Genomic DNA, 70,818 nt, shown 5'->3' on the forward strand with positions numbered 1-70,818 from the left:
AGGGTGTAATCCTCCTCCTCCATGTATTTGTTTTGTATTCTTTCTCTATCTTTAAATATATTGACTTCTCCCGTGGATGTAGGCGGTTTTGCCGAACCACGTTAAATATTGTGTTAGTGTGCTTGGCTCTCCTATGAGCAAGTATCAGAACATCACCGGTCGAAATTCCCAACAATTGGTATCAGAGCGTTCGGTTTAAAGTGGTGTTTGATTTTGCTCAAAAATGAAAGTTGTCAAAATTGTGTTTTGACCATACCACTGTGTAGAGGAGGAAGAGACGAAGCCACTGGTGAAAACCGCGTCGAAATCGGACGTCGGAAACCGTCGCACGCGCCGGCGGGGTGTCTGTCCACGTCATCAGCCACGCCAGCAGTTCTGCACAGTCATCAGACACGTCATCAGACATATCAGCACTCTGACCAGTCAAACTGCCACGTCAGCAGTTCTGCACAGTCATCAGACACGTCACCTGACACATCAGCACTCTGACCAGTCAACTGCCACGTCAGATTTGGTTGACCTATATGTCCTACGTGGATGACACGTCATTACAGCCACGTCAGCTCCCTGGATTTTGATCCTGTGTGGCGGAGTCTATGTGCAACCGGTTCTGAGATTGAATCTGGGCCGTTTATCAGGCCAAAATTGTTTTGATCAATTCTTAGCCGTCTGAAGTGCGATTTGGACGATTTCAGACTTGTTTCCAGCTAATTTGATCGTTCCGGATGCAATGGTACGGTTCGATCGTTGATATTGAGATCAGAAATGGCAGTGATGAATTATTAAAGAGAGATTGCCCGATCAAGAGGCATATGATGGTCATCATGGTGGTCGATGGAGCTGAAGAAGAAGAAATCACACATGTTTGCCCAATTACATGTGGTGAACTATTATGTGGGGAATTTTAATTGCCTTGAGGGAAGGTAAAATTGGGACACTCTAAACACCCGATCATGTGGACAATTTGAGGTGGAGAGTGAAATTTGATGAAGACCAATCTTGACGAATCTGAGCACTGGTAGTCTCACCAGATGTTGAGAAATCAGGTATAAAACCAGGATACCCCAGATCACTTATAAAGGAAAGCCGCAACAAAGCTAGCAAATGGTTGTATATACGAAAAGACAGTACGATGGATAGATATGACCTAAGAAGTTCTGGCTAGGAGATTGGGTTTTAAGCGGGACCGTTGTGACCCCTCCAATCTTTCCTGGGAACTTGCTTAGTGGAAGGATTATCCATACGGTACTATTTTCGTATATGTGACAGTTTGTTATGAAACTGTTGAAGAGTAGCAGGATGACGGCACAAAGGAACAGTTGGGTTTCGTATGATCAAGGATTTGATGGAGTGGTGATTTCTCCAAGGAAGTTAGATTCGGTGACTATAATTTCTCGAGGGGAGAATTGATGAAGACCCTGATAATGGAAGAGAAATACAGCAAAGGGATAAAGATTGGCACCCTATTTAAACTTGGATATATGTTGTGACAGGATGAGCTGCTGTCAAATATAAGCAAGGAATAGGGAGAAATCTGGAGAACCAAAATTGCACGAGAGCACATGAAGATTGTGTAGGAGTACCCGGAGGATCCAACGAGGTACTATAATGAGACAACAGGTGCAAGGAGAAGAAGAGTTCCTAGATGAAGCTCAGAGCAGAGACTATGAAAAAATTGTACAACAAAAGTCTCTTGTGCTCTTGATAAAGGCAACAAGCGAGGACCTTTCAATGCATGCAAGGATGGAAGGATGAGCTGTTGCAGATGCACCTAATTGAGGGGGTGCAAACGCCTGTGATAAAAGGCGACCGCTTATGATGAAAGGCGAAGACACCAAAGGGAGTTGGTGCGGGTGGAGCTGTTAAGCAGAAAAGGCGTAGAAGCTCCAAACATAGAAATTGAGGTGGAGGATTGCGAGGAGTATACCGCAACTTTCTCTTTCTATGTAATTAGTAGCAAAGAATTTATGGAGCCACTTTGAAGCATCTTAGCTGACGACGAGCGGAGACACCTCAGGAGAAGGTGTGAGGGCCGTGGAAGGAGCCCAGTTCAGAACGCCCCAGAGCCAATGTGATGGCTAGGTATGAGTGGACAGATGGATAGCCAATAAAAGGGCTATGATGAGTATGGAGACAAATGCAGGATTGACTTTCATGGATATTGCCCCCATGCTAAAGATCAATGACTTAGAAGACATTTGTCTTGGACAATAAGTGGATGACTTGTGGAGCATTAAGACGCGACTGCTATGAAGGAGCAGAGGGCATGCGCAGGTTCCGGGAACAAGTTGACTCTTGTCAAGGTGGTGAGCTCAGTAATGGCATTGTAATACTCAGAGTATGAAGACAGATATGGATCAACCTTTTATAGGCTGCCCCCATGGTTAAAGGTGGAAAGCTACCTGGACTCTTGAAACTAAGAGTGGGAGACTCATGGAGAAGTAAGGCGTGGTTCCTAGGGTGGAACAGAGGGCAGGCGCAACTCCTGGATGAGTAGACTCTTGGAAGAGTGGTGAGCTTGTGATCATATTAAGATACTCAGATAATGACTGTCGCACTTGAAATATCCGTTTGAGGGGGTGTTGTAAGCCTTGATGTGAGGCTTGAGGATCATTCCGGACTGAGCGTGGTTGATACGCTCGAAGGGGAATGTTGTTCCAGAGACAAGCGTTAACACTATTCAGATGTGATGTGGCAGACCATCTGGTTATAGTGATCCTTTTGTGTGAGAAAAGGTGTGCTTAGGTCACTCTGATGATCGAAGGGTTTGGCAAGTACCTGTAAACTAGGCTACAAAAGCTCTCAAAATGGAAAGCTTGGAAGAGCTGCAAGATGCAAGCTTGTGTTGAAGAAGAATGAGGACAGTTGCCCCACATGAATGGCAAAGGGGGTGATTGTTAGGTTGGTTGCCATTAATGTGCAACAACCATTTGCTATTGCACCAACCATGTGCACTCATCCAAGATGTCAAAGGTTGGCAGCCACCATTGTTGAAGAAGAGTTGGAGTTGGCAGCCACCTTTGTTGAAGAAAAGCCTCCATGAATGCCTATAAATAGAGGCATATGCAAGAGAGCAAAATGAGTGAAGAGAATTATGAAAATGTGAAGAGAGTAGAGAGGAAGAGAGAGCTGCAATGCCAGCAGCTGCAAGTGCAGCAAAGAGAGTTGAGAGTTGAGTATGAGAGGGTGTAATCCTCCTCCTCCATGTATTTGTTTTGTATTCTTTCTCTATCTCTAAATATATTGACTTCTCCCGTGGATGTAGGCGGTTTTGCCGAACCACGTTAAATATTGTGTCAGTGTGCTTGGCTCTCCTATGAGCAAATATCAGTACATCACCGGACGGAATTCCCAACACGACCAAGCCAGAGTTCAAGCTTTTATGTGGTTTTCCTATTGCATGGGAAATGGAGGAGTTTGGAAATTGAGTGAAAGAACTTGAAGGCAAAAGCAATTAATCCATCAGCAAAAGAAAAAAGAAAAACAAGATGCTCCTTTTCTTGAACATCGTAACAGAGATTTGTACCTTGAAGTTTTCCCTTTTTTACAAAGTTTTTATTGCAGCATTTTAATTCCCATTATTCCTATAAACAACATTATCAATTATAACCTTCACAATTATGTCCTAGATGTGAAAAGACAAACAAAACAAAACAAAAAAAACATAGGTAATAACAAAACAAAAATGAATAGAATCGAAGTTGAATCTTCGAAAATTAAGGTTTAATTTTCAAGAAAGCGAACCTCCGAGAGACTTAAAGTTGAAGAAAAGAAACCTCCGAGTCTGATCGTTAAAACAAGGCTCCCATGCCGAATACCCTATTAATTTTTATTTATTTATTTTTATTTTTGTAGTGGCAAAAGTCATAACCCTAGCCATGGAAAATTGATGGAATGATTGTAGAGAGGCTAAATCTGGCCCATTGGGATCCTATCTTGTTTTCGGTAACATGTAGAAAAATTACCTTTTCTTATTCGTTTGGTGAAAGCCTCATCAAATTTTAACAAATTATTCAATATATTATAAACAGCCATTAGACAAAATCAAAGATAAGAAATACTCCTATTAATTCAAACCTCGCTCTTGAGATTTTTATTTATTATTTTTTTTTCTTAATGTGAATCAAAATCATCGATCTTACAAGATTGAATATATATATATATGGTAGGAGCCCAACGGGTGAGGGAAAGCCTCCCTAGAATCATCCCATCAATTTTTCATTTAAACTGTAATGGTTTTATGGGCTTACTACTAAAAGTCCAAAACTGAGAGACATTGAGACAAACTTTTTAGGGTCAGGACTTTTGCCAATATCAAAATAAGCTATATATTAGGGTATTCGGCATGGGAGCCTTGTTTTAACTATCAAACTCGGAGGTTTGCTTCCTTCAACCTTAAATCTGTCTGAGGTTTGCTTTCTTTAACCTTACACATTAATTTTTCACGTTTCAACTTCAATTTATTCTTTCTTTTTTTTTATTGTTATTACAATATTACGTACCTTTGTTGTTCCGTTCTCTTCTTCTTCGTACTTCTAGGACATAATTGTGAAGATTATAATTGATTGTGTAGGGTGACACTTTCCTTAAATACGTTAGCAAAAGGGTTTTCAGTTATATTTTAAAAGCAAGGTGACAATGATTTTATCTCTGACTTTTATATATATATATGTAAGGTTGCAGAAGCCAAAAGGGAGAGATGTTGAAAGGAAAGGCAATCGAAGATCCATTACCTGAAGATTTGATAACTGAGATTCTATCATGGCTGCCGGTGAAAGCTCTACTGCAATTCAAGTGCGTTTGCAAGTCATGGTATGCGATCATTACAAGCCAAGCTTTCATATCCAAGCATCTTAATAATTACCATGACAACTATGACGATAGTGATACTTTCCTTGCTCAGTATTTCGTAACGAAATTAGGAGAACTTGCGTTGTATGAATTCTTGGTAGATGAAACATCTACAATTTTATCATACGAAGAACTGCGTGATAGGCCCATATATAATTCCTTTATCTGTGGTCCTTGCAATGGGATATTCTACCTGGACCGTTATTCTTATAGGGATCATCGTGCTCTATGGAACCCTGCAACCAATGAACTGAAAACCTTACCTCCACTAATAAGGAAACCCAATCTCCCATCCCTTAGCTTTTATGCTGGTGTCAAGGAAGTTTTTGGTTTTGGATTTGATAGAGTAACTAAAGATTACAAGGTGATTGTTATTAAAAGTTGGAGCAAAACAAATAGCAAAATTCGTTATCCTTTATCAGTCTTTGTGTACTCATTAAGTACTGATTCTTGGAGATACTGGGGAGATTTGCTACAAAATTACAAGTTATTGAGCAACAATAAATGTTACAATTGTTTGAATGGAGTTTTTTACTGGTTGGGATCAGATTGTTCTGGTGGGAAAACTTATGACGAAGCCATTATTTCTTTTGATATGGCTACTGATTTGATCCAAGATATGCAGCTACCAGACTATGACAAGCCAGCCAGGGAAACTGTTCTTTCAGTATACCATGACTCCCTTGCTTTGCTTACTGTTCATGATATCAAGCATTTTCTTGAGATATGGACGTTGAAGGAGGGATGTTGGACAAAACAATTCACTGTTGGGACTAGTTCATATGGACGGATTTCACCAATTGCGCATTGGAAGAATAGTAAGTTTATCTTTGAATGTGGCCCTTGTAAGAAACTAACCTTATTTGACATTATCACCCAAGAAATAACTGATCTTGGATATATAAAAGATATTCATTCGTGCGAAGGAATTTTCGTTTATCGGGGGAGCCTAGTCTCATTCAAGGATAGAAATGAACACTGGGAAGCTGAAGCGCTAGCATAATAGACTCGCATAAAGCTGAAGAGAGCATCGCATGGTATGAAACAGTTTTTTTATCACTAGAATTTAGAGATTTCAGTTTGAATATGTCGTTGACAGAGATGCAGAGTAATATACCGTTGATCCATGTAACTCAATAGGAGCAGTCATTCTCTGTTTCCTTACATAATAATCAGTTTCTTTGAGTAATGAATAATGTTTTGTATTTTATTGTGCTATTTATATTCTATGATTAATTTGTCTTCCTCTTCTTGAAACGAAATCCCATAAATATAGTTGTGGATTCAACACAAACTAATAAATATCAATGAATGTGAATCAAATTTTCTACTATATTGATGGTGATACCCAAATTTTTGAATGCTGAATTTTGAGATTATCGAAGGAGACTGTGTGCATCATTCAATTCTTTGCTTTCGAGCATCTTGCATATATCGTATTTTGAAAACTGCAGGCATATGGAAGAGGGTTGATGATGATGTTGGTTGCTTGAGAAATCATCTTGCCCATATTGTTGCTTCAGGATGAAGGTAGCCTAAGTTGTAAAAACTTAAGGAGTTGATTGGGTTTTTCAGGTTGTGTCCTGGCTGAAATGTGCAGGCTAGAATTTAGATTTTATCTCTGAACTCGATGTTTCTTATGTTAGAACAAAAGAATCTTTGATGTTTAAGTCAGTAGTCATATCAGTAAAAAAATATATGAACCTCTTACTTGAATCTTTGGTTTTAATTATCCTAGAGTTGCTTGAATGTTTGCCTTATAACTTAAAATATTTATAATTTTTAATCATATCAGCTCACCTCATAAATAAATAAATATTTCATAGTGTATGAAGTTGTAAGTATATTAAAGTAAGTGAAGTTGCAGATGTCCATGGTAAGTAAAGCAAAGCAATCTCGTGGTGAGCGAAGAAAATATATATTATTGATGGAAAAACTGGTTGGTTTGTGACGATCATTGTGTTATTAATTTGGATTAAAAAAAATTAGCAATTTTTTTTATCCAAATAACCCGAATGTTCAACCATATGCTCAGTTAATGTGAAGCAATAAAACTGGTTCTGATCATTCGAAGGAACAATTTTTCGAATGCAAGTGCTATCACATGGTCGATATTGTCCGAGAAATTAAGGATTAATCTAATTTTCTGCATAATATTTGTGACTTCATTTTGTGCCTCTCATTTCAAACTCGGACAAGGTGGAATTCAATTTTTCCGACATTAAGTTTTAATATTTAGAATTGTTAATGTAACAGCCCAGCATCTCACTTCTCTCCTCCATCACTATAGCGAACCCAACACCACCACACCAGCCCAACGCCCTAGCTCTACTACAGTCAGCCACCACGAACTCCAATTGAACTAACACCACCAGGTCTGACTCGTAGACAACACAATCCGGACCAGCAACAGTACCCCCTCTCTGCCTCGCTAGAAAAACAGCTCCAAGCTCACCTGAAATCAGCCACCCTACTTCTCTTGTTCGATTTTAGAGGTCGTGACTACTAGGAGAAGGAGATTAGAGGATGAGGTTTTCAATTTAGGAATTGTGGTGGTTCTCTAGTTAGAATTGAACTTATTCTTATTATACCAATTGCAATTCTTGAGTTGCTTCCTATATCAAGTTTCAATCGCATGGAAGCTCATGTAAATAAGATCATTAACACTAATATATCATTTAATTTCCACTATATCATTGATGAAATTATTTTCTAGAATGTCATGTTTTATATATATACTTGCATACATATATATAGCTAATTAATTATAGATATATATTCTCAAACAATAAAAATGTGAAAATAAAACAAACACGGTTTTTATTGATAAACCAAACTACAAGAAAATAAAGAACAAAACAATACAGAGCGACCCTTGTTCTAACTTCAATCCTCACTAACATCAAGAAACCAAGTTAAACAACCCTAAGAAAGCCAGTACCCAATATGAAGCTAACCCCTATGCTAGCACCCAAAACCAACCCAACTGACAATGAACCAGCAGTAAAACCCGACGAACCCGATTTATTATTAGTCGAAGGAGCCTGCGCAGGACCAGCGGAATCCGAAGGACTCCGGGCATCCGGAGACACAGCCGGTGGAGAACTAGTAGGTTGAGGTGAAGAAGCTGGTGTTATGGGAGAATAAGGAGTAGGAGGGAGGGGTTTTGGTCTCACAGCCATGACAACGATTATCAGTTTCTTACCCTTATTGCAATCATCAGCATTGCCACTAATAAAAAAGAAAGGACCAGAACGATCAAAGATGAAAGTTGAGTCACCATCTGTTAAGGATTTTATAGGGTTCTTGGTGTTGCATGAGTAGTAATCATCTTTGCTTACTATCAAGACTGAATCCGATCCTTTCTTGTACTTGAAAACTGCACCATAAATAAGAGAAATAATTATTTTCTTTAATTCGAAATAATCTTAACATATAATTAGTGAACAACTCGAAGGAATTGAGCTTACAGAGAGTATCATTGACTTGAAACCTGTTTCTTTCAGCCCAGTGACTGTATCTCTCAGAAGGGTTTGTAGCCCAACCATCTCTACCACCAACATAGAATTTATAACCCCGAGAAACCCCAAGAAGAAATCCAAAGACCAGCATCACAAACAAAGAACCAGAAAATCTCTGAGACCCCATTTTCCAACAAGAGAAAAATATACTAGAAACCCCACAGCAAGTTCTCAAGCAGCAACCCAAGTATTGCTAGAGAAAGAATGAGAAAGAACTGATGGGGATTGAGGGTGTCATTGGCGTGAATTATATAGGCAGACTGTGATGATTTTACCGTTGTAAAGCATGAGATCGTTGTTGTTAATGCTTGGCTGGCTATTGAGTCTACGTGTTAATTAATAAATATTGCATGCGTTTCAGAGAAGAAGAAGAAACTGTTATTTTCTTAATTTCATAGCTAGAGAGTGATTACACGTCTCAGCATGCAAGGGACTTAACGGTTATGAGGTTTTGCTTTTCTTAAATTTTCTTTTTCTTTTTCTTTTTCTTTTGCTTTTGCTTTTTACAGAAGAAGAGAACAAGTTTATGGATTGTAGCTTTGTATAATTTTCTGAGCAAAACGGGTTTGGAAGAAGACAGAATTAGTTTTGTTGGGAAATGCATGCATGTGATGATTTAAGAAAAAACAATTTATAATAAATCAATTTATTTTTTTTATTTTCTTAATTAAACTATCTTCTTGAAAAGTATTGAAATTCATTGAATTGGAAGTTTGAAATTTTCCATACATTATCTAAATAATTTTTTTAATCTTTGCAAAAAGGGATTTCTTCGTTTATTCATCAACTAAAAGCTAGCTAGGAGTTACATCTTACAAGGAGTATTGATTTTAGTTAATTATGGGTTTCCAATTATTTATTATTCTTCATATACTAGCTAGCTATGCTCTTCTAATGATTAAAAAAAAACATGAAAAATTAATGATTATTTTTTTCAATTTTCATAAAGCAATTAATTGGCAGGAAAGGGACATTAAGGCTTCCAATAATTAAAATCCCCCTCTTTATTATTGAATTGAATGTGTCATAAATTATCAGATTAAATGATGAAGTCTCACTTATTCTCATATTTGAAAAATTAAAGCTTCCAATAATTAAAATTAAAGCTAGATTAGAGGATGTGCTGAGTGCCTTTTTCTGCAATGTGTGATCAAAAGGCAAGTAAAATAGGAGGTTAGAAGCAAGGGCATCATGGCCATGGGCCCAACTAGTCTGCCTCTTGGAAATCTCCTGCATGAGATGCCTAACACGGGATTTTGTGATTGAAGAGAATTGAAATTTTATGTTATAACTATTCATAATTATGATTTTATCACTATAAAAATTTTCAAGTTGGACTTTATTGAACAATTTAATAGAATTGGGATCAGCTTGGAGAAGTCCAAACCTAGTAGGGACTTGAGAGGGGGCAGAAGCTATAGTTTTAGGGATGTCCTGAAGATCTTGATAAGTTCTAGGGTGTTCAAAACCTTTAAAACTTTTGCATAATAAACTTAAAGAGTGTTTAGGTGGAAGGTGTGGTGGTGTTTTTAAAAAGTATAATTTTTTTAAATTACATACTATATTTTTAAAAAGTAAAAATATATGCTTTTCATTGAAAACAATCACCACTTTTCATCCAGAGATTCCAAATTAAAAGTGTTTAGTTTGGAAATGTGGTGAGTTTTTTTTTAGATATGACCCTTTTAATGTATAACTAACACCTTTAAAAGCTAAACAAACATGTTTTTTATATGGATTCTACTAAAAAAAAATCAAAGCCACCTCTAAACCAAAGCTTGAAACAACTTTAGTTGTGAGAAAGATAATTAATTTCAAAATCTTGATTTTGTTCAATTTTGGTTTTGCTTTTGCTTTCATGAATGAAAAGAAATAGAGATTTGTGGTGAATTTTATATTTGTAATTTAGAAGAGTAAGTTTTATATAAAAAATTAGTAATAATTAAAAAAAATATTTTTGTTAAAATAATAATGAGATAAATTTTTGTATATAAAATAAATAAAAAATAAGTTTCTATTAAAGCATGCTATTTAGTTTTTACAAAACTAAAGTTTGAAATGCAATTAATAAAAAACATAAATTATTTGATAAATAAATAATTTTTTTTATGTGATTGAAAAGAAAAAGTCATCAATTTAATGTGTTTGATATTGAAGTAAAGAGTGTTTAAATAAAAATAATAATATAATATAATATTTTTTTCAAAATAAATGACCAGAAAAAAAAAATCTACAAGCAGGAGTTACCGCAATTTTAATTGAAAAGAGGTTTAGAAGGGGACAAAGTTTTGTTGGAAATGGCTGGTGATCATGATTGAACAACAACAAAAAAAAAAAAAAAAACATTTCATCATTGGAATGAACTTTTTTTTAATTAGAGACTATAATGAACTTTAATTTGTAATTAAACACTAAATTAATGTCAAGAGATGCCTTCTTCTCGGCATTCCACAAGCGCATTGAAAACCCGCTTACTAACATTTTGAAATATTCAGGTGATCGCAGATGGATTGGTATTTGGTATTATATATATATATATATATATACCAATTGTAATATTAAATTATATTATGATATTGAAAATTCAATTACTAATTTTAAAATTTTTCACATGGATATTGATGTTTGCAATTATTGCACCTTTCTTTCCCCGTACATGCAGATCAAAGCTGGAATACAGGTCACCGTAAATCTTGTTTATTGTAATCTTAAAATATTAGTCTAATAGTTCAAAGAAATTTATTTATTTCTTAAAGGGAAATTTGAAATTGTAACATAAGTTACTTTTTAAATTATTTTTTATTTAAAAATATATTAAATTAGTATTTTTTATTTTTAAAATTTATTTTTAATATAAACATATCAAAATAAACAATTAATTTAAATAAAAAATTTAAATTTCAACCAACCTTCATTTAAATATCATGATCGCAAATGAAGGCTTAATATATCGTTTGAATTTAAACCAATAATTATAAGAATTTATTCTTCTAAATGAACTAAATACATTAGGGGATGAGTCATTAAGATCGATGGTTAAAAATGATTAAGAAAAAATTACATTGATTAAGATATAATTTAGTTTTTTTTATTTTTACTCAACATATTTTGAAAAAATTATAATTTAAATCATTAATAAGTGTAAAATAGACTAAACTATACAAAAATTTATAATGTAAATTGTCCAGCTGCTATAAAGTTTAGGATAAAAATTATAATTTTTTAAAATATAAAGAGTAAGTGTAAAACCAACCAAACTATAGGATAGCTAAGATAGCTTTTTCCGGAATTAATTTTAATTCATGAATAAATTAGTTTGAGAATACCGTTCACCTTAAAAAAAAATAAAAAGAAAATTGTTTATTATTCACTTTGCTATGTTACTATGAAATTGTATATTATATAAGAGGATAGGGTATCTTATATACTTAGCGTTTAGTAACATAATTAAAATTATATTTCTTAAAATTTAAATTTTTTATTTAAAATAATTTTTTTGAATTATTTTAATGTACTAATGCTAAAAATAATTTTTTAAAAAAATAAAATAAAAATTATTTTAATATATTTTTAAATATAAAATACTTTAAAAAGCAACAATTATTATAATCTCTGTCTTATTTTTATTTTTTACCGTTTGACAGCTTTGATTAAGAAAATTACTTCTCATGTAGGGGAGATCTTTTCCATGGTAACAGGGTAGGAGTTGCATCTAGCTAAGAGAAACCTAGTAAAGTGCTTTAAATTGTACTTCTTTTTAAGTGTTTTTTAATTTGGTAATGTATTAAATTATTATTTTTAATTTTTTTCACATTAAAATCATCCTAAAGTATTAAAAAATTATTAATTTATTTTTTTTATATTAAATATTTTTTTAAAATACAATTCTAAATGTAAAAACAAGTGGTGGTGATTCTGATGTTCTATTCAAAATAATGTGAATAATTAACTCATGTTATTTATAAATTCTAATTTAAAACTTAATTTTAAGATTTTAAAATATTGTTACGATGATTAAAAAATTATATTCTCTTACTAGACTTTTTATGTTTGAAGAAATGAGATTAAGATTCAAAATCTTCTATTATTTTAATATTAACATAAAAAATATAATATAAGATCATTATTGTTAAAACAACAAAATTTATTCACTCTCCCCATTGTTATCAAATTTAGAAAAACAAAATGAGTATAGTAAAATAGTTATTATAATTGTAAAACTTGATTTATAAATTGACCTAGAGGAGGATCTAAATCAAAAGAATCCACATGAATAAACTTTAAAAAATTTAATAGGATCAAAAATCTATTAAGTCAACGCTTTTTTTTTGCCAAGTTAGTTAATGTTTTTTTTTTTTTTTTTTTTTTTTCAAATCAGCCAGGAGCCGGCTTAACTTGGGCAGCCGGTCCCCGTTTTGCAACTATAATCGGTACAAAAATACCCGACGGCTGGGAGGGGCAAAAAAGTTACATGTTCAGCGACACCGTTCCTCTAAAAGCCGGCCCCTCAAGCACGCATCACCGAATCAAATAGCTGTTGAGTCTGTTTTCTTGATTTCAAAACCAAGAAGACCACAGGCATCAAAAGTACTCATCAGTTCCCACGAACATTGTAAGATCTGCATCAAATTCCTCTCTTTCATGTCATGTCATGTCCCTTCTCACGAGTTTCAAGGCCTTGAAAGAAATCCTTAAACCCTGCTCAAATCTTTCAACAACATCATCATCATCATCATCATCATCATCCTCTTCTTTAACACAGCCATCATTCTCCCAAGAACCAGAACCAGCACTAACCATCTCAAGAAAGCCACCAAAATCCTCTCTTTCAAAGCAACTCCAACGTCTTGGAGAACCTTTTCGTCCTTCATCACAACATAATGACTCACTAAATGCAAGAACTCAACAACCCCAGAATTCACAGGGGCTTAGAAATGAAGCCCAAGTTGTGAAATTTGAAGGTAGGCAGGAAGAAGAGGAGAGGGAGAGGGAGTTTGAGGATCTTGGGAGAACTAAATTGGGTCAGTTTCAGTTTGAACATACTGGACCCTTTGAGCCACTAGTCCTTTCTTTGCTTGGAGAGGTTCCTGTCATACGGGTAATTGATAATTATGCATTTTATGCTTCGAATTGTTTTGACCCAGTTGTTTTTTTCTTCTGTAATTGCAGTTTCTGGGTTCAAGTTTTGTTTTTGTGTTGGAAAGTATGTGTCCTTTTGTTGTTTGAATTAGAAAGTTCACTTTTTTCTATGTTAAGGAGTTGTTTCTTCCTTTAGAAGAATGTTATGTGTAGTGCAATTGTTACAGAATTTGATTAACTTTGGAGAAGAGTAAATTTTGAATTGTAATAGCAAAATTGGATTATAGAAGTTAAGAACACATAAAAAACTTGCTTAATTTACATTAAAGAAACACACACACACAGAGAATAGAGAGTTCTTTAATTTTTGGGAATCTGTGGATGATTTTTTTTCCTGCTAATTTTGATTGCAGGTTCCTGCTTCTATTAACTGCAGGTTGCTTGAACATCAAAGGGAGGGAGTAAAATTTTTATATAAGCTATACCTAGACAACCATGGAGGTGTTCTTGGTGATGACATGTCAGTATATTTGTTGTGTTGAAATATGTGATTTCTTGATAAGTTTTGTATTTCATCTGTGACAGTTTTACTCTCAGATGATTATGCATGACCCATTTTGACAATAATTTACAGGTCTTGTCAGACACTGAAAGTGTTTTCTTGCTTGAGTTGTTTATCACTTGTAGATATTTGACCAACAATAATGGCATTTTCTTGTTAAGCTAATTTTGAGTTTATGCATGTATGGAGTATGCATTTACGAATATACATAGTATTACTTGTATAAATACTCCTGAATTTTCTGGTGGGCTGATATCTGTTGACTTTGTTTTTTGAAAAAATGGATCAGGGGACTCGGCAAGACCATTCAGACAATTGCTTTCCTGGCTGCTATCTTCGGAAAAGATGAAGAATCCGGTGAGTCCATAACATTAAAGGGAAACCAGGTAGGTAAAAAAGGTCCTGTCCTTATAATTTGCCCCACTTCTGTCATCCACAATTGGGAAAGTGAATTCTCTAGATGGGCCAGCTTTAGTGTTTCTCTTTACCATGGGACAAACCGTGATTTGATACTTGAGAAACTAAAAGCAGGTGGAGTTGAGATACTGATTACCAGTTTTGACACGTACAGAATTCATGGCAACATTTTGTCAGAGGTGGATTGGGAGGTTGTGATTGTTGATGAGGCGCATCGGCTTAAAAATGAAAAGTCAAAATTATATCTAGCATGTTTAGAAATTAAAACGAGAAGACGTATTGGTCTCACAGGAACTGTTATGCAGAATAAAATTATGGAGCTTTTTAATCTCCTTGATTGGGTTGCTCCCAGGTCTCTGGGATCAAGAGAACACTTTCGAGAGTTTTATGATGAACCTCTCAAGCATGGCCAAAGGTCAACTGCACCTGAAAGTTTTGTCCGGAAAGCTGATAAGCGCAAAGAGCACCTAGTGTCAGTTCTTCATAAGTACATGCTTAGAAGGACAAAGGAGGAGACCATTGGACATCTTATGATGGGAAAGGAAGACAATGTTGTGTTCTGTTCCATGAGTGAATTGCAAAAGCGGGTTTATAGGAGCATGTTGCAACTGCCAGATATCCAGTGCCTTGTAAATAAGGATCTTCCATGTAGTTGTGGCAGCCCTCTAAAACAGGTGGAATGCTGCAAAAGAATTGTGCCAGATGGAATTATATGGCCCTACCTTCATAGGGATAACCCTGAAGGTTGTGATTCGTGCCCCTATTGCCTTGTTCTTCCTTGCCTTGTGAAACTCCAACAGGTGAAAGGATTTTTCTGTTTTCTATTTCTTGTTTTTTGATGAGTGATCGTTGGAAAGTAGACTTCCTGTCTATTTCCTCATACTCACTTTTGGATCCAACTAACAGATAAGCAATCACCTCGAGCTGATTAAGCCTAACCCTAGGGATGAACCGGATAAACAGAAGAAGGATGCAGAGTTTGCCTCTGCTGTCTTTGGTGCTGATGTAGATTTGGTGGGAGGAAATGCCCAAAGTGAAAATTTCATGGGCTTGAGCGATGTCAAACATTGTGGGAAAATGCAAGCATTAGAAAAGTTAATGTTTTCCTGGGCTTCACGAGGTGACAAAATTCTTCTCTTCAGCTATTCTGTCAGGTAATGCTTCATAACTTTGCAGACCTGCCTGTGGTGCAACTATTTATTTTTCTCGTTATGCTAAATGTTTCTCTCATAGTGACATAATAAATTTGATCAACACATGTTTTTTTCTGTTCAGAAATTCAATATATAAATCTAAGAAAATAAAATTTTTCATCTTGCCCGTTGATGTATATTAATCTGTCATGAAGTGACTGTTTATGATTTTGTAGAATAGCTGTAATAAATGATTTTCATAACTCCTATTGTTCGAGCATCCTGGTTTTACCACTTCTAAAGTTGAACTCTTTTTTTCCAGGATGCTGGACATACTGGAAAAATTTCTGATACGCAAAGGGCATAGCTTCTTGAGACTTGATGGTTCTACTCCAACTAACTTGCGTCAATCTTTGGTTGATGACTTCAACTCTAGTCCAAGCAAGCAGGTAGCTTTCAAGTAAAAAGATGACTATAAAGTTTGTTCCCCAAATTTCTTGCAACTTTAATCTTTTTTTTTTTGCAGGTGTTCCTTATATCAACTCGAGCTGGTGGGCTTGGATTGAATCTTGTCAGCGCAAATCGCGTAGTTATATTTGATCCAAACTGGAATCCTGCCCAAGACTTGCAGGCCCAAGACAGGTCATTTCGTTTTGGACAGAAGCGGCATGTTGTGGTTTTCCGCCTTCTTGCAGCTGGTTCTTTTGAGGAACTTGTTTATTCCCGTCAAGTGTACAAACAGCAGCTGTCAAATATTGCTGTTTCAGGGAAGATAGAAAACCGGTATTTTGAAGGCGTTCAGGTACCCTTTTTTCAATGGAAGGGCTGGTGTGTGGGTCTCGTATTTCCTTGGGGTTTTTCTATTTGTACTGAAAAATTCAGAGTTTCTCCCTTCGTTTTGTTGGGATTTTCAGGATTGCAAAGAATTTCAGGGTGAGCTTTTTGGTATCTGCAATCTGTTCCGTGATCTATCTGATAAGCTTTTTACCAGTGAAATCATTGAACTACATGAGAAACAGGGAAAGGGTGATGGACAATGCTCTACTACAATGCAAGAGTTGCCTGAACTTGGGACCTGTTTCCTTCATCCTGACCAAGCAGCTGTCACAACTTCATCAGCATGTGAAACCAGTGGCAATGGGGATCATGAGAGAGTTACGGGGAAGAAACCTGTTCTTGAAGAGTTAGGTAAGTATATTTGTTTGTATCTTCTTCTACTTATCATTTGTTTTCTTCAGATTTGTTAATATTCTAATGCACCGCATCAATCTATACCTCAAAATGTTGTTATAAAGTTTTACACTTAAATTCACATGTTATTAGATACTACTGCACAATTTAGCAGTCATTTTCATTCAACAGTGATTTTTCTATGAGAATATTTTGGCATAATGATAAAGCTATCTGTAAAAAGGTGCAAGTTTTGCTGCAATTGAGGTAGATGAGAATTTGCTAAGATGGTTTTGTCATAAATGGCCATTGATTCAATTTTTTTAACTGATATAGTTCTTAGATAAGAACTAAAATAAACCGATAAAACAAAAAAATAAACTAGAAGATGGTATGTAAGTGGTGAAGGTAGCCAACCGCGAAAGTTTTGAGTGTTTTGTATCCGGAGAATTTCCTATTTTACTACTAGATAGCTTGCGGATTTTTTAAAGAATGTGCACGTACACATGCATGTGAGAGAGAGAGAGATGGTACAAGCTGTTCAATGCGATATAATTTCCTTGCTGTTCAGGTATTCTTTACACTCATCGGAACGAGGACATTGTCAATATTGGACCTGGAATTAGAAAGAACACAGAAGAAAGCATCCCTGGTAAAGATAGCATAAACGACCCTCCCGTTAAGCGGCGAAGGAAACCAGGTGATGTAGGTGTTAAAAGGAATGATTTGCCATCCAAGGATTGGAAAAAGATCCAATATAGTCTCCTTGCTCAGTTCGTGGGAATGGGGGAGGTTGAATTTAGCAAATGGGTTCTATCAGCAACCCCTTCAGAGAGAGAGAATGTGCTTCGGGACTCCAAGAAGAGGAAGGAGGAGATGCCTGATGGTTGAAAATAGCAAAATAGCTTCGCTTGTAAATTTCTACTCTCTGCATATTTTAGCAATATTGTACAGGTAGATAGATGTAAAGGAAGCAAAAGATGGTGGGAAGTGAAAAGGCATTGTTTCATTTCTGCCCTCTGTATTAGCTGTTAGGTTGCCATCAATTAAATATATTAGAGCATCTCCAACTAAATGAAGAGTTAAATAATAAAAAATATTATTTTAGTTTTTTTATGTTTATTTTACACATTTCAAAAGAAATGATAAATAAAATGTAAAAATGCTTTTTTTAAGAGCATTTTCAATGCAAAATGTTATTTTGAAAAGCTAAGTTAATAAAATAGCATTTTGAATAGTATAAATATAATTTTTTTTATTATATATATACTTCAATGAAAAAAAGCTATTTTTAAAAAGTCAATTATATTAAAATGAAAGAAATAAATGTTTTATTTTTTCTTAATAAATTCAATATTATTTTTTTTATATGGTTATATTTAGTTAGTTTTTTTTTATGGCTCCATTTTATTAGTTTTAGCTCCTTTGAGAGAGATAAACATAACACTTCAAGAGAGGATATTTTAGCATTTTCCTTCAAGGGTGTAAAATAAACATGAAAAGGTTAAAATAATATTTTTTTAATATTTATTTTTTTATTTAACACACCCGATGGAGATGAAACCAACAAAGTAGAGCCATCAAAAAATTAAAACATGTAAAAAAAATAATACATGTAAAAAAAATTAATATAAAACTTATTAAAATAAAATAAAACATTTGATTTTTCCGCTTAAATATAATGAGCTTTTCAAATAATTTTTTTTAATTGAGATATATACGATAAGAAAAGATATATTTATACTACTTAAAATATTATTTTATTAACTTAGCTTTTTAAAATAAGATGCTATTAAAAGTTAAATAATGAGAAATTGGTGGCATTTCTAGCTTCCTTTCAAAGACACTAGATTCAGAAGATATGATTGACTTGTGTTTCAAGAGATTTGTATGAGATTTTGGGATCTTGGGCTGATTTTGAAATTTGTCCAACTGGCAGATGTGATTGTTCATCCAATTTCAACAGAGGAATTGAAGGAAAACCTAACAACCAGATAATTTTAAAAACCTAACAACCAGATAATTTACTTTCTTAAGTTAGGTTTGTTGGACAGGGAACAGCAAGGCAAGAAGGCATGAGAAAGCCAAGCCATCACCATTAGGCACCTTCCATTAGACCAATCATTGGTATGCCGATCAAAATTACACTATACCAGTCATTAGTATGACAAAAAAACAAAAACAGAATTCCTTTAGACACAGCAATGCGTTCATAGACTAGCCAGAAGCATGAGGCATCTATAAACACATCAATATTGTACTACACTATCGACAGCACTTCAACTTGCTCTGGTTTCCGGAGCCCATGACCCATGTCAAGTTGCCACAACTAGAAAGAAATATACCAGCGCAGAGCAGAGGGGTCACACGAGAAGCCTTTCACACAAAGATCAAATATATGCAAGGATGGATTCTGTTTGGACCATTAATGTTGTTCTAGCTTAACACAAGCAGATCTCCAGAAACTGCTCAAAGACAAAATATGCTTGTGGTTTCTCAATTTACACACTTCTATAACAATGACAACTAAGATCTCCGCATCTTGAATCTTGAAACTGGCTTTGAAGGTTGAGAGCTGGATGACTGCAAAGTTCAATAACAATTGGGATCGGTAGATAATGGCTTGTCGTACAGCATTGATATCCAAATAGATCAACAATACCTGTGATGAAATGGCATCTTGTCCTGATGTTGGCAAGTTGTATGTGCGCTCCACAACAGAACCTGTAAAGGCCTGTACAGAAGATGAATGATTGATTAGGGCTACATAACTACTAACTACAGTTCACTTCAACCAACTGGCAAGTTAACTGTGAACAAACCTTGGAACTGTCAAATGCTGGTTTTGAAGCCTGCAGGTGTGTTTGATGGAAAAAACACATTAAGCAATTATGATTAAAAACAATGAAAAGACACTTGATAGGGGGTTATTATGAACCAATTAGTGACACTCATGATCATCCCCCCCCCCCCCCCAACCCCACTCCTCACAAACACGCACACACACATTTTACAAAAGAAAGAAACGTACCTGGGACGAAGTCGCAGCCTGTTGTTGTGAATTTTTGGGAATAATGTCAGCTCTCTCCACAGTGGAACCTATGATAGCCTGCATAGTAAATAGTAAGTAGTGATAATTAGCGAGGTCAGCTAATAATCAAATTGTGTTCATTTTAACTAATCAATGAGACAAAGATTGCAATTGCAAAAGGATACCTTGGAGCTGTCAAATGCTGGTTCTGAAGCCTGCATGCATATTTCAGGGGGAAGGGGGAGACATATTAAGCAGTTCAGATTCAGATACGTAAGCATTATCATGGATCAATTGATGCCCGTCTGCCCAGTGCCAACCAAAAAACATATTAAGAAAGGAAGTCTATACCTGTGATGAAGTCACAGCCTGTTGTCCAGAATTTCTTGAAACAGTTTCAGCACTCTCCGCAATTGAGCATGTGAAAGCCTGCACAGTAAATAGTGTGTAATAACTAGAGATGCCAGCTAATAATCAAATACTATTCCTTTCAACCAATCAACTAGACATGGTTCAGAGGTGCAAAAGCACACCTTGGAACTATTGAATCCTGATTTTGGAGTCTGCATAAGCACCTATGAGAAATAAAATAAAGATGCTTTGTTAAGAAGACTGTATATGCAAAACTGGGAATGCATATTATTGTGGAGACAGCATTTTTGTTGGGACAAACAAATTTCTTTTTTTGTTCCCTCCCAGAAAAATGCTTGCTGAAAAATGTCCATTAACAATATGACATGCAAATTGTTCTAATCCCCCAAGACCGTTGCAACATTAGCCTTGCAATTCTAGCATTTGCACTAGCATAAATCATCTTCCTATCAAACTTTACACAGCAAACATAAAAAGCAAGGTTTCACTGAGAGAGAGCATCCATGACATGTTTCAACATTTATAGAGATGTGAAAAAAAAAGTGGTTTCAATGGAAAAAGGTGTCTCGCCACCTCTTCCTAAAATATTTGAAAACCATAAACTTCAAAACAAGAAGTCAATGGTTGAGAGATTTCTCATGGCGCACCAGAGCCCCATACCCCATATAGAATAATCACAGTTCACATAATACTAACTTACAAGAAAGAAAGAGGAAAGGACTTTATATCTTACATTTGATGTATCAGTAATACTTTGTTGAGGAAGATACTTATTTGATAATGCTTCGGCAGTTGTCTGCTGCAGTGGTTTCCTTATCTGTAATTCATATTAGTCAAGTGATTGAACTACACTCATATTTAGTTAATGAAACATGGCAACAATATCATTGAGTAATTAATTCATCAAAACCAGATACTAACACTTACCTCTGAATGAATCTGATGCGGAAATTGATTGAATTTAGCTTTAGGTTGTGTGTTATCATGGTTTTCACTATTACTTTCTGCTGCATCAGTTTGTTCATCCATATCACTCTCATCATTGTTTTCAGCTGCATCAGGTTGCTCAACAGCACTCTCATCATCATCTTCAGCGTCCGCTTCTTCATCTTCAGCTTCTAGTTCTTCTTTCTCCAGCTCATCCAACCTAGACATTATGCGGGCATATTCATCATCTTCAGATGCAACTTTTTCGTCATTATTCTTGTCATCTGCGTCATGAAAAGAAAAGTTGATATCTCAAATTTAAAATGAATGTGATCTATTGCAAATCATTAAAACAACAGAAGGAAATCTTTTAAACTGTAAGCATAAATACTTGTGTAGATAAATACTTGTGTAGAAAGCATGAGTTCTGTGTGCCAACAGAAAGCAGAAGCAACATCTAACTTGAAAGTTACATGGACCAGACAATAATGATACATCAGTTCCAAGGTGATCCAAGACATGAGAATTTATCTTGTATGCCTAAAAAACTTCAACTTGCATTTGTCACTCCACCAAAACAAAGCTACTGATGAAAAGGTTGAGAGGCAAGAGACTTGCCTGATTTGGAATGTTTTTCCCGAGAATTTTCCTCCACATAATCTTCCCTTATTTCCACAAGACCCTCCTTTTGCACATATTGGGGGAAAAAAAACAATTAACAAGTAGCATAGAAGATATACACATGTTCTAAAAATGGAAGTTAAAATAGCATACAAACCTATGAGTTTGCTCCAAACAGATATTGGTAGAAAATGGAAAAACTGATGATGTTGTAGTGTTTAGAATAAAATGCAAACAAATGCAACACCTGTATCTTTCTTTCAAAAACCAACCATATCAAAAGAACACTTTACAGACTGGCTATCCTAAAGTAAAATATTTTGGAGCGCATTTGTATGGGATGACAATAAAGTATTCAAAATGTTCAGAAAGATCATGTACTGTAAAATCTATTCATGGTTCTTTCAATTACAAGCATGGATTAAGCCTCATAAAAAAATAATCAAATTCTGCAAAACCTACTGCAGCCTCAGAAGCCGTAACATCAAAAAATGAAGCCTCGGCTTTAAGATCTTTCATATTTGCCATAAGAGATTCAATTTGAGAATCCAGAGCTTTCCCTCTCCTTGCCAAAATCTCCACAGTTTGCTTAGCTGTTCTTTCAGCATAATAACCATCTCCTAAAAGAACCTTCACACAAAAATAACACATAACCATCACCTCTAAATTCCCAATTTTCATAAACAAAAAAAAAGGGCTTCCTCTAATCATCTATTTCAACCAAAAATCCCCAAAAAAAATACGAAAGGATTCTCTTCTAACCCTCTGATTCAAGTAAAATCCGCATAAAAATACAAAATTCTCCATTATCTACAAAGCAAAAAAAAAAAAAACAAAGCTTTGCTTACCATGAACTCATTAGTGTGTATCAATCTACCAGGAAAAAACGCAGCTTTCCCAAATGGCACCTATAAAAAAAAACAGTCCCACAACAAAAACATCATTAACTACAAAAGAAACTAAAAGATTGTTCACTCTCTTCCATTTCAAAAAAAGTTCCTCTTCTTTTTTGTTTTTGTAGGGAAAGAAAACAGGAAACTGAAAAGAACCCACACAAAAAACTATTGATTATTAAGTGATTAGTGATACTTACTTACCATAATATCATGATTAAGTTCATCAGGTAATCTAGAGACAAGGTTAATCAGATTGGTGTTTTCAGTAACAAATTCTTTGATACAGTCTAACTCTTTTTGCTTCTCACCAATCTTCTCTTCAACTCGTTTCGCTGCCTTTTGTGCTTCGTTCGCTGGAAACATTGACGCGAATGGCGTCACTGTTCCCTTCCCTCCTGCTGCTGCCCGTTCCATTTTTTTTTAAGAGAAATCAAGCAATAGGGAGAGGGGGAGGGAGGGGAGTTTAAAGGTGAAGGGTTTTGCAGGAGAAAGCGAGCTTGCAACGCTGCGTTTTACTTATGAAAGCAAACCTTTTTTTCCTATTTTTTCCACCGAAATTCTTTTCCATGTTATCAACTTATATATGTAGTAAGGATATTAAAAAAAAATAACTGATTAAACTAAAAAAATAAAAATAAAAATTAAACTGATAAAAAAAAATAAACTGATTAAAAAATAAAAAATTATCGAGTTCAGTTTAATTTTTATTTACAAAAATTTAAACTCATTATACTAAATTAAACCGAACCAATTTAATTGAATCTAAAATAAAATATAAAATAAAATATATTAAACTTAAATACCTTAACTCTACCTTTCTAGTCATTCCCCTTTTCTTTTCTCTTCTCATTTCTAGTTACCCTACTTTTTCTTTTCTATTGCTCCTTCTTTTATGTGCTATTTTTTTTTATATTATTATCTTTGTACTCTCTACTTTAATTTCTAGTAAAAAACTTGGATAAAATCCTTATTTTTTATTTATTAACATATAACTATGCTAATGAGGTTTTAGTATTCAACCTAATAATTTGCTGGATATTATTTGTTAACATGTATATGTGCTAACTTGGATAAATCTTGTGTCTTTGAGAGGTTTTTTAGATCTCAATTTAGGGGTATGAATTCAAAATTTTCAACATGGATTTTATCCAAGTTTTCTCTAATTTAATTGGTTTTGGTTTTTTTGGTTTTTAATACTAAAAAACTGACTCAAATCAAACAAAACTGATTTCATTTGAACCAGTTCTCGGTTCAATTTGGGTTATATTAACAAGAAATACTATTTTTCAATTCAATTAAATTTTTAGGTTAAAATCATACCAAACCAGACCATAAACATCCTTAATATCTAGTTTTAAAATCTAGAATAACTTGACAAGTCGACTTGGTATTCAGTTGATCCAAGATTTGAAAAGGTTGAGGTTCAAGAAAGAAAAAATTAGTTAAATTGATCAAAAACTCGAGTTAATCTAGTAATTTTATTAACTAAAACTTATCCTGATCAAAACTTAACAACAAGCTCATTGTTTATTTAAAAAAATAGTTAAAATAATATTATTTTGATTTTAAAAAAAATAAGTTAAATCTTTCAACATATAGTGTTAGCTTTCTCTTAATTGAATTTTAAAACTATGCTTATATATATTAAAAAATAAAAATAAAAAATCATTAATGTCTTATATTATCATATAGAATTTAAATTTTAGAATATGTTATATAAGATAGTAGTGTAAAAATATTGCTGGATATGTATAAATGAATTTGAAAAAACCTTTAAAATAGACTAAAAACATGCCCCTAAAATAAACTCAACAAGAACATCCATTAGACTTAAGCTTGGTATCTTTAGTCTAAAATACAGCAAAAAAAGCTAATAAGAGTGGGCTCAAGTGTGATAGCTTAGGTTAAACTCTCTAAAAGACATGAGCTCAAGTAAAAAGTTCGAGTCCATACGGGGACGCACCCTATTAATTGCATTCCCAATCTAAGCATGTTGTCATGCTTAGCACATGTGTGACATGCCAATGCCCTTGAGACTTTTTTGAAACTCTATATAATTCCTTAATATTTTATATTAATCAAATATATATTATTTTAATTAGAATAAAACTTAAAATATCACACAATTAAAATTATATTGTAGCACTCCACAAAAAGGTAAGATTTATAGGTTATAAATATATTATGAATCTTTTAAGTCGAAGGTTTACAATCTCTTCATTTTCTATTATATATATATATATATTTAAAATATTTTTTTATAGAATATTATTATACTCTCTCTATAGAAAGTTATTAACTTTATTATTGAAGAGTTCTCATATTCATTAAAGGAGACCTTTTACATATATAATTATCGGTTACCTGACTTACAAGATATCAACTGCTATTTATTTCAACCCTGTAAGTTTTTAATATCAATTAATTAGATATCTTAATTATTGAGAATGAATCAAATTACTTGAACTAAGAGATTAATTAATTATCCAACAAGTCAACTTTATTTTAAATCACCTTAAATTTTTGACTTAACAAATATCATATTAAAATTTTAATAGAAATGAATATATTTAATTTCCAAAGTTGATTTTGAAATTCCAATGCTTAAAAAAAAAAACAAAACAAATTGATTTAGCAACCCTCGTTGTAAAATTGAGATGACCTTGCAAAATAAAAAAAAATAACTTGAACAAAATTCTAAACTATAAAAAAAATAGTAATTAAAACAATGAGGATTAAAACTAATATAAAGACTAATAAAAGAAAATAATAAGACACTTAATTAAGAAATAAAATAAAAAAAAAAGAAAAGAAATAAAAAAACAATTAAAAGAATGAGGATCAAAATTGAATACAAAATAAATAAAATAAAATATTGAAAGATAAAATTAAAAGAAAAAATTAAAAAATGGATAAAATAAAGCAATTAAAAGAATGAAAACCAACATTATATAAAAAACAAATGAAATAAAATGTTTTAAGAAAAAGATAAAAAAGAGTAATTAAAAAAATGATAACTAAATCTAGAAACAAAAAAGAAATGAAATAAAATACTGAGGGATAAATTGAAAAGAATTAAAAAAATAATAAAAAATAATAATAAAAAGAATGATTGCTATATTTAATATATATAAAAAATAAAAATCAAATGAATAAAATTTTAAAAATTAATTTGAAAAGAAAATCAAAACAAATTAAAATTAATCAAAAGAAAGAAAAAATAGCATAATTAAAAGAAAAAATCAATGGGAGGAGAACCTTGATATTTAAATGACCTATATGAATTCCAACAAGAGAAAAAAAAATAGAGAAAGAGAAAAAACTTTATCGTTGTTAAACTACCATAATTTAAGCATCACATAACACTTTATTAGCTTTTTTTTCCACTTAATAATATGATAATTGAGAAATTTTGATCCTCATACAATGTTAAATGCATTGCTTGGAGAGTTTGAGTGGCTTTCAATTACTGATACATATGATGCAAATGCCAATAATTTTTTCTTTGTAATTATTTTTTATTTATAAAAAATATTAATTTGTTCATCTAAATAGAGTATATAAAAAAAACATAAAAAATAATAACTAATAAATTATTCCTAATTCCTAATTAATTTGAAAATAACTTTTGGATATCTAAAAAACACAATTTTATCCTCCTAGCTAGGCAAAAAAAAATTGTATAAAAAAGGAAAAATGATAATTATATTGTAGAATTACAAACTAACTAATAGAGTCTTTTATAATTTATAATAATGATACAAACTAACTAATTAGATGCTGCTAGATAGATACACGATAAAAGTTCTCATGTTAACCCCTTCAAATGTGGCAAGAGCGTGATTCTCACCTCCCATTTTTACGCGTAGCCCGACCAGAAATCAAACATAACACAGAGCCTTCCACCTTCTCTCTTGACCTCCATTTTACCAAAACAAAACGCAAGAAATTGACATGTCAACATTTACGAAAATCTTCATCTGTGTTTCTTAATGATCGCATCTTTATCAGTCTTCCATGGTTTTTAACTGGTGAAGGGCTGCTAAGTATTGTTTGGTGTGCGTTTGTTTAATTAATTAGAGTAGTTAGTATTTTACTGGTGAAGGGATTAATTTTTTATTAATTTCAGAAGTTTTATTTAAGTTGTTGAGCTCTCACTTTCTTGTTGAGGTTGTTTGTTAGTACTTCTCTACAAAAATGGGGGTTTGACTCCATTTGAAGCAAACCCCTTTATCTTGTTTGTTTTACACTCATGGGTTGTTTTGGTTTTGTGACTAAGAGTCATTTTGTGGAGAAAGTTACAGTCTTTGAACTTAATTGGAGTTGATGGTCTTTGGGTTTTTTGATATGGTTAATTCAGAGGGATTTTCGTGGAGGAGAGGATTAGGGTTTGTGGTTTGGATTGTTTTTTTGTTATGGTTTGTGTTTTTGGGTTTGTTACAGCCTGTAGTGGGTTTAAGACCATTGAGAGAGCGTGCGCAGTCATGGGGCGATGAGGTTTGTATTGGAATTTGATGTTTTTGTTTTTGATTGATTGTGGGTTTGATTTAGATTTTGATTGGAGTTTGTTAGCAAGAATGTGAATTTGGATTCTAAAGAATGTAACTCTGATTGGTGAAGTTTGTTGTAGCTTGTGCTTTCATGGGATTTTCAATGAGATTGAGTGGTGATATTTGTGTTTAGCTTTGTTGAAGTTAGCTCAATTGCTTTCTTGACGTGTAATTTTGATGGGGTTTGACTTGTGAATTCTATTGTGCTGCATTTAGGTGTTTGTGTTAGTGTATCCTTGAAAATGATCTAAGGCAGTGAAAACAGGAAGTGACATGTTTGATAGCTTATAATGTAATGTTGTCGTGTTGATCATCAAAAACCAATGAGTTTTTCACGGTGAAAGATGGTAAATAAGAATTAAGGTCGTGTTGTGTGAGTAGGATTGGCACTTGATGTCTTAGTAATTTGTTGAGTAGAATTTATGACATAGCATGAAATTTAACTCAATTTGATTGCCAAGGATGCTGAAATGCAATTATTTTATATTATGACTATAATTGGTCCTAATTTTTTTCTTGTCAATGTTTTTGCTTCTCACAGTGGTTATTTATTCGAAAAGATGAAAATGATTTGGGTCCATTTTCTATGTGGAACATAACGGGAACTTACCGAGGTTTGTCTTCAGTGACTCATGCACTCACATACTTTTGAAAATTATTTGCATTCATTGATGTAGAACTTGCAGAAAAGTAACTGACTGTTTTTTCCTTCATGATGCATTCACAAAATTATAAGTTAACTTGGTTAGTTTCATAAATATATTTATCCTGTTCAGCAATGCACACTCAATTGGTTTAGGTCTTCTATGCTATCTCAGTGAACATGTTTTGGACATGTGAATTCTAGGGTCATGGAAATTTCTCGATTCTACAAATAGCTCTTCCAAGTTCCCGGATCTTAGGAAATCTAATGGTGATTCTGTCATTGAATTATTCAGCAGACCAACGAAGATAAATGGTGTACATTATGTCCAGGTGAGGGTTATTTTTTTCCCAGCTAGGGTTTCACTCCTAGGAAGAAAAATTTCTTGATTGATTCAAATGTTTTTGGTTCTTCAAGGTATGGTCATGGCTTTAAGAAAGAAAACTTTTATATTTTATTGCTTGTGGTGTTGACAACAGGGTGTAATAATTTTCCATGATGTGTTCAACAATGAACACAATGTTGGTGGTGCTCAAATAAGGGTAGAAGGTGTTTATATATGGCCTTTTAGACAACTTCGAATGGTAACTAACAGGTAAGTATCTAACAACATTAGAAAATGTTTTTTTCCCTGTTCTTCCCAAGTATGGACTGTCATGTGGTTAGTAAGAGGGATGCTTATGTAGTAAGAAGCGTAGAATTTCCTTTGTCACTTATTACGGTTGAAGGGCATGTAAGTTGCACATGCTTTGTTCAACACTACATTAAAAATTACAATTGAGGATAAAATTTATCATCTTCTTCTCAGTCCTCGTTTCTGGAGATACAGGACTGTAATTTCATTTTTTTTTTGTTTACTAGCATCATTTCTCGAGTTGATAGATGTCATGAGTTGGCTTGTCTGTTGCATTTTAGCTCTAATAGTTTTCTTTAAATGCACTATGACAGTGGTAAAGAGGGAGAATTGAGCCAAGAAGAAGAATATATCTTATCTAATCCATATCATCTGGTAACACTTCCCACTCAGCATTTGTGTGATATATTTGTTATTTATATTGATTGTATAGCATTTGTCTGCAGCTCAGCCTTGTTATCTTTTTATATTGCCTTGGTTATTTGCTGCCTAGTCATTTCTTATGTGACCTTTTAGAGTACCTTAAGGATAGGCACATAACCTGTGGTATGTTTAATATCTGTATAGTTGTAGATTCATTACTTGACTGGCTGATTTTTTTTGGCCTCAGAAGGAACTCGTATTATTACTTTGCACAGTTTGATATTATTCATAAAGTATGGGGTGGGGGGTGGGGGTGGGAATGGGGATGCATGCTTGTGATGGTTTTGAAAACTGTATGCTGTTTGGGACTGGTAGTTCTTAATGCTTCACATGGTTCCAGTTAGATCCTCTTAAGCTTGGCCACAGGTTGACAAGTCTTGCAATAAGGATATATACATTGAGCAGGAAAAAGAAAGTGTCATCTTTCTATACAATCTTCTATTGTTGATGGATTCTCTGAGTTCTAACTTCTAGCCTGTGTTTGCTACTTTGTTTGAACAGCTCGGAGTATTTTCATCTCAGGTGTTCCAAGATTCTCCCCGAGATAAAATATGGAGAAGGAAAAATTGTAATGTTCTGTAACTCACTTTGCCTTTTCAAGTTTGAGCTAACATAGAAGTTTTGTAAATTTTACCTCATGATATTGCAGCACCAATATATGAGATGGAGAAGCATTGTAGTATTGAAATTGCAGCCCAAATTACACGCTTGTCATCTGCCCAAAGTGGTACCTGAGTTCTCCCAGCTTTATGATTTTTTTCTTTAAACTTAATATCCTTGTGTTGTTCCCAAATAAATTTCAAAATATCTATGAATTATTTCCTTTATGTGTAGAGGTTGGTGTTGATATTGTAACATCGGCAGGACTTATTCTTGATAATTTGGAAACAATGCCTTGTACAAATCATTCTCATTTTGAGCTAGTGGAGAAGATATTTTTACCTATTATTCTCCATGAAGTATTGAGAAAATCTAATTTAATTGATCGGTCATATTTATAGTATCCAGAGCAATTTTTTGTCTGGTTTCAACCATTCTACTTGATATTACAGGCTTTTGGATATTAAAGTATTATAATAAAATCATGTGTCTTGTTTACTAAAATCTCTGACCTCTCTTGTAGATGGAGATCGTGACCATTTCCATATTGAAGGACTAATGGAGAGTCCTGCCACAGATGATGAAGGGGAATGCTTCTCACCTTTACTACTAAATGCTACTTCTGTGAACATTGAGGTCTACTATAACAAAGCAGTGAACTATACCTTGATGGTCACATTTGTATCCTTTATATGTGATATATCATCAATCCTGTTGGTTCATCCTAATTTTCCATTAGCTAGATTTGGGGGAATTCCTTAACGTTTTGCATCAGGTCTCGTTCCTCCAAGTTCTTTTGTTGATTCGGCAAATGGAACACGGCAACACTCAATCAGTAAGACATTTTACTTTAGACATCCATTTCAATCAATGTTTTCTTTTGATAATTCTTAGCATTTAGTGGTTGATAATGGTTTTGATGTGCCTTATATCAGGGAGCTGCCAAAGTTTCGATCTTAATGATCGGGCAGCAAGCCATCATGGATGCTTATCTTTGTCTTCTACACCTAACAACAGGAATACTAGTTGGTAAGTAAAATTCCAGTTTATGCACTTTTCTATATTGGTTTTGCTTTCAGATAGAATGGAATTTGTTTATTATGTTTTGCAGGAAGCTTATTGCAATTATTTGAAAAATAGATCTGTTTAAGTAAAGGCATGATTAGGAATTTAGATTCACAGTGGATATATGTAAGAAAAAATTATCTCTACACTTTGTGAACACAAAAAATTGTAAGGATTCCATTGGTCTGGAGATCAACCTATATTTTAATTTTAACATGTAGCGATACTTGATGGTTACTTCCCGTTTGCTGGCAAAATCATATGCAAATTACAAAATGGACAGGTTTTTCAATTCTCTGCATTGACTCTTTTGGAAACCATCAGACTACTAGAGTGGTAGAAGAACTGCCCAATTTGTGGTTGCTTCTGATACAACAATTAGTTCTCCAACCTTTTAAATTTCAAAATTAAATTATACCAGTGGTTTTACTTTTCTTAATTATTATTCTTCTGTCTCGTTGTGCTTGAATTGTGCCCTTTTTTTCGTGCATATGCTTATCATACCAAATCAGGGCAACTCTATTCTTGTTGTACATTCTGAAATTTATTTTGTGCGCCTACTGCACATAGTTGCTAAGCACTGGCTTGTTCTCTGTCTCTGTTAAGCAAATACTCTTGGACTTTCCTGTGCAGAATCCTTGTTTAATGCTTTTGCAACTGCCGCATTTTTTAAGTACTGGCTTGTTCTCTGTCTCTGTTAAGCAAATACTCTTGCACTTTCCTGTGCAGAATCCTTGTTTAATGCTTTTGCAACTGCCGCATTTTTCAAGTTTGTAGTCTTCTCAATTTTTGAGATGAGATATCTTCTTGCTATATGGAAGGCAAGCAGGCCTATGAATAGTGGTGAAGGTTGGGAAACAATGAGGCGTGAGCTATCAGTTCTATACAGTCGTTTCTGTAAGTACTCTTTTGGTAATCAATTTATAGGTCGAATTCTATCTCTAGGATTCATTGGAAATGATCTGGTGTTGATTAAATACTCTAGCATGGATCTTGCTTTCAGTTACTCCTTTGAGTAAGCAGCTAGAAATTTTCAAAATATTCATCTCTTGATCTCCTGAATTCTTTGCCACATGCTTGCGATCAATTGGCATATTATGGATTCAACTACTTGTGTTAAAATATAAAATTCCTTCTTTTATGTCTGGTGCAATTGGATCTAACTGCTACAATTATTTGCAGATGGGATCCTGTTAGGAGGCATTCTATTTATGTACGAGTTCCATAATTATCTTCGACCCATTCTTCTCTTGATGTACTCCTTTTGGATACCCCAAATAATTACCAATGTCATTCGTGACTCAAGAAAACCTTTGCATCCTCATTATATCTTAGGCATGACTGTTACTCGTCTAGCAATCCCATTGTATATATTTGGATGTCCTTACAACTTTATGCGCATTGAGCCTGACAAGACTTGGTGTATATGTTTGAGTATATTCATTGGATTGCAAGCATCAATTCTTCTTCTTCAACACTATCTTGGGTCTCGGTGTTTCATTCCTCGACAGGTTGGTGCAGTTTTTTCTCTCCTTTTTCCCACCCAAACCCATTTTTTTTCTTTTCCCAGTTTCCAATAATATATGACACTGATTGCTGTGTTAAGTTGGTAAATTACCTTGGTTAAACAGCCATGCAGACCTATGCTGACCAAGGGGCGATGATTAACATAGTCACAAGTATATTATCTATTTCTTTTCACATTAAGCATGTTGTGACTGCTTTACATCACTTTACTACGCTTGTTTGCAGATCCTACCTGAGAAATATTGCTACTATAGAAGGTTTGATAAGGATGCAAACCATGCTACAGACTGTGTCATCTGCATGACTTCCATTGATCTCACTCATCGTTCTAATGATTGCATGGTACATACCACGATTTTCTTTTTTCTTCCACCCTTCCTTTACTTTGTTGGCACCTGCGCCTAAGCCAATAAATTGCAAATCTCTGGCAGGTAACTCCATGTGATCATTTCTTTCATTCCGGTTGTCTACAAAGGTGGATGGATATCAAGATGGAATGTCCAACTTGCCGGCGTCCCCTACCACCAGCCTAGGGATATCAGTACACTCTTGTTTATATTACTTAGGATTGATTGACATTGCCCAACTGCTTGATTCTGGTAATGAGCTGATGCAAAAACTTGCATTTACTAAACATTTCTGATTCCCTATTGCATCATTCCATTTTGTTTTTCTGAAATTATGATTGAGGTGTATTTTGGATCCTGTTTATGATATATCCTTTGTATTTTTTTTATTTCTGTTTTATGTCAGGTTGGGAAAAGCCGATATTACGCCTGATACAGCTTCAGAAGATACCTGATATAGAGCCATAAGCAATGCCGACGTTACCTGATGCTGCCACATTTTGTATTTGACACCACCTTTTGTTAATCGTATAATGTTATCAGTCCGCAGAAATTTCACAAATGCAAATTATTTTCAATTCTGTAATTGGCACACAAGATTTTTTGTTCTCTTGCAAATAAATTAACCCTTGTAGCATTTATATGAATCATGAAACTGGCAATAGGAAGGCAAAACGACTGATTTCCCCCGACAAAGAATTGTTGTCAATTTTTTACCTCCGGTTATATGCATCAGTTTATTTAGGTAAACGAACGTGTCTGCCCTCTGATCATTTTTATCAGAATTCAAGTATTTGGTAATCAAGCAGGAAATTTCTAAACATTGTTCATGTTGGCATGAAATGATGGATCAAATGGACACAATTAAGTCAATCCTTTTTCTGAACTTTATTTACAAGACTTTTGAAGTGACCGTATGGTTGTTTTGAGATAAAAAAAAAATTCGAGATAAAAAAATGGTGACAGGGGAGATGTTGTACCTTTTTTATTAGCTACAAAATTGATTTGAAATATTTATTTTATGTTTTATATTTTCTTTCCTATTTTTCTGCTCCTTCCAGGTTGAATAGCTGCAAGAAATTTTGTGGTTTAAACAATTAACCCAGCTTAAAAGGTGTCTGTATTGAGCTTGAACTTGTTTTTTTCAATTAAAATTTATTTTTTTTAAATTAATATCTTTTTTAATATGTTTGAATCGTTTTAATATGTTGATGATAAAAATAAATTTTAAAAAATAAAAAATTTTATTTTAACATATTTCTAAATTACAATGTTTTAAAAAAATAATTTATATTACCCTTCTCAATACCCTCTAAATTTAGCCTTTTCAAATTCCAAGTTAAATTGTTGCTTTACCTTGAAAACCCGGTATAGCTTTAGATTTCAAGGTTACATTATGGTTATATTATTTGTGGGTTGTGAAGCATATAAATTTTTCCAGGATTGTATACATGAAATCACATGATATAGAAAGGGGGAAAAAAAAAACAAGAGGATTTACATTTACCAAGAAGCTAAATTTTTGTTTTTTACTTTTTGCTTTTTATTAACATGTATATCTGGGTCAGCTTGCATGTACCTCGACTAATTTTACAGATTCTGAAATTAACGATCATATAAATCTCCAGTAATCCTGAGATTTGTAGAACTCGAACTGTTAATTTTTAGGAGTAAATATAGGATTTAACCAGTTGAGCTACACCTCTCATGGTTAAGAAATTTTGATTTTGATTTTGGTTTTATTGTTGTTATCTTATATGACTAGTTATGTTAAACTAGGAGCACAATGATAACTAAGATTTTTTTTTTTAATTGACAACCATTGAATATTTAAAGCTAGCAAATTGTATATCTTGTACAACTTTGATAACTAATTTCTTTATTATCAATTTTTTCTTTAATTAGGATATACTTATTGTAGATGAATAATAATAAACATATTTGTATATGGTAGTTTTGTTGCTCCAAAGGTTAAAAACCGGCTTATACAACTTGTGTTATTTTTATAAAATGGGAATTCTATACCAAGAGAAACAAGTTTTTTTTCTCAAACCTCTTCAAGTTTATCATTGTATTAGAGCCACAATTTTAAATCATCGTGTGTCTTTTGCTTTCAAGCCTAGTTTGGTTTTTTATTTTTTGTTATTTTTTATTAGTTCTCTTAATATCATATTACCAGACAAGTCTGATGCTTTCTTGATTTGGTTTAATGACAAAAACTACTTAGCTTGGAAATTCCACATCAAGGTTTTATCAAAGCAAATGGTTTATGAGGCTATGGTAATGACAACAACCCTACTCCTAAAAAAGACAGATCATGACATGTACGCCATGTAGGAAGTCAAGGATGCCTAAGTTATGACATGGATTCTTGGGTTTATAGAACCCAACTCATCTTAAACCTTATACCCTTTAAAATTGTTGTTGAAATTTGGACTTACTTGAAAAGTTATGTAGTCAGTACAACACTACCTAACTTTTTTAGCTTGAACTTGAATTAGTCAAACTCCATTAAGCAGTCTCTTTATCTTTGATTTTTACTTTAGCTTCACGAGTCTTTGGGTTAAATATAATTTAATTATTTATAAAACTACTAAGAAATACCAGTTTCTTATGAAATTAAGATCTAAATTTGAAGGCACCCGGCCTAATCTTATGAACTGAGAGCTTATCCTCACCCTGAATATATGCCTCAGTAAGGTTTTTTTTTTTTTTTTATGAGGAGAAATGTTTCCTCAATCAAACCAATATGATCTTTTATTTTATTCACATGATGTATATAGTATAAGGCAAATCAAGAGGTTGCGACATGAGAATTGTCCAATGCTTTTGTTGCAAAGGATTTAATCATTTTGCTTCAAATTGTTCTAAAACATTCTGCAACTACTGAAAAAATAATGGTCACGTTATCAAGAAATATCTTACCCAACTTTAAAAGAAATTTGAAATGACATATACAACCTCAATTAACTCTTCTAGTGTTAGTGGATTTGTGGTTACAATATCCATGACACAAAATGCTCCTAATTCTATTTAACTTATAACCACTGAAATGATCTAATTATTTCTGCATTCTTTGCTTTAAGACTCTTAGATAAATATTTTTTTGCATCTTCTCCTTAGTATTCTGATTTCATGGCTTTCAATCATATGATAAATAATGTTAAATCAAATAAAGTTAAATCTCTTACCCATGTGCATAAATATTCTTGTAATCTTAATATTCTTATTATCATAATAACCGATCATGTTTCTCCTTCTCTAACTAATGTTTTTGTCTCTTTTAACCTTGTCAGTAGTCTTGTTTAAGTTGTCCGATTAGTTGATAATGATTTTCTGCCAACATAAAAACCCTACGCCTTTACAATAGAGGTGAGTGTATGCCTTACTTGTTTCAAGAATTTCTACAAACATATTGCATAATCTTTCAATTATTTTGTCCTTCAACCCCCTTAATAAAATGAGGTGGTTAAAAGAAAGAACCATTACCTCATTGATGCTGTCTACACTTTTTTTTTAAAAAATCATATATGCCCTCTCGATTTTGGTATAAAGCTCTCTCCACTGTTATTAATTTTATAAATAAATTTCCTTCTCCCTCATTGCACCATAAATCTCCTTTCACTTTATTATTTGATCATACTCTAAATTATTCTAACTTTCTTACTTTTGGTTGTGTGTGTTATGTTCACCTTTCCACACATAAATGTACAAAACTCACGACTTAGTCTATCCAATATATCTTTCTATGATGTTCTATACATCATAAAATTTTTCTTTTTATGATCTAAATCTATATTATATTTGGGTTTTTAAAAATGTAATCTTTCTAGAAAACTAGTATATCCTTTTCCATTTACCATCATTGTATTTCCTTTTCATTTATTATTCTTTCTTTACTTACTAACCATCCTACAAATTTAATGACTTCTATGCCTCTCTTAGTGTACTAGAGATAACCTCACTACCTATTCACTCAGATTCTAACACCTCATGATTCCTCTCTAACTCATCATTTGATTATTTATCTTGTTCCAGCTACATCACTAGTTCCTCTTAAACACAATACTAAGATCCCTATATAGTTTTGGTTTCGACATTCCTTTATCTTTTACAACTACCTTATCTTTTATTCATATTCTCTCGAGTTACAAACATGTCATGGTGTGTAAGTGTTAGTGGAAAGCTATTAAAAAAAACTTATAGCATTTGAAGACAGCCACACACAGGATGTTATTTTGTGTCCCCCATCAATGAAACTTATTAGGAGTAAGTGGATGTTTTCTATTAAGCTTTCATTCTAATATCTATATAGATAATTACAAGGTTCAGTTAGTGGTTCTTAAAAATAGACAAAAGTACGACCTAGACTACAATGAGACATTCATGTTGGTCGTTAAGATGACCATCATGCGTATAACCATAACCCTTTTTGCCTATCAATCCTAGCCTTTACATCAAATGGATGTTAATAATACATTTCTACATTGTGATCTCAAGGAAGAAGCTTCTATAAAACTTTTATCTAGTATGTATATTTTAATACCTATTGATATTTGCAAACTAAATTATTCTTTGTATGATTTGAAGTAGGTATCAAGAGCATGGTTTGAAAAATCTCAAACCACTTTCCTTGTCTTTTCATTAACTCAAAGTTAGTATGACTCTTTTTCTTTTCTATATAAAACACCTAATAAAATAGTGATCCTTCTTGTTTATGCAGACGACATCATTGTCACTAGTCCTAATATGGAGACCATTTCTGAAATTCAAAAATTATTGAATTCTACTTTCTACATGAAAGACCTTGGTCAGCTCAACTATTGCTTGGGGTTAGAGGTGTATCACTGGTTTCAGGGTATCTTTTTTAATCAAAACAAGTATATTTAAGATTTGATTCAATTAACATGACTCATAAATACCATTATATTAACACCCCCTTGAAAAATATGAAATATCAACGTGATGAAAGGGGGCGTCTTAAGGATCCTATTCTCTATAGGATGTTATTTGGTAGTCTTATCTACCTAACCATCACCCAGCTTGACATCTTATATGTCATCCACATTGTCAGCAATCTCATATAAGCCCCTTAATATGTTCTCCTCGTTGTTATCCACCTTATTATTCAATACATCTTTGGCGCACTTAGTTTTAACTCATTCTTCCTTACTGGTTCTTCACTTCAGTTACAAGCTAACTATGATGCTAACTAGACAAATTACCTGAACATAAAGAAATTCACTACCATATGGTATTTGTTTCTTGAAAATACAAGAAGCAAGATTGTGTCTTTAAATCATTCACTGAGACCGAATACCATGCTATATTTGTTACTTATTCCAAGATTATTTAGTTGTGTGGTCTCCTCACAAAGCTTGGTTTCTTTTGGGTTCACCCTACTCTACTATTTAATAACAATACTAGTACCTTTCAAATTATTGCCATCCCTATCTACCATGAGTGCATGAAAACTACCACTCTATTTAAAAGGCCTTTGATCATAACATTATTACTCTTCCACACATCTTCACCATTCTATATATTGCAAATATTTTCATCAAATCCATGACACATTAATGTCATCATTTCTTTGTTAGCAAATTGATACTTATAGATTTACCAATATCAATTTGAAAGGGATGTCAAAGGAAAGTTTTCCTCCATGTGCTGGACATTCAAAACTAGCATATTATATATCTTATGAAGTTTTAACAACTAATTTCTTTGTTTTAAATCTTTTTTTTTTAATTAGGATATATTAGCATTAAGTTGATATTTTTGTATATGGTAGTTTTGCTAATCTAAATGTTAATAACTAGCTTATACAACTTATACTCTTTTTATATAATAAAAATTCTCCATTGAGATGAGTAATATTTTTTCATCAAAGCTCTACAAGTTTATCAATAAAAGAGGTGTTGTAGTAGGTACTAGTGCAGGAGAAAAAGGAATTACACTACCCAAAAATACTTGATATAATTGAGCTTACGATAATTGATGATTCTAAACAGTTAGATATGGGTTTGCCATAATTGAATGAGGTTCTGCCTCTGACCAATTATATGAATGACCTAGCAGATATATTTATAGACCAGTGGAACAGGTTTAGGTCCAAGAGGAGGTTTGATCATGCTAGACCAAAATGATGGCTTAAAAAAACAATAACTTTTAATTTAACTGTTGAATTGAGCTAACATTTTTACAAGAGTTTCCAGAGGTTATTTTCCCTATAACCACAAGCATGTTACTATATGGACCATCGGATCTTTATATATGAAACATCTCGCCCAAGCCCCTAGTTTTGACAAGTTTGTTATTTTTCAAGTGGTTTCGAATTTCTTACTTAATTTTAGATTTTATGCTTCTTTTGTTTGTATATTTTAGATTTTGTTTTTATTTCTTAGTTAAGGTAGTGTTTTTAGCTTATTTAAGGTTTTGTAAACCTTCTAAGATGATATACTTCATTGTGATTATTTTAAAAAGAACAAACTTGTGAATTTAATGTTCATATCTGTAACTTTTTTGCTCATCAAAATTATATGTTATTTAATTGTTGTTGTCTTTAGCTTATCAATACCACTTGCAGCACCGATTGCTGAAAGCAGTCCATATGATGCTTGAGGGTATCACTGTAGTCTCTCTGGCTCCTCTAGAGTGGCTTCTTTGGAAAACAATTGTGGCGATTGCCATACTTGATGCCTTTAAATGTAAGATTCATGCAAATGCCCTCTTCCTCACAAAAAAAAGTTATAGGAGAAAGTAAAATTATTCAAATTTGGAAGTATACAAATTCCCTTTGATACAATCCTAGTCATTAGATTGTGTGCTAAATTTATCTAATCCAAATGAGTTAGTCCTGCTAGGATATATGGTATAGGACCAGCTATCTAGTTTTGGCTTACATCTAACACCTTCAGTTATCCAAATGAGCTAGTCCTGCCAGGATATATGGTATAGGACCAAATATCTAGTTTTGGCTTACATCCAACACCTTCAGTTTGTAAAGATACCCAACTTCTGGTGTCAAACAACCTGTCAAGTTTGTGTTGTTCATCAGCAATTCCTCTAAAGTATCTGCAAAGTCAGCTATACTTGGTGGCAGGCGCCAGCCCTCAAAGTTATTGTTGGCAATGACCACCATAGTTGCTTAAGTTACACATAAGATCGCAGGAACTGCGTTGGTGAAGCGATTATTATTGATGAATATTGCTTCGATATTTTTTTCTAGAAAAGCTGAGGTAATGGTCCTTCAAACTCATTGTAGTGATGGTCAAGATATTTTAGCATAGGAAGAGAGAGTATACTAGAAAGAAAAGGGCCTACAAATCTGTTGTTAATTACTGAGATCAAACACATATAGAAGTGAAAGGTTAGAGTTTGTGGAATAATACCATAAAATATGTTGTTATTCAAATGGATAAGTGTTAAGCCAGCAATGAGGCCTAAATATTCATCAGGAAGGAAACTTGCTATATCAGTGAAGTTAAGGTCAATGACAGTAACTACTCTAATTTTGGGATCATCAAGTGCGAATGTACAATATACTACTTTATAGCTACATACATCAAGACCAACCTAATTGGCAATGAAGTTGTATGGGTCAGAGTAAAAGACTTTTTTTCATGCGTGGAGAGCAATATAAGCTTGGTAAAGCTTGGGGTTTGAGGTGGGAGAATGATTGTGCAAGCAATGGCGGTGATAAAACCATGGTAGTTATGCTTTGCAGCTAGATAGCTAGACAAGGAAGATAAGAAAAGTAAAGCATGGTCAGTAATAAAACAAAGTAGAAACGAAGCCATTTGATTTTCGTGGGTTTAAGGTAGTATTCTTGGTTGCTTATGCAAGGAGTCATTTTCCTTGTCAAAGGCATCTTTCAGTCTTATGGTTAATCATGTTGTTCATGTGCAATGAAAGACATTGATTTCTTTGCTGATACTAACATTTAAAGAAAGTATCACAAAGACCCTCTACATAGATATTTAACCATAACCTATAATCCTAAAGCATGGTCATTTCTAGATAAGCTTGAAGATTTCAAAGTATATCAAACATCTTGTCTCAATTCCTGCTATTCATGTTGTCCTTTTGGAGGTTGAGGACACATTTTATGCTATAGAATGACATGAAGATTAGTTGCAGACTATGCAATTGAAAAAATGGTGTAAAGGGAGGACGATAATTATTGTTTTTTAAAATGTTTTTATTTCAAAATATATTAAAATATTTTTTTTAATTTATTTTTAATATTAATACATCAAAATAATATAAAAATATATGAAAATAATTTTTAATAAAAATAATATTTAATCGATCTTTATTTAAGATGTAATGTCAGACCGATACTAATTATCAAATATGACTAACTAATAAAAAAAAATATATCATAGTATAGTTATAAAATTTGATTAAGATAATATCTTGAAATAAAACCCTCAAATTATTTAAGAAGGGTTAATTTTTTTAAAAAAAAAATTAACATTGTTTTGAAAAAAAATTATTAATAGATTACAACTCAAGTTTTTTATTAAATCCAGTCAAATTACCCTATTTTTTAATATAAATTAATTTAAATTATAGAATAATCATGTCTTGCATTAGCTCACCAAACCAATCTGAATTTTATGGCCAAGGTAAATACTAACAATTTGTGGCTTAAAGTTCCATAACCTGTACATGATCAAAGGAATTAACTGCAAAAAAATTAGATTAACAAACCCTAATCCTCCGCCGAAAACGTTCTAATTCATTGAATTAATGCAAAACTCCCATCAAATTTCTGCTGCAACTGCATGTTATTTGAGACCAGCACGCCCAAGAACCATGCTGAAATTCTTCCCATTAAATAAGCACTAGGTTCTTCCTAGATTTCTGCCAAATGAAAATCAAAAGTTTTTGAAACATCATGCTGACCATAACTACAAGCTCGTAAGAGTAAAATTCTCCATCAATCCCAAACAAGATCTGCACAAAACTTAACCAATTCTTCCCATTAATTGAGATCACGCTAGCCAAACAGCCAGGGGAAGCTCTACAAAATCTGCAGCAGTGGCATTGAAGCAGGCATCGATCATCTTATGAATAACTTTCTTCAGTAAACGGATGACAAAACATAATAGATTTCCACAGGACACTTTCCTTCCAAAACGAGCGCATTTGTGAGAATATCACGTAACTATTTTCATTGGGGTGTTAAAAAAAATATTAACTAATTAGACGGAAAATACCAAACATGGAGGAAAAATCACAGAAACTGAAGAAAATTGTTCGATTCAAAAAAAGATATAAATAAAAACTTGATCTAATTCTAAAATATTTATCTTTCGATTATTGTTTCTGTTGTCCCTCCCCTTTCCCACCCTCTTTCGTTTTCTCCTGTGACTCGTTTCTCTGTCTTTTTTTCTCTTTGTTCTCTTGCAAAGTTAGATATTGTGCTTCAACGTTACAAAGCACAAGTTGGCGCAGTTCCTATTACAAGGTAAAGGCTCTGCATCCGGAATTTAAAATTTCAGAGTAATAAACCGTTTGAAATCTTGTATTTTAGGGTTTGTTGTTTTGTTCTCTGTGATTTTTTAATATTTATTGTTGGATCTAAGAGAGAATAGCGTGATGGGGCTTGTTTGATTTGTGTACTTGATTTGCTGTGCTGGACTAAGTTATCTGTAAATTTTATTTTCTTGTCGGTATAATTTTCTTCTGGTGCAACTTTATTATAGCTATCAGTTTTTCTAGTTTTTAAAGTAACTAGACCGAACCAAACCGGTTTTGAACTGATTTTCAGTTTGGTCCAGGCTAAATTTTTCAGAAATTCCGACTTCCAGTTTGGTTAGATTTTTTTGCCCGAACCAGACCAAACTCTGAACTCCCTCAATTCTCATCATGACACAAACAAACATCGTTTAAGCTGAACCACTAATTACAACACTCAAAATCGAAGACGGTCCAGACTACATAATTTACACGAAATCCCAAGAAAGCACTAACATTCCTCGAAAAAATATTCGAAGTTGGGAAAAGAACCCTAACAAAAGCATTAACTTTTATCATCATCATCGTGGTCATCATGGCTGCAGTATCACCAATCATATTCATATTAGCCGCCGCCAGATCCATATTTCTTGCCAAAGACAATGACCTGCAGCTTGTCATATCCAGCAAGCACACCAGCACCTGCCACTGCACGCAGAATGTTTGCACCAGCACCCTTGAAGAGTGATTTCGGTCCTTCATTCTTGATGATCTGTTTAAATGCATCCAACGAGCTCTTATACTTTACGGCTTCCCCTGAAGTCATCATCATCCTTCTACGGACTGTATCAATGGGGTAAGAGGCCAACCCAGCACCTATTGTAATTCCCCATCCTAACATGAAACTTGCAAAGAAACTATCCTGTAGAGACCAAAAAAAGCAATATTAAAGATTTGATCACGTTAAATTTCATGAAATATAGGAGAACCAACATAGGTCCACATAAAAACATTAAGATTGCTTAATTTGACTTTGTTTGATCAAACGGTGGTAAATACAGGACAGCAGTTTTACACGTACAATACTTAGGTAGCATAAATCCACAAGATAAGTATTCCATTTCATCTTGCATTTTGTGCCGCCAACATAGGTGGTCGTGATCAAACACCATATTTCCCGTGTAAAACCATTAACAGGAAAGAAGACATGAAAACAGGAGAAAAGATATTGACAGAGATGCAATAAGAAAACATGGCACATACCTGCAAATCACCAACCAGAACCACAGGTTTAAGAGAATCGTACATTCCAAAGTAGAGCCCACGGTACACAATAATTCCAACACAAGATATGTTAAATCCACGATAAAGTCCAGCAATGCCATCAGACTGGAGGGTTTTCTTATAAACATCAATCAACCCATTAAACTGCCTCTCGCCACCCTTTTTAGCTGCCTTTGCATCATTAGCCAAACGAGTACGGGCATAATCCAAGGAGTAAACAAATAGAAGAGATGAAGCACCAGCAGCTCCACCTGACGCCAAGTTCCCAGCAAACCACTTCCAATAGCCATCCCTTTCCTTCTTGAAATTAAACAACCTCTTGAAGTAATCTTTGAATGCAAAGTTCAGGGCCTGGTATTTCATGTGTACAAAGGTGTCAAGTGATATAGACAATGCTACAGTCAAGCACAGCTATTAAAACTATTAAAAAGGAGAACAAAAAAACTAGAGGAAATTTTGAAGTGAAATGACCTGGGTGGGGAAGTATCTGATAACATTAGCAGTGTTGCCTCTCCAAAGAGCAAGGATGCCCTCGTCCTTGATGGTTCTGGCAAAGCAGTCAGTGATACCCTTGTATGGTTAAGATAATCTACCAGCCTTGATCATTTCATCCTGATTTAGAATCAAGAGTTTAACCCGCTCAATTGGAGCAGCAGCTGTCTTTGAAACAGCAGCTGACACTCCTCCCATGAGAAAATCAATAATAAATCCTTTAGCACCTTTCTCGGATGGTGCTTCAGCAAATATTGGGGAAACATGTGGCACAAGTGCCAGACCAGTTCCCTGAATTGCAGGATGTATATGGCCATGTAAACCATTAGAAAGTGCACCGCTAGTCATGTTATAATTCCTGGTGTGCAAGGTTGAGAATAGCTTTGAAATGAGAGATGACTGTCCATGTATCTTCCTGAAAACTAATGGATTCCCAGATCCATCTGCCATGTTTACTCAAGATGGTGATCTGAACATAAGGTAAAAAAAACAAAAAAAATCGTTAGGCTTCAAAAGCAGCTTTCTTACCACATTTTCAAAATGCAAAAACATGAAACTACAAAAAGTACTTATTAATCCAACTGAGAACCATGATCGCCATTACAAATCTACTTAACTTTCACCTAACAACAACACAAAGCATAAAAATAAATAAAACCATACCACATGAATCAGGAACTGCATCCATTCAAACACGACAAAACAAGCAGTTGCCTTACTCACAATTTGAGTGTCAACAAAGACCTCATTTTCAACATGAACTACAGTTGTTAACAACTAAAACCCAGAATTTGAACATCAAAACCCACCTCATTTCCAACATAGTCCAAAGTTAGTAATCATTTCTTGCTATCATGCGTGCCTTAGTTTAGACGGAAGCTTTGGGCAGTGCCTATGTAGAACGGGCCACTATCATTGTCGAAGACACTTTTTTCATACCCTGTTTCGTCCAATGGAGCTACTGAACTAGACTGAAGTAGGGAACTTCCTAAAGCATGTGAGACCTCCAAGGTTTGGGTGTTCATTATTTCCAACACAGCCCCAGCTTAGAAACGACCAATACAGCTAAAACCTACAATTTGAATGTCAAAAACCATCTCATTTCCAACATAATCCAATCTTAGAAACGACTAAAACAGCTAAAAAACACAATTTGAATGTCAAAACTCATCTCATTTCCAACATAATCCAACGTTAGTGACAACTAGAACGACCATAACCTACAATTTGAGTGTCAAAACCTAAGCCATTTCTAACATAATCTAATGCTACTACCAAGTCAACATCAAAAAAAGGCAAAAAAAATACCCAATCTAAACAGATAAGAAAAGCAGCTAAAACATAAAACAAATACTTCAAATTTCCTTTCAGTTTCTCAGTAACCAAACAGAAAAAAAAAAAAAAAGAGGCAGAAAAACCTGAGTGAAAACAGTAACTGCCTCCTGATACTAAAGAAGATATGTTTTTTTAATATTGGTCCTTTATACATGAGAGCAAGAACAGTTTCTAGGGTTTTTCTAGTAAATTACTATCTTGACCTTTTTCCTGCCCCTTCATTTCTTTTTGACCCTGATACTCTCCCTGCAGTGTAGAAGACTCCATTGGTGCGAAGTCAGGGAGTTTCATATTTTGTGGGCCTTATGCCTTATTTAAAGCAGGGTTTTTAAAGGCCCAATAATGAATTTTCTTTTTAAGAAAAAAAATGGTTTAAGGAAAATGGAGGAAATATAGTTAGATTTATTTGAGTATATTGAAAAAAAATATATAAAGAAAAATAATTTTTTGAGAATATTATAAAAAAAATTATATTATATTTTATTTTCTTTGCTTCTCTAAATAGAATATATTTGTGTAACACAAAGAAAAATTAAAAATTTATTTTCTTATTTTCTCTTTTTTTCTTTTTTTTTCTTTATTTTTAATTTTATCATTCAAATTATGATTTTAAAATATGAAATAACTCATGAAAGTTAACCCTAGGTTTGAATCGTCCACATTGAAGAAAAAATATAAAAAAAACTTGATTGCTCTTATCATTAACCCATTGACAATTAAAAAACAATAGTTAAAATGACATCATTTTGATTTTTTAAAAAACAATTGGGGTTCACCCTTTTAATCTGTAACCCAAATCTTATTCTAAGTCAACTTTTAATCAAGTTTTAAAACTATGATTTAAACAAAGGAGATTGATTTAATTTATTTTCCATTCTTTTATTTTCCTTTTTTTTCTTTAAAATATAAATGATGTTAATCTTAATTTATGATACACAAGTTCATCCAGAAATATTTTTTACTTTCCATTCGAGAATATTGCTTATCAATGAAATAAAAAAAATCATTAAAAAAACCATATTGATGATTTAGCTTTTCATTAACCGGTTTGATCTACATGTTATAATTTTAGGTTTAACTTAAATGAAGAATATGAGATATAAAATAATTGATGGATGAACTAATTGATTCAGGATGATATGTTAAAATCTTATTAAAAAGTAATTGGTGTTGAAGGCTAGTCACTATTTGTTTTTGCATTTGAAATTGTATTTAGTTGTGTTTTAAAAGTGTTTTTAACTTGAAAATACATCAAAATAATATTTTTTCTAATAATTTTTATATACTGATATCAAGAATAAAAAAAAATCTAAAATAAAAATTATTTTTATATATTTTCAAGTAAAAATTATTTTTAAAATGAATCATGCACCATAATATAAATCACAAACTAAAACTATATGATGTGACCTGAATTTGGATAGTCATTCAGTGTCTATGTTTAAGGCTAGTTGAAGAAATTTTCTCATGTTTCCATGTTAATTTTGCATATTACATAAAGGATATATGACATTTCCATCATATATTAGTTTAGTCAATATTAATTTAGTAGTTTTATATATATGTTTAGCATCAACCTCATGTTAATAAAAGATATGAGCTCAAAATAAAGGATAGAAACATACCTGAAATAAGCATGTTTAATAGGGATGTTTAAAAAAATCGATAAACCGAGTAAACTGATAAAACTGATAAAAAATTAATAAAAAAAATCAAACCAAAAAATAAAACTAAACAAACCGATTAGATTAGATAGAAAAAACCCTAGTTTGGTTTGATTTTTGGTTTTGTAATGTACAAACCAAGTTAACAAGATCAGTTAAAAAAAAAGGTTCCTAGTATATGTCGTGGAGGCGACGTCGTCTGGTGACGGTGGAGGTTCTCTATCCTGCCTTCTATTGTGAGGTGTTATGTGTTGGAAAAATTAATTGTTTGGGAGTCGCCATCTAGTATTATAGTCACTAGAAACCTATGGTCTATGAGAGTCTGAGTAAGGACTGGTTGAGTAAGTGGAAGACGTATCACCCCTAGTGCACCCTACCTAAGGTAAGTTACATTGTTATTTGATTATTTTTTGGGTTGCATTGCTATTTATTGGTCTTATTTAAGGCTCAAAGTAGATCTTTTTTCATGAGAGAGTATCTACCCTATCGGGTTAAATCCTAACCGTTCTAAAATCTAAATTTTAGCATCACATTTATTTACACTTTGTATCTTTAATATCTGAGGGTGTACTTTATCATGTAATTTTACACCCATAAATATTAAAGTCTACATCTAGATCTTAGAGAAAATTGAAAAAAATATTTTTGATATTTTGGTCAAACCCTAATGAGTGATCATAAACTGGTTATGGTATCCATTTTTGAGTTTTCAAAACATGAGAAATATGAAAAAAACTTTTAATGAAAACATGTTTGAAAAATTTTAGGATTTAGCTGTATGTATGAAAATAATTTTTAAAAAATGGAAATTGATTTAAAATATTTTTTTTGAAATTTTTTAATTTTTTTTGAAATATTTTGGAGAAAACCGGGTATTTTAATACTGGATTTGTATTTTACAGTGTAAATATACAACCGATATTATGCAAAATTAGTAGAAAAATATATAGGAAAATCTCAAATTTTTTTAAGGATTTTTGAAATTTTTTTGGGAATATTGTTTTAAAGAACTATATAATATAATATTATAGATATTAATTAAATAGTATTAAAATGTGGGCCAGCCTAGCCCAAATAACTAGGCCATGCAATAAGACCAAGGAACAGTGGGTCAATCTCAACCCAAAAAGGTTGGGCTAATATCGGCCTAGAAATTTTTTAGGGTCGGGCTAGGCCATCACTGGCCCGCCCCATCATTAAATTCAATTATTTGCAGAACGTGAACAGTGTTCACGTTCTGCATGCAACTGAAATGGTTGCCGATAAAAGGAGCTTGATGGTGGAGCTGCTACCAAGTTCGATGGTGGTCTGTTCATGGGGCACATCACGCTATGGTGGAGCGGGCGGTGGGAACTGGTTGCAAATGGCATAGAAAACAGAGAAGAAGAAAAGAATGGGAGGAGTTGCAAAGAAGAGAGAGAAAAGTTCACGGTGGCACTCAGTGGTCGGTAGGAGATTTCCTGTGGCAAAGCTGGTGGTGTATAGGCTGTTGGTGGCTGGAACGACGAAGAAAGAGAAGGAAAGAAAAATTGCATAAACGGGAAGAAGGGCTAATTTTTGGCCGATTTTAGACTTGATTTTCTCCCCTCTCAGGCCTTCAACTTCGCCTCTATTTATAACTGGTAGAATAGGGTAATCTCGTCTACCTAAGAAAAAAAAACCTCAGCTTTTGATTCAGTTGGGAAGCATCCCAACTGTTGGCTTAAAGTATGTCTCATAAGTTGTGCAATCTACAGAAAAGGCTACCTGAGTTGGCTATTTTAGGCCGGTGTCGTCTTGTTGTCATTCAGACTGAACTGTTCAGTCGGCGTTGTAAAGAAAATACACAAGATCATTCTCGTGCACTTTTTGTTAGATTTGACGGAGCAATGAAGCATTAAATGCATCTGAAAAGTAGCCACTCGGGCAACATTTCTAAGCAAAAACGGGGAAGATAGTGAACAGTGATGAATGATGCGTCATCTGCTTTTTTTTTCTTTTGAAACGATTTCATTTTCGATTAATTAGGGATTTTTGACATTTTCAATTTAGTCCTCCAGCTTTCAATTAATTTCAATTAAACCCCTAATTAAACATAAATGCTTGATTTAATGCAATTAAGCCCCTGAATAACTTCAATTGGAACCCTGAAGTTATGCGACTTTTATAATATGGTCTTTGGCACGGGATTTTGTCAATTGAACCCCTAATTGACCATTAAACTTTCAATGCTTTCAATTTAGCCCTCGGTTTTTGCTAATTAAGCCCCTAAATTGTGGTGGATTTTGCATATTAGTCTTTGGTTTTGAATTTCTTCAATTTGGCCCTCGGTTTTTACCAATTAAGCCTCTAAATTGTGGCGGATTTTACAGATTGGTTCTTAGTTTTGAATTTTTTCAATTCAGCCCCCTAATTGACCCAAAAACTTCAATTTTCTTACAATTTAGCCCCTAATTTCAATCAATTAACATGGTAAAAATTAAATTTGGTCTCTTAAAATTCTAATCTTCTTAATTAAGCCCAAATTAGGCTCTAAAACTTAATTTTTTTTTACCAATTAAGCCTTAAATAAAATTAATTTGACCCATTTTAAAGTATAATTAAGTCCTTACACTTAATTAAATTCTTCAATTGGACCTAAATTAATTCTTAAACATAATTAAAATTTAATTTGGCTCATGATCAAATCAAATTAGCCTATTAAAAAATTAATTATGTCTATAAACTTGATTTTTATGCAAATTCATCCAGTAATCATTTGATTTGACGTTGAATTTGTATTTTTTTTTCATTTTTAGGCACAATGAGGTACAATTAGGCCTTGAATTTCCTCTAAATTGCAGCTTGATTCCCAGTCTGCTTTCTTCACGTTGCCAACCATTATTTTATTTATTTTTATTTTTGAGTTTTTCAAAAAAATTTAGGGAATAACCTAAAAGTGGGTTATAATAGTATAAATACAAAATGTTGCCATGTCGCGCCCCTTTTTTCTCTCTAGTTTACTCTCTACTAACACTAAATAGTTTCAATTTCAATTTTCAAAGAATCTTTCCTATCATTACTTGCTACTAAGAGCCACCCATCGACCCACCCCTTTGCCCTCTCCAGCCTCTGCTAAGGCCGCCCATGTACCAGAGCACCAGCAACCCGTCCCCTCTCGCCTCTCCCTCTCCACTCTCTTTAAACTAAGAAAACATAAAACAGATCGATCATCAATGTTTCCTTAGTCTCAACTGGACCAAAACAGTTTGTATTTCTATTAGACCGACGTTTCCTTAGCCTCTCAAAACTAGTGAGTTTTAATTTTTTTTGTCTTTTTAATTAATTAATTTAGTTAAGATTATTGTTATTTTTAATATAGTTAAGCTTATTTTTTATACATTTCCTCAGTCTCCACTGGACCAACACAGTTGGTGTTTCCATCAGACCGACGTTTCCTTAACCTCTCAAAACCAGTGAGTTTTAATTTTTTTTTCTCATTTCTAATTAATTCATATAGTTAAGCTTATTGTTATTTTTAATCAATATTGTTGGGTGATGAATTTTGGTTTAAGTTTAAATTAGAATTTAGAGTTATTTGGGTGATTAAAGCGAATTTTTTTTCCTTTGTTTAAATAGAAGGGATTTAGTAGTTTAGGATTATGATTATTTCGGTATGATTGTTTTTAATCAAAAATGTCATTTTTATAATTGTTTGTAGTTTAGAATTAAAGTTGTCTTGTATATATAATTTCAGAATCTTACATGTAATTTTGCAGTTTGTTTTGCTATTTTATAAATGTAATTTCAATATCTGCTACTATAAACTTGTGTTGATTCTGTTGCTGTTGTTGTGTTGATTCTGTTGCTTTGTTGGTTGATTACTAAAAACAGACAATTAAAATCATTTTGTTATTATGTTGATTTTGGTTGATTTTGTTGTTGATTAAAATCATGTGTGTAAGCATGTGTTGATTGATTTGATTCTGCAAACTAATTTTATTTTGATGAGTTTTTTTTTTATTCGGTTTTGTTTTGTCATTTTATGAAATATATTTATTATTCTGTTATAGATGATCTTGATTAGCATTTTGTATTCATTAAAATCATGTTATTCTGGTATTCATTCTTATATTACTTCTGTCATTATTTTTTCTCCATTGATAGATTTTCTAAGCTTTTTTTGACATGTTACTTCTGTAATATTTGTTTTATTTAAATTTTTAAACATGATTTTAATCTTTATGTTTATTAAGTGTTGAAAAGAATAATGTAAGTGATAATGATTAATGAACATGTTTGCATTTGGTAATTATAGATGGAAAACCTTCAAAATGAAAATGTTTCATGCACTAGCACTACTCCAACATCAAGTAATGCCTCAACTTTAAATACTAACCCAACATCAACCATTGTAGGATCCACTATGGATAATAAAGGTAAACAACTTCAAGTCTTTACATCAAGAAAAAGAAATGTTGATGATAAAAAAAAGTCACAAATTTGGGATCATTTTACAAAAATTGATGGTGATCCTACAACCTCTAGAGTTGAATGTAATTATTGTGGAAAGAATTATCCATGTCATACTATTATTAATGTGACAAGTAACATGTGGTGTCATTTGAAAGCATGCAAAAAGTTTCATTTTAAAGTTGATAAGAAGCAAAAAAAATTTGGTATTAGAACCTAATAAAGTAGAGGGTGAATTAGGAGATCGAAGTATGGGAACTCCTAAGATAATAGGTTATGATTATGATGAATGCAAAAAGACACTAGTGAAAATGGTTATAATTGATGAGTTGCCTTTTAATTTTATAGAGGTAAGGGATTTAGATTATTTTCTAGAACCTTACAACCTAGATTTAACATTCCTTCTCGTTTTGTTGTTATGAGAGATTGTTTGAAACTTTATGTTGAAGGGAAGGGAAGATTAAAGAAAGCTCTTGAGAGATATCAATCCAAAACATTAACTATATGTTCTTAATGGCTCATTGCATTGATAATGAGTGGAATTTGCATAAAAGAATTCTGAATTTTTGTCAAGTTTCCAATCATATGTCAGAGTCCAAATCAGTATTCAATTTATAATTTGTTCAATTAAGTTTCTAAATTGCAATTTTAATTTTAAAAATCAATTCAATCCTAATTCAATCGCATCCTGCCAAATTTAATCGTCAACCCTAAAGTTGGCCGCCTTTTTCACTTTAGTCATTGGTTTCTGATTTATGTAATTTGACCCTTAATTAATCAATAAATTTCTAATTTCTTCAATTTGACCCCTGATTTAGTTAATTACAACTCCTCTATTTACGTGTCTTTTCCAATTTGGTCCTTGGTTTGAAATTTCTTTAATTAAGTCCCTAATTGGCCATCAAACTTCAATATTTATGCAATTAAGCCCCTGATTTAACCAAATCAACTCTTAAAAATTATAATTTGACCCAGAACTTTAATTTCTCTTAAATAAAGCCTAGATTGACTTAAAAATTAATTTTTCTTGCAATCAAACCCTTCATAAATTCAATTAAATCTTTAATAAAATTTATGAAGTCCATAAACATCTGATTTTGGATTTTTCTTCCTTAAATTTAATTTTATTTGTCAATAGGTCTCTTATTAATCAATAAAATACCATTAAATTTTAATCTTTGTATTGTTTAACCTTCTTAACCAAATTCTAGCCACTTTTAGGGCGTTTCAGCATCCTCTTCTTACTATTATTATTTTTTGGTTTTTTTTGTTTTTAACTTGAATATTTTTTTGATTTTTTTGGAAGAGAAAAAATGAATTTAGAAATAACCCAAAAAGGGTTATGACAACATTGTCGGGTTATAACCTTGGTAAATATATTAGCAAGCTGAAGATCAGTGGAAACATGCAAAAAATTGATGATCTGGGTATTCACGACTTCTTGAATAAAATAACAATCTACTTCAAAGTGCGTCGTGCACTCATAAAAAATAAGACTGACCCCAATTTGAATAGCATTTGTATTATTGTCATAAAAAAGAGTAGGGTTGAACTGAAGGAAACCAGGCTTAGTTAACAAACCACATAACTAAATAATCTCAAAATAAGTAGCAAACATAGTATGATATTCAGATTCTATAGAGGGTTCGGACACACACTATACTTCTTACTCTTTTAAAATACCAAGGATTCATCAACAAACATGTATCATTCAATAACATAACAATGAGTATTAAGACATCCAACCCAATCAACATTACTAGATGTAATAAAATGAAAGGAAGTACAGGTAGGAAAGAACAACTTATGGCTAGGTGAGCCTCTGAGATATTGAATGACATGATGAATAGAAGCTAAATGGATATTCATTGAGATTGCATAAACTGGTTAACCTGCCAAATTGTAAAAGAGATATCATGAAATGTGATCATTAAATAATCCAGGCTCCCATCTAGTTGATGAAAAGCAATAGGATCAAGAATGAGGTTGTTTTTCTCATAATGATATTTCATGTTAACCTTGAAAGAAGCATCCAACCTTGAAAGGAGTATCCATAGTTGAGGTATCCTAAAAAATTGCTAAGGTAATTAAACCTTGCATGTATTTATATTGATTCAGGAATTTATTAGAAGGATCAGTAAGAACCTATAACCCTAAAAAGAAGGTCAGTAGACCAAGATCCTTCATATAAAATGAGGCATGAAGATGCTATTGGAGATGGGTAATCAAGATGAAATCTATCCCAATAATAATAATAATATCATCAGTATAGACAAGGAGAAGAATAATACTTATAGATGTTTTGTAAAGAAACAAGAAAGAGTCATACTTGTTTTACTAGGAAAAAAAGATTAAAGCAAGGTGGCTTGATATTTGTCAAACTAAGCTCGAGGTGCCTTTTAGTCCATATAAAAAGTAATTTAATTTATAGACATTCAAGGAAGAGTCAAAGATTAGACTAGAAGGTAGTGTCATGTAAGCTTTCTCTTTAAGATCACCATAAAAAAACTGTTTTTGATATTTGTTTTATAAAGCGGCCAACCTTATGAAGCAATAATTAAAATAATAGTTTGTATTGAATTCATCTTAGCAATCAGAGCAAATCTCTCCTCATAATCCATCCTATATTCTTGTTTGTTACTAAGAGTAAAAAATTATGCTTTATATCAATTTAAAGTCCTATTAGAACAAAGTTTGATCGAGTAAATCCACTTATAACCATTAGCTTTAACAATTGTTAGGCAAGGAATAACATCTCATATATCATTATCTTAAAAACATGAATCTTATCTACCATGGCCTCCCATCAATATTCATGCTTAATTACCTCAAAATAACATGTAAGAATTGGAATAGATGACAAAGTAGTTTGGAATGATGTAGAAGAAAATCCATATCGATCAAGAGGATAAGACTTGGATAAGCAAGTCTGGTAGAATAAAGCTAGAATCTAGCTCAATCATGGAAGGCATCATTTGAATAGGCTTAGATGGTAGGTTAAATTTAAGAAGAGGCAAAGTTAGATAATATATTTCATACACAAATCCAGGCTTGAAATGTTCAAGAATAAAAGGCAAATCATCAAAGTATATAAGAACAAGTATATCAGATAGAGGTAACATGAATGAGAAAAAAATATTGATTTTTAAAGAAAATAACATGATGAGATATGCAAAATCTATTAGATCATGGATTGTAGTAAACATAACCTTTATGAGAAATACTATAACATATAAAAGCACATCTAACATATTTGACAAATAATTTATGGTGTTTATGAGAAGAAAATGAACAAAACAAATACCACCAAAGGTATGCATGTCAAGACAGCAAGGATGTTATTAATAAAAATGATAATAAAGAGTTTTAAACTTCAAAACACTAAAGGGTAATCTATTAATTAAATGGACTATCATGGATACAACTTCAACTTCAACTTAGATTTTGAGGCAATGTCTTTTTGGTTAAGAAACTCATGAAATTCATAGGACATATATTCCCTTCTTGATTCAAACATTAACACTTTAATACCTGAAGAAAATTGAGTTCCAACATAAGAAACATATTGTTAAAAGATAGAAAATACTGCAGATTTAGAACGAATAAAACAAATCTATATATATTTATTGTAATTGTTGATGAATGCGACAAAGTATTTATAATACACTGGAGAAATATCCCATATGTCACTATAAAGCAAATCAAAATATTTTTCAGCATAAGTGCTACGAGAAGGAAAGGAAAAACATGTATTCTTACCTAATTTACATGTGGAACAATCAAGAGAAATATAAGATAAAAATTGATCTTTATTACCCAACAAATCAAAGTTTATTAAATGAGATAACACAACAGGGCTAGGATGACCTAAACATTTGTAATATTTTCCTTTTATGGTCTATACTAGTTAAGCCATATAAATAACTAGAGGAATAAGAGTGCAGAAATAACAATCGTCCAACTCGAGGTCCCTTCGCAAATATTTTTTCTAACACCTGATCTTATATAAGACAACTATAACAAGAAAACAAAACATCATAATCATCATCAACCAACTAGCCTATTAATATAAGTCCAGTAAAATGTTCAAGAGATATAAATATATATCTAACAGAGGAGTTAACATCTCCAACATCATAAATAGGTAAATGACTACCATTAGCAATCATAATTTATAATGACCTTGTATATGGATGAATATTGTAAAGAGTGCCAATAGAATTAGTCATATAATTAGATATATTAGAATCAACAAGTCAAGATGTTAATCGTAGGAAACTATTACCTTGGAATCTTAATATTGAAAAGACATAAATAATTATCTGCTTGACTATCTTAGGAGTAGGACATATGAATCACCAATAACAAAAAATGAAAAACTAATTGTAGTCTAATAAGCATTAGCTTGATTCTAAGAATGGATAGGGAAGTCTCTAATAATATATCATGACTTTTTTAAAATAATTACAATACTTCACATATTGGGTATCAATATATCTATATTCCTTGCAGTTATAATATTGAACTTTTTATATCCTTTTCTTTTCCTTTTACACAATGGTGTACCATTTATATTTTGAAAATGATAGAAATTCACTTCAAGTTGTTTAAAAAATATATTTATTTTATGTTTTTATCCCTATCTTTCTATCTCGAAAAATATACTTGAATGATATAAATATTGATAATATTATAAAAAAAAAACATCTTTAAAATCATTAAATACATTGTATATACACTAAATCATCACTGAACCACAATGTTAATTCAAAATTCTAATAAGAATGGATTCCTTAAGCAAGATAGCATACTTCACAACTGGACAATGTCATACTTAGCTAGGGGTGGTAATTTAATCCTAGTTTAATGGATACCAATTTAACGTGTTCGGATAGATGAGTTTTTTTATAAATAAATATCTTATTTGATAAATAATAAATAGTGTATGTATATTATCAAATTAAACTCAAAATCCATCTAAACCTAACCTAAAATGTATATTTATATTATATTAATATATTCATAAAACATTTACAATTTTTTAATAAAATACAATATATATATATATATATATATTATTTTTTATTGAGTAATAAATAATAGTAGATAATAAATATTTATATAGATACTCGAAATTGATAAATAATTTATAAATATATAAATTTTTTATCTAATAAATAATAGTTAGATTATAAATATAAAAAAATCAGACTTATAAATACCTATCGTCATTTTTTTATACTTTGATAGTGTTTGATAATGTTTGAGAATATAATAATAATTAATTTTTAAAATATTAAGAGTATAATAACAATTAATTTTTAAAATATTTTTTTTATAATATATAAAAATAATATATATTTTTATTTTTTTAAAAAATAATTTTTGATATTAACACATTAAAATAATTTTAAAACATTAAAAAAATATTAATTTTAAATAAAAAAATAAATTATAAAATTATAAAATATAATTTTAACCCGAAAACAAACAACCCACGAGTAGCCAAGACTAGAGTGGCTTTACTGATTGCTCGTACATGGAGTCAGTATAATAATCAACATGGGATGCTTGACATTTCATTGCAGTAAAATGCATCTTTACCAACATGGGATTCCGTTGGAGGGCAATTTCTTTGTCTTTAACAGTTAACTGCCAAATATTGAATAATTAATCATTTTGTGGGCCAAAAAAGGATAAAAGATGCCCTAGGGTCAGGCCCAGATCAAGTTAGGGTATGGTCAAAAGCGACCAATCACATGTCAACTCAATTCTATTCAATTTTGTGTAGAATTTTCTGAAGTTCAGAGGAGCAAATGGATTGAATAGGGCAAGTGGGATCGTTGACCTAAATTCCATGCCCAGAACGAGTCATCAGCATCACCTCCCATGTGTTGGTTTCGTACCGTTCAGTCCGAAACTTGATAATGTCATTTTATTTTTTAAAAATAATTTATTTTTAAATAAATCAATTTAAATAAATATATAATTTGATGAAACTCAATTAAAAAAAATATTTTTTTCTAAAAAAAATACAAAATTACCATGGGTGTTTCAACTTTGATTCACGGTGAAGTCTCCCTTTAATTTCATAATTTCTATGGAATATTTAAGAAATTCAAGTTTGAGAAGAACAATAAGTTGAGATTAGGTAAATTTATAATTATAATAACAAGTAGCAGGTTGAATGGACTGATGCTGATGAACTCAAGTTTTTTTTTTTTTAAGAAATTAAAATATTATTATTTTAATAAACAAATAACTTTTTTATTTAATCAAATGATTTATTTTATCACAAAAACTAGCTTTGGTATTATTTTATTCAAAAAAATGAAGAAAACATAGAGGAAAAAATGTAAAAGTAAAAGAAATTAAAATAGCTGCATAAAATTAAAAGGGGAGAGGAAAAGTGGCAAAGTGAAGAGACAGAAGGACACTCACCAAGGCAACATGTTCTTCTTCTTTTGGTGGCATAATATCAGATTCTCATCTATCTTTTCCTATATTAGAATAAATAAATTCCAAAACACTTAATATTTTTTTAAAAAAAACATAAATATTTGGCTTAAAATTAAAAAAAAAAAAACATAAATATTTGGCTTAAAATTGAGAAATACTTTTTTTTTTAAAAGTAAATACAAAGAAAAACTCTCATCTCCAAATTTAAAAGGAAGTCTTTTTTTTACTAAAATTATTTATATTTTTTAATTAATTTTTGTATTTCAAAATTAAATTATTTATTTTTTCACAAATTTCAAAATTAAATTATTTATTTTTTCACTTAATTAGCTAATAAATATATATAGTGTCGAAGGATCAATTCAACTTAATAGTTTAAGTTATAAGATTCAAGCTCATGATCATTTAACCATCAAGACACGAATATTATATTAAAGAATAAATTTAATCCAAAAATTTAAATTATTAGATGAAATTTTAAAATATAATTTATTTTATATTTTAACATATAATATATTTAATTTCTCTTTGTCAAATGTGGAGTTTAAATTATACTTCTTGAACCTTCTCTGATGAGTTCAATTAGCAAATTATTAATGTAAAATATAGTTTAATTTATATTTAATTTTTAGTAAGAGTGAATGTTAATCTAATTAAAATCAATTAATTTAACATGAAACTCCTGATATGACTCAGTGAAACTAAATATAACTTGATTGAGATAATTTTAAGAATTGTTTTGTTTAAAATTACATATTTTCAATATTTTTATCATTTTTTTTTTACCAAAAACTTGATATGACTCGGTCAAACTAAATATAATTTGATTGAGATAATTTTAAAAATTATTTTGTTTAAAATTACATATTTTCAGTATTTTTATCATTTTTTTTTTACCAAAAACACTATTAATTTAAAATAAATATAAGTTAATCTTTTAGGTTAATTTATCAAATTTACTAGTATTGTTTAAATAACCTAGTTACCGAGAAACAACTTTATATATATATAATTCTTACAAAACTTGATATATGAATAATTGAATTAATAAATTTAAAAATAATGGTTTTTTTTTATTGGGATTCAAACCTCCTAACTTGCCAACAACTCTTGGATGCAAGCATTCAAGATGCTGAAATTTCATTATTATAAATCAAAAATAAAAGAAAAAAGGTATAAAAAACAAAACAAAATAACACTAAAAAGTAATATAAAAAAGGTATAAAAACAACAAATAAAAAACAGAAAACAAATCTCTCCCATCATCTTCTTCCTCTCTCTTTTACACATACACACAACACGCAGCAGACCAACGAAAAAGATATATATATTTTAGGATCCAACAAAATCACATATTTACAGAGAGACACACAGAAGAAGCATCCATCAATGCCTGCCGACAACACCCCTCCTTCTTCACCACACAACATTAATCCCCACAATGAAGAACAACAACATCAGCAGCAGCAACAACAAGACTTGTCCGAGCTGTCTCCTCCTCGACAAAACGGTCATCCAACTGACCAAGAACCACACCACCTTCAAAACGGCCAGCATCAAGAAGAAGTGGAAGAGGGGGAGGAAGAAGTAGACATCAAAGAACTAGAGGTTCAAAAAGAAGAAGAGGGAGTGGAAGGAGGAGGACGAGGGGATGAGGAAGAAGGGAAAGAAGGTGCTTTCCTTTTCTTGTTCTTGTTTTTTTATGCGTGTTTAAGCGTTTCTTGACGTGTAATGTGAAAAACAATTGATTAATCGAAGCTATTTTTTTTTGTTTACTTGTTTTTTTTAGAATCTGATGGAACCCAGTCTTTTTCTTCGTCATCTTCTTCTTCCAGTTGTGAAGATGAGGAAAAGCCTGAGTATGCTTTCTTTCTTACATGTTTCTTGCTTTTTGTTTCTGTAATTTAGTCAAGTGCATCTTTTTGGTTGTGTTTCTTATCTGGGTTTTTGAGATTTTCGGGTTTGATTTGGTGCTTGACGGGGTTTTAGTTACAAGGGGATTTGCTTTCTTGTTTTGGAGGTTGATGGGATTTTTTCGGAGGTTTAGTTTCAGAGTGATTAAATGTGTTGAAGGTTGGTTGGTGCATGCTCACGATCTGTGTTTCTTGGTGGGGTTGAAGTCAAAGGTTAAATTTTTACGAGGAATTTGCACCAATTTGATAACATTTGCAGTTTGCTAGTGTCTTTTAGTGGTACTGATTGGTGGTTCCTAAGTTGGTGACTGAACAATGAGATATGTAGTTACCTTTACATTTTTGAAACATTTATGCAAGATGATGAGTTAGGGGTCGAGTTTAGCTCAACTGTATTCACCGTCTATACATGTCTGTGATCTTAGTGAAGCTTTCCTGTTTTGGAGTGTTTGTGGAATGAATTTGCATCTGCGAGCAGTGTATCGTGATGCACGGTGTTGGAATCTTCTAAGTAACGTAGCCTTGTATGTGTAACTTGGCAATGAAGATCAAAGCCAGCAGTGTCTTGCTGGTTGGCCTCCATAAGCAGTTGTCAGGGGAAATTTCTATCCACAAATTTTCTTTCTTTGGGCTAACATTTACATACTCATCTGCCTGTAAAGATGTGCATATGCACATTACTGCATATCTTGATGTACTCCGAAGTCCATATCTTTTCAAAGTTATTTTCATCTCTATGAAAAGAAAAGAAATGAAATAGGTATGTATATTCTTCCTGGAAACAAATAGCATATGCTCTATTCCAACAGCTAGCTTATGTCTGTGTTCTACTGTACTAGTATATATAAATGAGCGTGTTTAGAGGGCCACTCTCATCTTATTTTGTTTGCAGATTTGTCTTCGTGGAACTTCCGGACATTCGGAAAGATGTGCAATGTCCCATATGTTTAGGTACTCTCATTGCTTGCAATTTTTCTTCTCTTTCCCTTTTTGCTAAACATGTGTCAAAATGTTGTCAATAATTCTGTTTGCTAGATGTGATTTAATTTTTTTTTAAAATATTTTAGGCAGAAGCACATTTTTTTTCTTGAGAATAGGGAACTCCATTGAAACCTATTGCAATGATGCATCTGACTCATAAAATTTGGCTTTATTAAACTGTGATGAATATAGTTCCATGTTCAAAAGTATGCATGGCAGCCCGAGGAAGATGAAGGTATGCTTATAACCCTTGCTCAGTGTTCAAAGCAAAATGTTAGTTGGTTCTATGGCCTGCTTTCATAACAATCATTAGGTTTGCCATGTATGAAATTCTAATATGCGATGCAATCTATTATTCCTTCAATTTTCAACAAGGAGCCAAGAATGCTCAGTTCATCTCCTACATGTAACTCAAGTGATGTTTGGACTAGATTGTGTATGGTAAATTGCATGTGAGATGCCTGTCCTCTGGATCCTCAGATGATGACCGCTTATCAATTGACCAACCTCTTTGTGTTCAGCTTGAAGATTTATTTGTGGAGGGTTGCAGTATTTCCTTAACTTCTACAAATTTTCCAATTTAGTTTATAATCTTACACCAACTCCATACCCTTACAAATTTCCCAACTAATGTTGGAAAATTTTCCAATTAATGATTTATCAATGCATTCACTTTGTTTCAGATTGTAAAAAAGAGCATGGATCATGAATACTGGACTTCGTGCTTTTATTTCTACCATGTTGTATTCTTATGCAGTATACTATTTTGTTTGATATGCTATCTGCTACATAGTTATCTTGTTCAGGATTTTGATTAATCTGCGATACCTGCATTATTTGCACCTAAAAGTTGCCTTGTTATCCATGGTTGGCTGAACTTTTAGTAAATTATTCATGCTGGTGGCTGAACAGGGATCATAAAGAAAACAAGAACTGTAATGGAATGCCTGCACCGTTTTTGCAGGGAATGTATTGATAAATCAATGCGAATGGGGTATGTAAAACTCACTCTTTTCTTGATCTGTGTTTTTTGTAACCCGACATCATGTTTCATTAATCATGCCATATTTTGGGCTAATCTTGTGATAATTCCATATTTCATGTACCATCAACATTTCTTACTGAATTGGTAATATATTGCAGGAACAATGAGTGCCCTGCTTGCCGCACACATTGTGCAAGTCGGCGGTCCTTGAGAGATGATCCAAATTATGATGCCCTAATTGCAGCTTTATATCCAGACATTGATAAGTATGAGGAGGAGGTAGAAGTGATTTTGCTTATCTACTTTCATATTAATGCATTTGAAAGTATTCATCTAATCAAGCAACTGATTTGATTGGTTTAAAAATAAAAGGACAACTGGTTTTCTGAGTGAATATTTGGTCTCAGGAATTGGCTTTTCACGAAGAGGAAATGACTCGGAACAAACAGGTGTGTTAATTTGTGTTTTATTCCCTTGCCTGCATGCGTATGTAATAACCTTCATTTTCATTTCGCTGGGAATAAAGTGAAGAACAAACAGTGATTGAGATAACTAAGATGATGTTGCTTTGTAGAGCCCTTGATTGTCATATGCTTGGAACGAAGCATACAGCATGGAAATTTCACCTGACAGTCCACGCTGATTTTTTTCATTAATTCAATTTCTGAGTTTATGGTCCGTGAGATGAAAATCCCAGAGATTGTCTTTGGGTGGAGAGTTTTGATTCCATAATGCAGAAGACTACCGGTTCTTTTACAATGGACACTGTTGGCTCGCTCACTTTGTTCAGCAGACCTCTAATTACATGCATTTTTTGCCGTTAAGGATTGTGATTTGTAGAATTATTCAAGCCACTATTGCTTTAGGACAGAGCCATTGTCTAAACTCCTGTCCCATGTTTCTGCCCGCTGTTTTGGACAGATTCAAGCTTCAATTGCCCAAATAATTCAAAGACAGTCAGAAGCACTAGTTAAGAGACGCACGATGAGTAAAGAGTCAACTTTCACAACACGAACACGTCGGCCTATTGTAAGGAGGCGACGGAACAGTCGGAGCAGTGATTTTCAAGGATCTGAAGACATTGAGGATGAAAATGATGACAATATAGGCAAGGATTCATCTTCTGCTGATGAGCGCTCCACTGAAGTTAGGCATAGGAGGCCTAAGAGACGGTGGCCCTCCCAGCCTTCTTCTTCAGCAGTCAATTCAGAGGGTGGAGGTGCTGAACATGATTTAGATTCAAACAGAGAAAACAGGGGATTATCTCCTGGGCTTGCGTGGAACACAGAAATGCTTGCTTGGGGCAGGGGCGGTACTCGGAGTCATACAAGACATGGTAATCCTAGTGGTTGCAACAATAAGAATTCACGAAATACTCGCTTATCCAAGCTGGTAGAATATCTCAGAAGCTTAGATGAGAAAAATGACGAGGTATGTTAGGATGCTGTTCACTTTTATTGATTTGTGTTAATATCACCTTTTTTTGCAATGCGAAACATCTTGCATGAGTATGAAATTGATGTAGGAAATTTTTTTGTTGTCTGTCTCCTTGTGCCATTCTGTTAGGCTAGAGATTAGAAAATTTGGATTTTCAGGATAGACTTTATTGATGAACAGTTTGGGTTTGTAGTCCAAAGGATGTGCAAGTAGGTATTAGTGGAAACGAACGTCCAGATTGACGGTTTGGATCTGTTTACATGGATTTAGGGATTTGGAAAACTTGTTTGAATGTGTTAATTTGTACGATGGGAAGGGTAAGCAAAACTATATAGTGTTTAGAGGATTTGGTGGTGTCAAGTCACTGCTTACAAGATAGTCTATAACTCCAAAGTCCAAGTAAAGACTGATCAAAATACTAAACTGAAAACGACATGAACTACATGGCAATAATTGCTTCCCTAATGGACAAAATTGCCCGAACTATTAAAAATGTTGAGTAATTTCAGTAACTGATGGAATTAAGTACTTTTTTTTTTTTTTTTGCTTTCAATCACCACTGAATGACCTAATTAGTGTCAAACCCCCTCAAGCCCCTTTTGCTTTTTCCTCATATGCTATTTGGGCATCCCGTATAATATAATCCTGCTCTGTGTTTGCAGTTGGATATCCATCTCAAGCTTATTACCTTGGGCAATCAAAGTACACCAAGCTTGCAGCAGCCCTACCTTTGTTGCCGGCCCAGTTTGTCAGTTAAACACTTATGTGAAGTGAGATATCTCTCTCACCACCTGAATTCTTTAAATAATTTTTTTTTCTAAAGAAGCAAATTTTTTAAGTTATTATTCCTCAAATGGTTTATTTTCTCTTATAGAACACTAGAATTGTAATTCTCCAACTTGAAATTCAGTAGGTCAAGATAGATGTTGTTTTTGGTAGCAGTAGCAGGCAAGCCTCATTTTGTCAATAATTATTCTATTCTATGCATCAGTGGAGCATAGTAAAACTTGTAAAACTGGCTAAATTTGACCATGGTTCTAATCTGCTATGCTGAATGACCTATGTGAACCCCAATTAATGTGAAATTCTAGAAATGTTCAAGAGTGCCTTCATGCATAAGCATGTTGAGCATGATGCTTCAAATTCCACCATGGGGTTGTTATAATACTCAGAAGTATTTGAGCCAGAACGACATATGACCTGCCTTTTCCTTAGCCAATATTGATTTATAATCTTGAATCGATGCCAGTAAGTTGACTTTGTGCTTAAATTGTTTTCTAAATAGCATCAACATGTGATCTGAACTGAACTGTTATATGGATCTCTTTTATTGGCCTTGATTTCTTTACTGAATTTTGTGATGCTATCTGATTTTGTGGTGTTAAACATGCTGTATGCAGTATGTTGCTCACCAGACGACTTTGCAAGCTGAGGAAGTGGAACTCTTGTTAATTAAGGGGAAGGCTGAAAATTTGTCAGCCAAGCATTCTCAGATCCCTATGGATGAGCTGCAAATTTTGAAAGGACAAGAAACAGTTGCAGGTCTTAAAGCAAGTTGCTCTTCCAGTAGAGATCATTTGGTGAGTACTATTCTTGCTGCATGGCAATCTTCTACACATATCATGAACCCTAATTTAGGGCTGTGATTGATATTTTCCCAATCATCATGTGCAAAATTTCTTCACTCACTCACTTCATGTTTCTTTGGTTTTGCAGATACTAGCATATCGGCAGAAGGAGATCATCAAAAGTTGATGTTATGGCTCCATTGGAAGAAAAACAGAAGGCATCTCATTGGGAGATTTTGGACTGCCACCATTGTTTTGTTTTTAAGCAAGTCTCGCTGCTGAGAATGGAAATCTTAGTTGTTTTCACTTTTTTCAAGTTTTTTAGATTAGCCTTTTAATTTATTCCTCCTACTTCCTTTCCTGAACCCAACCAAAGCCCTGTATACGAGTTTTATACGAGAAAAGTTATGTTTATTGTTAGCAGAGAGGTTCATTTCATCTGCAATATTCTCCTTGATTGTGTCTTGAAGGAGACTTCCATGCCCAGCACCCTAGCATTTGGTTACTGTCTCGAGAAGACAGTGGGGACATTGAAACGACATGTTCGGGGAACATGCAAAAAAATATACTTGTCTGTTTTTGTTCAAAATCAATATTCCGTGTTGAAAGCAATTTGGTTACCATGAGAACACACATATTTGGGTATCCAGGAATCCGAATACAACTGTTATGTTAATTTTGGGGAATCCTTGAAACATCTTACTCACACCCAATCCAAATGCTCTCATCTTGGTAAGAAGGGTTATAAGTTGTTTGTTTTGGTTACATTCCTGAATTGATGTTACAACGAATGATCAGCAGCGCAAGGATGCTGAAAAGAATGAATTAATGTGGTTCAAGGGTTCTTGAACAGCCAGCTGCTTTAACACGGGAAAGCTAATCATCTCATGCCAGAAGCGGCGGCTGATGAAGCAGCATTCACCATCATCCTCCTCCTCCTCTCTCTTCTCTGGAGCACGCTTAAATTAGGTGACTTCGCCTTTGTAGCTTCCTTGGATGACCTGTAACATTAATCAATCATCACCGAGATCTTTGGTTAAAAGAATGAAGAACAGTGTGAGTGATTTATTTTCATACTTCTGGGGGCAGAATGGATGGTTAAAATTCGGTACTGGCCGGGCATGGGGAACCATCGTTCTCCGCAGCTGTTTCAACGCCTTCTCCTCCTCCATCTGCAATCAGTGGATCAATTAAGCAATCCAGTATTTGCAGCAAGAGAATGCAAGACAAAATAAGGTACATACCATCTTTGCAGTTTCACTCTCCTCTCTGTATCTCTTGTACAACATTTCTTTCTCCTTTACCTGAAAAAACAAATAAAAGGTGCTTTCCTGTTAAAATCTACCTCAGAGAGGCCAGAATCTACCAGCGTACTGAGCTAGGCTATCGGATGTTCCCACTCACCTTGTGGTCAAATTCTGCCCTTTCAACAGCCCTCTGATCTGCATGGAGATTGAATTGTTGAACCTGTGTGAGTGGTTTTCGCGCTTTCTCTGGTACTGGAATTGGGTCCCTGCATGAGATCATGGGAAAGAATGATCAACTTGTACATATTAATAGGCACTGGAAAGTTTTGCGGTCTTCCACATTACATACTCTTTAAGGACGGGCTGTGCTTTGAATATCCTCATCTGGGCCTCTTCTTTTTCCTTCCTTTCTCTTTCTTCCATTTCCCTTTGCATTTCCTCCTCATGCCTTACTAAACTCTCCAATTGGAAAGGTTCTGGTTTTGTGCATGGTTTGGGCTCTGGTCTTGGTGGAACCTGTGTGTGATGAAGTAATTATCAGATATAGAACCATTATTTTCTGCATACAAGAGCTTATGATGTTTACAATGAGATGCATATTGTTGAATTTCTTACCACAGGATAGTCAGTGGTATAAGGATAAGGATTGGCCCTAGGAACTCTTGCTCTTTCCTCTTCCATCTGTTTCTGCACAAGTTCCATCAAGAATTTCCTCTCTTTTTCGGCCCCTCTTTCCTGGAGATAAAGGAATAAAAAATAATGAACGAACAAGGTTGTTACCTGATTTTGCTCCATTGACCAAGGAATGAATGCACATACCTCTGTGTGGAGATGGAATGGATTTGGCTTTGTGTTTCTTGGAATCGGGTTGTCAAGGATAGGTTCTGACCTCAGTGAGAGCTGAAAAGAAGACCAACAGCATGATGAGATGCGGCTACTGTTTTTATTCATATGCTACAGCTACAATTAGTTGTAGGAACGAGGTGTATCTACCTTGTCAAACATATCAGCAACAGCAGCTTGTGGGGGAATCCTCTCGTTTGTGGCAAAGTGAAATTCTTGAGGTACGGTGACTTGCTTCTTTGCATGGCAGAAAATCCCCATCGCTCCTTTACTTTCAAATATCTACACGATATACAATGTTAATTTCATTTCAAAACTATGGTTACTACTATAAGCAGCAGACTGAATGGCTGATTAAGAAAGTGACGTGTAGTTATTACCTTCTTATTCAGAGGTCTTGCTTTAAATCTAGGGATCTTTTCTATCTCCTCTTGCTCTAGCTCTAAAGAACTTTTCACCCTTGCTGGACGGGCCCTTAAAGATGTATGAAGAACAGGGGTTTTGGGCTCTGTAAGGTGATGAGGTTTCCATAGATTACCCTGTCGTAGAAAGTAGTAATAAAGGAGCAGTAGTGAGTAAATCTGAACTAGTGCTGCTGAGACAAAGAAAAGGGCCACGTAAGAAATGATGCTCCAACCTGATGAGACACTTCAGTTGAAGCCACTGAAGTTGATTCTGCAATCTGATTTGCCCTTGCTGCTGTCTCTAAGTGAAACTCCTATAGAAATTAAGAAATATTAAGCCTGCGATTAATGCCATCTTGAGTAAATTATTTATTGACCGTTATTTCTTATGGCTTACCAGGAACTCAGGTGGCTGTGGAGTGCTTCTTGGTAATGCAGGTAATGTTGCAGCTTCCAGAATCTAAATCCAACAAAAAATGTTAAAAAACAAGAATATTGCAAAAGAAGCAAGTTGTGCTGGACCTAGTAGGACGGAAGAAGTCATAAATAGTTTCCAAGCAGGAAAACCTTCTTGTTCAGTGGTCTAGCTTTGAACTTGGGAATTTTGGCCATCATCTCTTCTTCAATCTCAGCAGAACTTTTTATTTTGACTGAGCGAATGCGCTGAGCTGTTTCAAATTCAGGCTCCTTAGGCCTTGTCAATGTGAGCTTAGGCTTCCTCTGGATAACAGATGCAGGACCATCCTGAATAGTAAAGATGAGGGAAATTTGAATAGGATAAACAATAGCGAAGGAAGGAAATATACACATTTGGAGCAGCCAAATTTCACAAAGCATGAGTAAAATGGGCTTTTGTTATTACATGTGAGATAGAATTGTTAAGGTGTGACAATGACAATCCTCTAGTATTTGATTGAAACTTATTCATCATTTCTGCCGTTGAAACAAATGGACCTGGTGCTGCTTGTTCCCGAACATAAACCTTTAAATAAATACAACACAAGTACGTTCACCGAGTTAGTACCTTGCAGTTTCAAAAGAATAGAATGGATTAAGAAGTTTGACAAAAGTAACATACCTTTCTCTCCTCTTTCTTCATTTTATTAGCAACAGATGAACACAAGTTAGAACTGCCACTGCTAAGTCCCAGTTTGGACTTGTGTGTCAATGGTTGTGGGGGCTTGGCATTAAGAATCTGGATTTTTATTTTTAAAAAAGGAAAATGTTCAAGTAAAATGCATCACCAGACTACTATGGTTAAAAGAGAGGAACATGGCAATAGTAATCAATCACCTGTCTGGATCTCCCTCCCTCCAGCTTCTGTTTCTTAATCGCCTGGTTCTCTTGGGCTAAATTGGTAGTCCCAGCAACATTTTTCACATTAGGTGGTCTACAATAAAAGCATGACAGAAGGCCTCGTTAATATGGTAATTACCAAACGCGTATATTTCAACACAGAAATTAACAACGGAGTCAGTGTACTTTTTGACACTTGCTGGTTTGATTCCCTTAACTTGTGAAGACTGTGATTGATTCTTTGGCTTCAGCAAAGATGGATTCTTAACCAAGCTAGCTATGTGTCTAGCTGACTGATTCTTCTTGGAATCAGTCAACGTGCCTCTGTTTCGAGAAGATATTGGTGGCTTAGGGGTGCAGTAAGCTTCATTTTTACTGCTCTCTTTACCATCAGTGTTCTCAGTTTGCAGAGAAGAAGTTTTTCTGATAGAAAAAGTGAAGTCAGCAGAAAGGAACGCATACATTCACACAAAATCACATTAAGCTTTCAGAATAACAGCATAAATTATCTTCTTTACAAGTGCAGTCATCGTTTTATTTTTCTCTGGCCATTTTAGTCTTGAAAAATTGACAAAGAGAAGACTAACAAAATAACACACCTTCCATTCCCTTCAGCACATGCAAACCCCACCTCCCTCTTCTCTTTTTCACAAGTAACCTCACCAGCAGAAATCTGAAATACGCACAACTTCATGAGAAAACATCAAATTCCCAAAAGACAGTATATCAACAGGTGAGAAAAATGCATCAACTACTCACTACATTGACAAGGTTAACATTGTTTTCTTTGTTATCCTCATCAGAAGCTTTGTCTTCTTTCCCCGTTTCAATAGGTGCTGCTGCTTCTGCCGGTGGTGGCATGACCTCTGATTGAGAGCTACTGTCTGAAGCTTTTGAATCAGATGATTCTGCCACCTACAATTCAATGTCAATGGGAAAAATTCACAAAAATAAATATAGATACAGGAAGTAGTAATGGTTTTAATGAAAAGAGTAGTCGTTATTTTACCTTGTGAAACTGGTCTGCTTGGCTAAAATCACATAAGGTCTCTACCTTAAATGATCTACCAGTCTTAATTCTAGGCATAAAAGCTGCAGCATATCAAACAAAAACACAAAAGAATCAATCATCCACTAAACTCTTTAATCTCCAACACACAAAAGAAACAAGAACAAGCAACAACAGTAGCAGCAAATACCTACAAAGATTCAATTCAGTCCCCTAATTTGCATTATTAATTAATTAGCTCCCTCAAATTATAGTTATCTCTTATTAATAACTTAATTAATCAAAATCAAACACAAATTCCTCTCAACTCCTCCTAATTCTCCATTCCCCCCTTCAAAAACCCTCAAAATCATGATCAAGCTTCTCTCCCCTCTCTAAACTCCCTCAAAATCCCAAATCAGAACCAATTGATACACAACATGGCCCTAAAAATCACAAACAACCACTCTACCTTACCTTAATTGTTGCATAATTCCACTCCTGAAATTCCTATTCAGAACCATCAAAACCCTAATTTAACCCTATCAAGATTAAAATCACGTCTAAAATAGAAATAATCTTCAATAAAAACCTAAAAAATAAAAAATAATCCTCTAGTCTGCGTCTCGATTGTGAATCAAAACTAATCCTCTTGTCTGCGTCTCGATTGTGAATCAAAACTAACAGAGAATAAACTAAAAGAACCATGAACCAGTCAGTCGAGACAGAGAGATAGAGGCATACGAGAAGGAGCGTAGGACGCCGTAACATCGAACCAAAGCTCAGCGTTTCTAGAATCTTCATCCGATTCTCCTTTAACAAAATCATAAAACTTCGGAGCCGAAAACTCGTACGCCTCATCTACAAACATCATCAACGTCGTCGTATTCGTCATTGTCGTTGCAGTTGAAGAATCCTCACTCTCCGCTGCCATTTTTCTAACCGCAAAAAAGTCTCTTCAGTTATGTTTTTTTCCAGAGAGGAGAGAGAGATTGGGAAATTAAGGCTTTCTTTTTTTTCTTAATGAAGAGAGAGTGGAGATCAATGGAAGAGAGAGAGGAGTATAAACGATGAGAGGTGATGAAGGGAATGGAGGTTTAACGGTCGGATTGTTTGAAATTTGGTCACTTGACTAATCAGGAGATGGCAGAGATGGCTCTTCGCTTTGTTGTTTTTCTAACGGCTATATTTCTTTGTAACGGTGCCGTTTTTATGACTTTGTCATTTATTTATTTATTTATTTATCCAATTTTCATAGTTTATGACCCCGTTATTTATTTCCATTGAATCGTTTGTAATAAAGTGTGTGTATTATATTAATTTAACTTTATATAAAATTACTTGATTTATACAAAAACATGTTTATATTCTAAATATAAAATTATTTTAAAATTTAATCCAACATGATAAGTTGATCTGAATAATTTAAACAAGTTTTAATAAAAAACTTTAACCCGATGTAATTTATTTAAAAATTTAAATTATTTCATAAATTAATTAGCTGGAATTGTTAGATTATTTTTTATTTTTTTATAATAATATCATTTTTTTATAAAAATAAAAAAATAAATTAACTCAAATAACTTTATTCATGATATGATTCGGTCAACCCACAAATTAGATTTCAAAATTACAAGCACAATTTTTTTTTCAT

General features: G+C 33.2%; 6 protein-coding genes and 1 pseudogene across 9 annotated transcripts; 3 read left to right on the forward strand and 4 right to left on the reverse strand.

Moving 5' to 3' along the window:
• Positions 1-7,646: 7,646 nt before the first annotated feature.
• Positions 7,647-8,666, reverse strand: LOC105128886 (early nodulin-like protein 2). Its single transcript, XM_011030732.1, has 2 exons — positions 8,322-8,666; positions 7,647-8,230 (listed from the first exon to the last, which is right to left on the reverse strand). Exons 1-2 carry the CDS (start codon positions 8,497-8,499, stop codon positions 7,767-7,769), a joined length of 642 nt encoding a protein of 213 aa, XP_011029034.1. The 5' UTR covers positions 8,500-8,666; the 3' UTR covers positions 7,647-7,766.
• Positions 8,667-12,835: 4,169 nt separating this feature from the next.
• Positions 12,836-17,791, forward strand: SWI2 (switch 2). The gene is made up of 8 exons (XM_011030733.1): positions 12,836-13,470; positions 13,865-13,971; positions 14,303-15,230; positions 15,337-15,584; positions 15,886-16,012; positions 16,090-16,365; positions 16,478-16,751; positions 17,305-17,791. The coding sequence occupies exons 1-8, from the start codon at positions 13,024-13,026 to the stop codon at positions 17,622-17,624; spliced, it is 2,727 nt and encodes a 908-aa protein (XP_011029035.1). The 5' UTR covers positions 12,836-13,023; the 3' UTR covers positions 17,625-17,791.
• A 1,018-nt stretch (positions 17,792-18,809) lies between these two features.
• On the reverse strand, positions 18,810-23,124 carry LOC105128888 (Prefoldin chaperone subunit family protein). Of its 4 annotated transcripts, XM_011030735.1 has the most exons (14): positions 22,782-23,124; positions 22,533-22,592; positions 22,147-22,314; positions 21,682-21,748; positions 21,161-21,347; positions 21,064-21,130; positions 20,870-20,953; positions 20,298-20,339; positions 20,116-20,193; positions 19,950-19,979; positions 19,765-19,842; positions 19,556-19,585; positions 19,396-19,467; positions 18,810-19,316 (listed from the first exon to the last, which is right to left on the reverse strand). In XM_011030735.1, exons 1-14 carry the CDS (start codon positions 22,992-22,994, stop codon positions 19,260-19,262), a joined length of 1,233 nt encoding a protein of 410 aa, XP_011029037.1. In that variant the 5' UTR covers positions 22,995-23,124; the 3' UTR covers positions 18,810-19,259. The 4 variants fall into 4 exon arrangements, with proteins under 4 accessions (XP_011029037.1, XP_011029036.1, XP_011029038.1 ...); XM_011030734.1 differs by having other exon boundaries at positions 21,064-21,347; XM_011030736.1 differs by lacking the exon at positions 19,765-19,842 and having other exon boundaries at positions 21,064-21,347.
• Positions 23,125-26,365: 3,241 nt separating this feature from the next.
• On the forward strand, positions 26,366-33,061 carry LOC105128890 (uncharacterized). The gene is made up of 15 exons (XM_011030738.1): positions 26,366-27,077; positions 27,672-27,744; positions 27,978-28,105; positions 28,253-28,368; positions 28,722-28,782; positions 29,332-29,398; positions 29,480-29,557; positions 29,954-30,111; positions 30,206-30,265; positions 30,366-30,459; positions 31,225-31,392; positions 31,678-32,006; positions 32,248-32,364; positions 32,454-32,621; positions 32,776-33,061. Exons 1-14 carry the CDS (start codon positions 26,907-26,909, stop codon positions 32,553-32,555), a joined length of 1,722 nt encoding a protein of 573 aa, XP_011029040.1. The 5' UTR covers positions 26,366-26,906; the 3' UTR covers positions 32,556-32,621; positions 32,776-33,061.
• A 9,071-nt stretch (positions 33,062-42,132) lies between these two features.
• Positions 42,133-45,120, reverse strand: LOC105128891 (ADP,ATP carrier protein 3, mitochondrial-like; annotated as a pseudogene).
• Positions 45,121-58,730: 13,610 nt separating this feature from the next.
• LOC105128894 (putative E3 ubiquitin-protein ligase RING1a) lies at positions 58,731-64,975 on the forward strand. Its single transcript, XM_011030741.1, has 10 exons — positions 58,731-59,174; positions 59,292-59,361; positions 60,308-60,366; positions 61,309-61,390; positions 61,540-61,660; positions 61,789-61,830; positions 62,303-62,812; positions 63,481-63,588; positions 64,219-64,398; positions 64,535-64,975. The coding sequence occupies exons 1-10, from the start codon at positions 58,892-58,894 to the stop codon at positions 64,571-64,573; spliced, it is 1,494 nt and encodes a 497-aa protein (XP_011029043.1). The 5' UTR covers positions 58,731-58,891; the 3' UTR covers positions 64,574-64,975.
• On the reverse strand, positions 64,697-70,281 carry TPX2 (targeting protein for XKLP2). Its single transcript, XM_011030740.1, has 20 exons — positions 69,909-70,281; positions 69,186-69,268; positions 68,936-69,091; positions 68,776-68,849; positions 68,363-68,599; positions 68,174-68,270; positions 67,959-68,075; positions 67,743-67,862; positions 67,448-67,624; positions 67,278-67,340; positions 67,114-67,194; positions 66,857-67,015; positions 66,627-66,758; positions 66,453-66,533; positions 66,249-66,368; positions 65,983-66,149; positions 65,791-65,899; positions 65,631-65,690; positions 65,464-65,558; positions 64,697-65,387 (listed from the first exon to the last, which is right to left on the reverse strand). Exons 1-20 carry the CDS (start codon positions 70,096-70,098, stop codon positions 65,267-65,269), a joined length of 2,439 nt encoding a protein of 812 aa, XP_011029042.1. The 5' UTR covers positions 70,099-70,281; the 3' UTR covers positions 64,697-65,266.
• Positions 70,282-70,818: the final 537 nt, after the last annotated feature.

This window comes from Populus euphratica, unplaced genomic scaffold (assembly GCF_000495115.2).
Source record: "Populus euphratica unplaced genomic scaffold, PopEup_1.0 scaffold11.1, whole genome shotgun sequence".
NCBI classification, from domain to species: Eukaryota; Viridiplantae; Streptophyta; class Magnoliopsida; order Malpighiales; family Salicaceae; genus Populus; species Populus euphratica.

What these genes read in the sequence shown, in the direction of transcription:
- TPX2 (XM_011030740.1), bottom strand. Translation starts at nt 70,098, where the DNA reads ATGGCAGCGGAGAGTGAGGATTCTTCAACTGCAACGACAATGACGAAT. An exon ending in TGAAGAAAGAGGAGAGAAAG is followed by an intron (nt 67,863 to 67,958) that starts GTATGTTACTTT and finishes ATTTATTTAAAG; the next exon opens with GTTTATGTTCGGGAACAAGC. An exon ending in ATACCACTGACTATCCTGTG is followed by an intron (nt 66,150 to 66,248) that starts GTAAGAAATTCA and finishes CATCACACACAG; the next exon opens with GTTCCACCAAGACCAGAGCC.
- LOC105128890 (XM_011030738.1), top strand. Translation starts at nt 26,907, where the DNA reads ATGGTCTTTGGGTTTTTTGATATGGTTAATTCAGAGGGATTTTCGTGG. An exon ending in CTTGTCATCTGCCCAAAGTG is followed by an intron (nt 29,558 to 29,953) that starts GTACCTGAGTTC and finishes CCTCTCTTGTAG; the next exon opens with ATGGAGATCGTGACCATTTC. An exon ending in ATCGTTCTAATGATTGCATG is followed by an intron (nt 32,365 to 32,453) that starts GTACATACCACG and finishes AATCTCTGGCAG; the next exon opens with GTAACTCCATGTGATCATTT.
- SWI2 (XM_011030733.1), top strand. Translation starts at nt 13,024, where the DNA reads ATGTCCCTTCTCACGAGTTTCAAGGCCTTGAAAGAAATCCTTAAACCC. An exon ending in GGTGTTCTTGGTGATGACAT is followed by an intron (nt 13,972 to 14,302) that starts GTCAGTATATTT and finishes AAAATGGATCAG; the next exon opens with GGGACTCGGCAAGACCATTC. An exon ending in CTCTTCAGCTATTCTGTCAG is followed by an intron (nt 15,585 to 15,885) that starts GTAATGCTTCAT and finishes CTTTTTTTCCAG; the next exon opens with GATGCTGGACATACTGGAAA.
- LOC105128894 (XM_011030741.1), top strand. Translation starts at nt 58,892, where the DNA reads ATGCCTGCCGACAACACCCCTCCTTCTTCACCACACAACATTAATCCC. An exon ending in TGAGGAAGAAGGGAAAGAAG is followed by an intron (nt 59,175 to 59,291) that starts GTGCTTTCCTTT and finishes TGTTTTTTTTAG; the next exon opens with AATCTGATGGAACCCAGTCT. An exon ending in TAGATGAGAAAAATGACGAG is followed by an intron (nt 62,813 to 63,480) that starts GTATGTTAGGAT and finishes CTGTGTTTGCAG; the next exon opens with TTGGATATCCATCTCAAGCT.
- LOC105128888 (XM_011030734.1), bottom strand. Translation starts at nt 22,994, where the DNA reads ATGGAACGGGCAGCAGCAGGAGGGAAGGGAACAGTGACGCCATTCGCG. An exon ending in CGCATCAGATTCATTCAGAG is followed by an intron (nt 20,954 to 21,063) that starts GTAAGTGTTAGT and finishes TATGAATTACAG; the next exon opens with ATAAGGAAACCACTGCAGCA. An exon ending in CAGCATTTGACAGCTCCAAG is followed by an intron (nt 19,843 to 19,949) that starts GTATCCTTTTGC and finishes TTTACTATGCAG; the next exon opens with GCTATCATAGGTTCCACTGT.
- LOC105128886 (XM_011030732.1), bottom strand. Translation starts at nt 8,499, where the DNA reads ATGGGGTCTCAGAGATTTTCTGGTTCTTTGTTTGTGATGCTGGTCTTT. An exon ending in TCAAGTCAATGATACTCTCT is followed by an intron (nt 8,231 to 8,321) that starts GTAAGCTCAATT and finishes TTTATGGTGCAG; the next exon opens with TTTTCAAGTACAAGAAAGGA.